Source organism: Sprattus sprattus (genome assembly GCF_963457725.1).
Source record: "Sprattus sprattus genome assembly, chromosome: 6".
Classification (NCBI taxonomy): Eukaryota; Metazoa; Chordata; class Actinopteri; order Clupeiformes; family Clupeidae; genus Sprattus; species Sprattus sprattus.
The window spans coordinates 37,162,226-37,234,314 of NC_137925.1; the positions used below are offsets into that span (position 1 = coordinate 37,162,226).

The following is a 72,089-nucleotide window of genomic DNA, read 5'->3' on the forward strand; positions in this document are numbered from 1 at the left end:
GTTCAAGCATCTCATAGCCAAGGTGATGCGAGGTATGGGTGTAACAGGAACAAGCAGTGCACTTGCAATTCACTGACATTTCTTGCTGTACTTCATGACCAACCTGTGCTGACCACCACTGATCTTGACTACATCTTGCAAAGAGGAAACTTGATGTATAGTAGTGTAAAGGAAAGGTTGAGCAGTGGGGACCGCATTGCACCAGCTCACTTAGCTTTTGATGAGCTTCCAGACAATGTAGAAATCTCTGGACAGACCTATCATGTTGTTAAGAACCTGCCACGATATGGATATCTGAGACAAGTTGGACCTGATGGCACAGACTTCCTTAAGCTCTCCGAAAGACTGCTTTGTCTGTCTTCTGATGTAAGCCATGCATTGCTAACCATAGGTAGCCTTACAATTGCTGTATTTAGGGACAACAGTGGTAGATATGGCTTTTTTGATCCCCATTCTAGAACACCTGATGGATTCCATGCTGAGTATGGCACTGCTGTGATGTTGACCTTTGCCAACTTGAGTGATATGATTGGTCGACTGCTTGTATTCTGGGCCCTGGTGGAATCAGCTGCTGATGAATGGGTATATGAGCTCATGCCATTATTGTTCACATCTGAAAACCATAGACAACAGCCAAACTCCCTTGGTGCAAATGTACAGCATCTTGAGACTGGAGAGTATCAAGCGTCAGCTGTTTCACTGAATTTACTTAGTAAACGTAGCAAAATCTACAGACGTAGAATATTTGTGACAGAACAAAACAAATTGTCGAGAAGGGGGAGAAAAACACAGTTTCAAAGCAGCAAAAGTATTATGAAAGGAACAAGGCAAAGAGGTTGGAGCATGAAAGAAACAGGTATGCAAACTGTATACAATACAAACGCCATGAGAAAACATATATAACAGAACGTTACACGCAAGAACCTAACTTTAAATTGAGACAAAAATGATATGTTAACAGCCATTATTCCCATGATCTGAATTATCGTACAAAGCAGAAAGCATAAAACATCATCACTCCCATGATATGAATTTCAGATTGAGGCAACAGGCATCCATTTTTGAATGAAAAACAAACAACCACTAACAACCCCACTAATATCATCCACAGTACTCAACATTAGCACTTCAGCTCAATTAGCCTTTGCCATGCCTGCTGGTTTCATACCTGCCTGTGTGCCTGATGCGTTGTCACCCAACTCCTACTTCCCTTACTTCAGTGGCTCCTATTTGGCAGTGGCAGCTTTACTGAATGGAGGCAATGTGATGGCAACCTTTGTTGGAATGCTGACTGCCTGGATGAAGGAGCGTGGTAAATACATTCACTGAAACCTTTAGCACTTAGTTATATTATGAGACAACTCACTATTACAGGGTTGATGCTCTTCATAAACCTCAGTTATTCTAGGGGGGGGGGGGGGGGGGGGGGGTCCAGTTTCTCCTGCATCATCATCTCTGCTTTTGAAATGTCCTTCATCCAGGGGTTGAGATCAGTGAGGAGTCTACAATCTACCCTCAGCTCATCCAGGCTGCCCAGGCCCAGCTGAACACAGACCTGAGAGTCATCCCCACCGTGCTGGGTGAGCGGCACGCAGCTTCCTCCCAGGGCCAGGGGTCCAACATCTCCCCCTGGAACCTCTCGCTGGGTCACGCCCTGTGCCGGGGAATCTTGGACAATCTCGTAAGCATGATGCCTTCGCAGAAGTTGCTGGAGGCGGGAGTGGAGAGGGTTGTGGCTAGTGGGAGCGCCCTTGGCTGGAATTAAGTGTTAAAGCAGGAAGTTGAGAAGGCTTTCCCAATGTCAGTTGTCTACGGGAAAGATGTAGACTCAGCAGTTGGAGTTGCTATGGTCTGCAGTGACGGTTTGAGTAGGAAACAATAACTAGCAGAAGCTACATTCACATTTGACATTTTGACAATTGTAATTAAGCAGTCTAAGAAAGCTAATTCTGTAGGGTTGTACGTTTTTTTTTTTAACTGATCAGGTTTCCTTAACAGATTTTAAATTAGTATTTTATGTTCTAAGAAGTTAAGTTGAATTGAGTAAGCACCAATTAGTTTTATATGTGTTTATGATAATTGCATAAAATGTTTTTATATGATTATAGCTTAATTTCATATTTAAACAAACATTATTTTAACTTAAATATAGGCATGCCCATGATGTCTCAATAGTCTATGTGACTATCACAGCACCAATCACATAGTGATACGGCAATATATTATATCATGTGTAATGGGATTACAATGTACAGTGTAAAATGCTTTTCTGATGTATAAACTCAATGAACATATAACTCAATCATAGACTAAGTCTTGCACAATATTATATTTAGATGTGTGATCGGTACAAATGTTACAGCAAAAACAAAATCACTTCACCACATTTGATCAACAAAGCCTTTACAATGGCATGGGCGGTGCTACTTTCATTTCTGCATGTGCACACTGGCATACAGGCATGCACCTTCAAATGCATCGGAGACAGCTTCATGACCAGCAATGAGCCCTGTGAATCATCAGACAGGAAGCTCCAACAATATGAGGATATAAAAAGAGAACATCTGCAAAAGGAAACTCATTTAAGCAAGACTCTGTTACATCTAACTAAGATAACTAGGAACAGTTAAATCACAGGAACCAGGTTCTCCTCACCTCAGGTAAGACTTCAACATTGATATGCTTAATAAATTTGAATTGTAATATGTTCATGTTGACAATGCAAGGGTTTTTTTGTTGGTAAGGTCTAATGATGTTTTTATTAGACTTCACAAAGCGCGCAAGAACCTGATAAAAGAGAACCATATGATTTGGCAATACATACATTCACAGACAAGCCCAATTGCAGTTTGTCTTGCAGTAACTGGAATAAACAAACATAATACAGCTGGTCTGTGAATATTTAAGTACTTGAGAGTGCATGAATAGCATGGTTTGTGTCTTCAAAGTGCTGAAGCGTCATCGGCGGTAGAGATCAATACAGCACATACTTACAGGCTTTTAGTCATCTCTGGAGATAACTCTCCATATCACCATTAGCCTAATTTCTCCTCAGTGTCTAAAGCCTGTTGTCCTTAAGCGTCTTGTCCATGTGTTAGGAGGCACCATGAGCCTTGTATGGATATTGAGAATGGTTTGAAGTAACCCCTTTTTATATATTTTTTGTGTGCGTAAGTACCTCCATATTTCTTTCTGACTCAATATGTAAATACATTACAATTGCAATAATTTGAAGTAGTTTTGTGGTGTTATTTTCATTTAGCATCTGATACATTTTGAAAGCAAATTTTCCACAATAGTTGTAAATACCCTGTCAAACCTGCTTAAATGAATTCGTGTTGTGGGCAGCAGACACATTTCAGAAAGGTTGTGTGTAAAGTAAAACTGATAACGTCACTGTCATCTGGAATAGCAAGTGAGGAAGACCAGAATTTGATATGATTATTCTGCCTAAAAGACCAGAATCTGATTATTTGGGCTATTTGCTTTTTGAAACCAAGATAATACAATTCAGTCCATTAGAAGGGCAAGATAGAAATGTGTCAAAGGAATATGGTGCACCACAGGGAAATGAACACTACTTTGTTACAAGTTGTACATGAACTGATTTACTGATATATGCATTGTGGTACACTGAAATTCTATTCAACGTAAGAGATGGCAGTCCTTGAGATGTCCATGTGAATGTTCCATGGAATTACGGTCTTATAAAAATCAATAAGAATGTAGGAACAAGAGAATCAAGTGAGAAAAAATACTCCATCAATAAGTCTGTTTCTCAAGTTTCTCAGCAACACTAAACCTCCAAGTGGTCATTGTCTATTATTATACGGCTCTTCAGAATGTTCCAAAAAGTACCGTTGATTTGAATGGGCCATCCCTACGTCATACCCATACATTAATTTCTGCTAACAGACCTCTGCGAAAGATAATCACCGCTGTCATTGGCAACGGGTTTTGTACTTCTAATTCACATCTTTCATATCATTCCGCCAGAAGTCCAGTCATTTTAACGCAACAGTAGAGAGTAATTTGAAGTCAGCAAGTAATGGGTTGCTATGCAACACCTGAAACTTCAAAGTTCTATTTGCTTGAAGAACTATTTATTTCTAAACGGGACACATGAAACGGCACCTAAATCATTAAAAAGAGGTATGTTGGAGGAATGTCTTCTATCGTTTTTGGCAAGTTCCCGTATAATAAGCGGGATAATGTATTGTCCGTCGGTCATTCTCCAAAAATAATTCCCTTCAGGACGAAACAACACCCTCCGCTGCGCGTCGGGGTGTTGTTCGCCCCGTCGGGAATTATTTTTGAAGAATGACCTCCGGACAATACATTATCCCTTACTTAATACACTGGCTCTCATTTCCTCATGTAGGCATTGTAAGGGCTCAGATACACATACGCGTTTTTGTAAAAACGGGACGCGAGCAAATGCATTGATTCCTATGGTACGGCGCGTTTAAAGCGTGCACCCCTTCTCCACCACGCGTTGCGTCTTTGAAGCGTTTTTTAGGTGCGCTTAAAAGTTGAACTATTCTGAACTTTCCAGCGCAAGGCAGGGAAGCGCACCGCGTGTTATGCTTGGTTGTTAATGAAACGTGGTAAACACGCATTGTTTTGGTTTGTTCAACAGCACCTAAATGGTATAACAGACCTCCCATAGCCATAATTTAGAAAAAACATTATTAGAAATAATAGCTTGTCAGCCACCTTCCCCAATTGTCTGATCATGTGCTACGATCATGGCAGGCATGACTTGTCACGTGATCCCCTAGGAGAGTGGCAAGTTTGAATCACTGGCCACTTCTTCCCTTTGCCCAAGCCATCTGTAATGACACATCATTCCCATGTGATTTTTGTTGAACCTTCGGTGAAACGTTATGGTTTTGACAGGCTGACACTAGAGACTGTTTTTTTGCAGGAGACAGACACTTTGAATAAATGCTTTGTCTGTGCTCTGTGGTTAACATCACAAGACTAAGCACATGGGGTAACCAAGACTGATTCTCAGACTGTGAAGCCGCACCAACAATTGTAATCATTCAACATCACCCCAAATATCCTGGGAGCAGTGTTCATTTGTTTTGCAAATATAACAGCAGTCAAGAGTAGGGCAATCACTAAATATATTATGATGTAAGCTGGAATCAAAACCATTATCCATAAAACCAAAAGCATATTACATCTCAGTTATCTGCTCCTCGTAAAATCAACCTTAATGTCTCTGACTGAAACACGAAAGAGGCAAATTTACTGTTTGGATAAAAAAAGTATGCGAGTAGAGTTAAAACAGCAAAAGAGTTGAGTGACTGACTTGGTCACACTTCAGAGAATTGGAAGTAGCTGATCCCAAACTAGCCTCAATGGTGATTACAGAGTGCGCTTAAGGTGCAATAAAGCAGGTGTTGATTCATGTGGAATACCTGCAGTGAGTCATACAACTCAGATCAGCATTAACCTGTTTGTGTTGTGAGAGTGCAGGCTCAAAAAATCGGCAGAAAACCACTTTACACTTTACAGTTAGCTATTAGCCTAGCTTCACTATGTACAGGAACCTGGTTCTATTTTGAGTTCCGCATTTCTGATAGATAGGACAGGGAATGTTCTTGTTGAATCCTAAGCATAGGACCAACACATATATGTGTCCTCAGCAGTGAAGACAACTTCTTTGTAGCCAGACTCTGCTGCATGGACAGCATGTAACAGCATGCGAGTGTCAGCTTCTTCCTGGGAAGATTTAAGCTCTGTTACCTCCTCCATTATTTCTTTGTTGAGTTTGAAGCAGACTTCATCACATGACATTCAACGCCTTGTTCTGGCGTTTTTCTCTGTGTTTGGGTTCCTTCCATTCATCGACCAATAATTGGATTAGACTTGCTTTGATGGAGGAACTGCAGAGCATAGTTAGATGTAAGATGGGCCTTGGCTGGGGCTTGGCTGGGGCTGATTCTGCCAGCTGTGTGAAATTCTTGTCATCCCCTTTCCTCTGCTACACCAAGCTCATCCCGTGGATGATGGTTGTTGATGGTTCTGGGATAACGTCTACAGGGGCAACGCTTTTCTCCAGCTCTCTCCCTACAGCAGCTCTACCAAAATTATATAACTGTCAAGATGATATTGGCACATGTGCGATTTGGGGACATTTGTGAAAACTGTAATATAGCCCTATTGTGGCATCCAACGCGATTTCGCACGGATCCACTTTGACGAGGGTAGAAAGCTGTTCAGAACGCGTGACTTTTAGAGTTTCAGATTTTATTATATAGAACTTATGGTTTACACAATAAACACGATCACGACCACGGTCAAAAACTGTGTCCTACTACACCCGCCAACTCATTCAAACAACCCACCACCTGTTACCTGTAAGTAAAGGTGAATCACCAAAAAGGGCGGGGCTTAGACACTCAATCAGTGCCCAACACTAAGCACCCTGTGACACAGGCTACACCATCATATCTGGGTCTAGATCGCGATACTTACAATATTCCGAAAGAACAGAAATTACCAAACAATATAAATATCACAAATAAATCATAAGCAGCCGAAATGGCTCCAACATCCCGGCCCCTAATTGTCCATATCATCAAATTGACAATTATACAATAATAAACATGGAGCATTTCGTAATTCTTAAATGTTAGAGTCCATACATTTTACATGATAAAGTCCAATGAAAAATGGTTCATTCTTCTTCGAAAAAAGGTTTTCAAAATCCAAAAATAATGTTCTTTTCCTGTAAAGTGCAAAGAAAAGATTAAGTGTCAATGTCAACGTAAGGGTCAGTCAGAGTCAAGTCAAGTCACACCTCTGGAGAAGGCATAGATAGTGACAGGCCTCTCCAGGATGTTGCTCCTTGTTCTGACTCGTCTGACATGTCCGCAAGTGAATAAGACGCCGTACTTTTCCATCACACTCCGGCCCCTCTTTGCTTCTATTGGGCCAGAGTAATCAACGCCCACGTAGGTGAAGGGAGGGTGGTCCAGCAGTGTGCAGCTGAGAAGCAAGTCGGACATCTTCTGCACACTAGGGGGAGTGTGCCAACTTCGGCAGAATATGTAATTTTTCATGATTGTTCTGGTGGCAGAATTGGCTTTTATGACCAAGTATTTTTGGCAAAGTTTTGAAAGCAACTTGTTTCTGCCGCCATGGCCTACTGAACTGTGGATGTGGGGGAGGAGCAGTCTGGTCAGATTGATGTCTTTGGGTAGAATGGCCAGATGCTTGAATTCTTGTGGTAGTGCCATCCTACTCAGTCTTCCACCTACTCTCAGTACTCCTTCCTGGAGGTAAGGGTTGAGGGTTAAAAGTTTGTTCTTAGTTTTAACAATCTTTCCTGCTTTCAGTGCTGAGATCTCCTCCCGTAAACAGGGCAAGAGGGTCTCTTCAGCAGGTGCGAGATTTTCAACAGACAGATGTTCCTGTGTCTGTACCTTTGGGTCTTTTCCAGATACCTCAGACTGTTGGTGAGCGAGTGCTGCAGCCTTCTGATGCAGACATCTTCTGATGTTTAGGCTGGTCAACTGGTCCAGACCACTGATCCATGTCTCCCATCTCTTGGCAACGGCGGGCGGAGTCTCTGAGTCCCATCCATAGCTTCCTCGGCAGAGTTCTTGCATTATCCTCTTTACTGGAAGGACCATAGGTGCAAGAAATCCAAGAGGATCGAAAACAAAGTTAGCGACTGAGAGTATGCCCCGCTGTGGGTAAGGCTGCTGTTTTAGAGAGAGATTAAAACAAAAGGTGTCTGACGAAACGTTCGACTGCACACCAAGAGCGCGCTCTATTGGCAGCTCCCTCTTCTCCAGGTTGACATCTGCAATTTCTTTTAAGGCGCTGTCTTCAAAGGACAGTTCGGGTTGCTTATCACGAGCCTTTTTCAGGAAGTCCAGGTTGTACTGCTTGACCGGCAGTTCTTCTAATCTTGCCACAGAGATTCTGTTGGAAGAGACACACGGTCGACCACGTTCATCCGTAAGTGCACCACCACTCAATGGGCCGTTGATGATCCATCCTAAGTGGGTTTTGACAGCATAAGGCCCGTCTCCTTGGCTGTGAATGACTCTCCAAGGCTCCAGTGCCCATGGGGCATTGGCGCCGATAAGTAGACCTATATCTGCTTTAATGGCTGCAAGTTGAACTTCTTTTAAGTATGGCCACTTCTGCAAGTCCTTCTGTGCAACAATGTTCTCATGGCTCACTGGGATTCTGGATTGCGTGAATACTTCAGGTAAGTGCATAAAGTCTGTTCCATCAATGCTGCTCACCTCTACTTACCATGTGAATGGATTATTCACAACTCTTTCTTGTCCCATTGTTCGTAGTAGGATTTCAGTTCTTCTGCCCTCAACATGCAGATCTTCCATCAGCTTCTCTGTGCAGAAGCATGCATTGCTTCCAGGATCGAGGAATGCGTAGGTTTGTATGAATTGGTTGCTTTTCACACTCTTTACCTTCACAGGCACAATGGCAAGCTTGCAGTCAGACACACCGGCCCCAGTATGCTTCGTAGTCATTGCAACAGCAACAGAATTACTGCTAATAGCTTCAGGGATGGTGGACTGCTCCACATGGTCAGCCTGGCCCTGACATGCAAAAGGCCTTTGGATTGAGGGTTGTTGCTGATGGATATGCAGGATTGTCGGGTGTTTTTTCTGACATGTTTGGCAGGTCAGACGTTTCTTGCATGCGCTACTTGTGTGACCTTTGACAAGACAAGCAAAGCACATTCCATTTTCTTTTAAGAACTGAATCTTTTCGTTATGTTGCTTTCCTGCAATCTGGTGGCAGGATTCAATGAAGTGGTCTCCTTTACAGAAGATGCATGGCTTTGTAAACGCCACTCTTGAGAGGTTCTCTGGTTCTCTTGTTCTTTCCTCACTCAGCGGCGCATGTGTTACTACTGGAGCAATTGTGGTAGCAAAGCTTTTCCTGCTCACCATGCCTCTCTGTTCAGGTGTTTTTATGCTTCTAGCAGGTGACTGTTGGAGAGAGCCGAACACTGGGTCTAACAACATTCTTGACTGCCTTTCCACAAATTCCACAACATGATAAAATCTTGCTCTTCTCTGTGTGTCTTCCTGTATGTTCCATGCTTTGACTCTCCAGCTTTCCTGTAGCTTGAATGGTAATTTTGACAGGATCAGCTTTAAGTTGGATGGGGTGTCAAGCTCAGACATCTCTGACAAGTCTCTGGCTACGTTACAACAACTTCTTAAATACAGGGCATAGCTGTGCAGCTCTTTTCCGTCCTCAGCTATAATGACATTCCATGCCAGGGCCTTCTCAATGTAGGCATTTGTGAGGCGATACGGATCTCCAAAGTGAGCATTCAGCAGACGCTTAGCTTCTACGTACCCATAATTTGCATCCATATGTAGACAGCTACGAACAAGCTCTCTTGGCTGACCAGATGTGTATTGCTCCAGGAAATAAAGACGGTCAAGGTCACTGTCTGTCTTTCTTTCCACACAATGTTCAAAAGCCTGAATAAATGGACGGTAGTTTAAAAGATCACCATTAAAAACAGGTATTTCTCTTATTGGTAGAGAGGCTTGTCTTTGTTGTTGAATTATTAAATTAGCAAGATAATTCTGTGTGTTTAGTGGACTGTGTGGCAGTCCAGGCTGCAGATCAAGAGGGGGGGTCACATGTTCATGTTCTATCCGAGTACGAATCCTTGCTGGCTGGTCCACATTAACGGTTGTTGAAGTCTGTGCTTGTGCTTGTGTTTGAACTTTTAATCCAGTATTGAGATAAATTGTTTTTGGTGCCTCTTCAATAATTCTCTGGAGAGGTGTTTTAGGGACAGCACCCAGTCCTGTGAATTCAGCTGGAGACTTCTCAACATAGCTTTCCAAATAGGCATTCATTCCGTCACCTGGAATGTGTGAAGTAAAGTCACTAGTGGATTGAAGGTGAACACTTGAATCGTAACTTTCTAAAACTTTCAATTTCGCATCAGCTGCAGCCATCTTAGTTTGAATATCGATCATCTCCATTCTGGTTTGGAGTTGCGCTTGCTCAAGTTCGAGAGCGTGCTTTTGCTGTAGCCCTGCTGCACTGGCCGCAAGGGCTGCTTTCTCCGCAGCTGCTTGTGCGCGCATGGATGAGAGAGAGGTGGAGGAGGCCTTTGATCCACTCTTAGACGCACTGTCTCCCGGAGTAATTTCACTCTGTAGAGCGGTTTCTGTTTGTAAATCCAATCGTTGTGGTTCTACTTTAGAATGTGTCCACTCATCCATATGATTTACGTACCTTTCAAAGTCATATATTTTAGGTTCATACCATTCACTATGATCCTTCTCCTTCTCTTCCTCGGACATCAAAGCTTGAACGGATGCGTGCGCCTCCTTAAATCCACTCATTGCACATTTTAACGCAGCAATGCTCTCGCTTATTATTTCAACACTTGAGTGTCCATCAAAAAGAACCTTTGTTTCATTCATTTTTCTCGTGCATATTCCCAGCTTTGCACGTCGGGACGCAATTAATTCCTTAAGTTGCTTCATTTTTCCAATCCACGTCCTTTTTCCAGGTTAGAGTTCCACAGTTAGATTTAACTCCGTTTTAGTTATTATTTGTCGCTACTTTCAGCGATATATTTTCAGCATTTGCAGTCAGTTTGTATAGACAATATTTACAATCTCCTTCGCAATAGTTGGCTGTGGTTTGAATTTCTCCGTAACAAACTTTTTACTCACGGACTGCTGTAGGATGCGTCAAACAATCCTTCTAATGCGTTGTCTTTGTATCGGCAATCCAAAACAGGCAAAGTCCTTTGTTTGCGAAAGTTTCCTTGGCTCAAATCCACAGACTGACACGGAGGCTTGTTGATTGATTCGGATAGTTTTTGACTTATATTGTGGCATCCAACGCGATTTCGCACGGATCCACTTTGACGAGGGTAGAAAGCTGTTCAGAACGCGTGACTTTTAGAGTTTCAGATTGTATTATATAGAACTTATGGTTTACACAATAAACACGATCACGACCACGGTCAAAAACTGTGTCCTACTACACCCGCCAACTCATTCAAACAACCCACCACCTGTTACCTGTAAGTAAAGGTGAATCACCAAAAAGGGCGGGGCTTAGACACTCAATCAGTGCCCAACACTAAGCACCCTGTGACACAGGCTACACCATCATATCTGGGTCTAGATCGCGATACTTACAATATTCCGAAAGAACAGAAATTACCAAACAATATAAATATCACAAATAAATCATAAGCAGCCGAAATGGCTCCAACAAGCCCAAAAATATGAAAAGCTGCTTTTTTGCAAGGGTTATCATATATTAATATACTTATATCAGTCCTACAAACAACTTAGTATAGGTAAAGTGTTGCCCCTTCAGATGGTACTAATATGTTGTCTGGCCCATGGACTAAGTGTCCAAACAAAACCTGCTGTTTATTTGTAGTTTATTTGCAGCTATTCCTGGGCAAAAAGAAAAGAAATACATCAATCCAACATAAGCAAGTCAAACAAATTCAGGCTCTAACATATAGGACCAGGGGTCCACCACAGAATGATCCTTCCAGATCCACATACGTCCTTCTCCCCTTTAAATACTCTTGTCTTTTTACCTCGATTGCTTTTTCAGCTGGGATTGTGGGTGTGGCAGGGAGCAGATTAAGAGCCAATGGGTGTGGCGAGTTAGCTCCCTTGTCTCTCAATCAGGAAATTCCCCCATCTTCAAGATGAATGCCACCAATGACCTGAATTCTCCATCAATTGTCTCTAGTTGGACCCTAAGGGGAGCTTGGGGTACCACAGTGTAGATGTCATCCAATAACAACAGAGGTTCATGGATCTACTGACGCACGCATGTCTAAAACAAGTATATCACTGGACTATAACATAGGAAGTTTAGAATTTACAAAGCGTCCTATGATATGATTAAGCTTCCGATGATGATATGATCTTGGAGTATGGCTGAGTGTTGTGTATTGCTGTCATGGCTCATATGCAAGGCTATAGATCATATACAGTCCTGTGTAGAGATGATTTGGGGGATGACCCCAAACACCTCTTTATCTGCAGACATGCCCAGTCCGATTGCTAAACGACTCTACCTCCTGAACCACAAGCTTGGGCTTTGAATTCAGCACATCTGAACATCTAAGGCAATTACATTTGATGTTCAGATGTGCTGAATTCAAAGCCCAAGCTTGTGGTTCAGGTGGTAGAGTTGTTTAGCAATCGAAAGGTACTAGTTTGATTTCAATTTCTTCTCCCCAAATGTCAAAGTGTCCTTGAGCAGGACGCTGAACCCCCAACCACTCCCGACGAGCAGGTTGGCAACTTAGTCTGTATTCTCCGCCTTTGGTGTTTGAATGGCGAGATGTTTGAGGCATCCCTGTTTAAAGCAATTTGAGTTAAAAAGCACAATATGAATGCAGTCCATTTACCAATTACATCTACGTATATTCAGAAATATTGCACATGAAATATGGCTTTTCCCTCATCCAGGTATTATTGCATTCAGACATCACCATGGGTACACCAAAAGGCAAAGAGAGGGAGCCATTCATCCTGGAAGTTGATGACAGGACTGACGAAGAGCGTGCACAGAGCAAAGAACTGGAAACAAAGGATCACTGGGCATCTGCTCTTCGACTGGGTCCAACTGAAAAAGACAGAAGCCCTATGGACTCTGAATATCAAGAGGACGTAGGAAAGACCACTCCGCAGATCAAAATCAACAGGAATTTCATCAAGTGAGTTTGTCATAATTCATAATAATCACTACACTTTGTATGGGCCATTCTACCGAATTCGTGTAATATGCAGGCCCTCAACAATAAAAACTATTTACAAAACAATTAGGTATTTAGGCATAGATATTTACTAAGAAAATGTTATGGTCTATATAATCCCAATGCATTAAATGAGATAGTGATAAGCTAAATATATACAAAATCATCATTTACAGTATAGGGTACTTTCTATTGGGAAGTAGCTGTCCCCAACCCTGACATCTAAATTTCAATGCCTTTAAATAACACTTTTCAATGATTTCATTTCAAAGATCTTTATGATTGGTTTGAAACAGAACTTGGAATATTTAGATTTATTGTGGGTTTAATTTTTAAATCAATTAACTATACTCAAAAAATCATGTCCCTACCGAAACACAAGAGTTTTAGTCCATTGGTTGAGCCTGTGTTTTAGCCACGACCCTGCATTTTTGACCATGCAGTGACACTGCATCCCTGTCCCTCATGGTTGAATGGTAAGTAGCTAAATCCCATAGTTTTTATATAAATGTGTTCCAAAGTCTGAAAATCGACGTGTAACCTTAAGAATTGTCACTACCAAAACCCATGTTTTCTTCAATTAAGTAAACCTTTTGGGGTTTCATACAAAATCTTATGTTTGTATGTGTGTACCTATGGAATAAGATCAATGCCATAAATATTTTGTAATCTGTAATATAGATTTTGTATCTGTAATATAGATTTTGTATCTGTACACTTTCAAAACCTATCTTCACTTTCAAAATCTATTTACAGATACGAATTTCAAATACGAAATGTATCAACACTTTCAAAAACTATCTAAACTTTCAAAAACTATCTTCACTTTCAAAATACAGCCGCGGAAAAAATTAAGAGACCACTTCAAAATTATCAGTTTCTCTGGTTTTACTATTTATTGGTATGTGTTAAAGTAAAATGTACATTTTAGTTTTATTCTATAACCTACTGGCAACATTCCTACCAAATTTCAAATAAAAATATTGTCATTTAGATCATTTATTTGCAGAAAAATGACAATTGGTCAAAATAGCAAAAAAGATGCAGTGTCTTCATATCTCGAATAATGCAAAGAAAACAAGCTCATATTCATTTTTAAACTACACAATACTAATGCTTTAACTTAGGAAGAGTTCAGAAATCAATATTTGGTGAAATAACCTTGATTTAAAATCACAACTTTCATGTGTCTTGGCATGTTCTCCACCAGTCTTTCACATTGCCGTTGGGTGACTTTATGCTACTCCTGGTGCAAGAATTCAAGCAGCTCGGCTTCTTTTCATGGCTTGTGACCATCCATCTTCCTCTTGATCACATTTCAGAGGTTTTTTATGGGATTCAGGTCTCGAAATTGGGCTGGCCATGACAGGGTCCTGATCTGGTGATACTCCATCCACACCTTTACTGGCCTGGCTGTGTGGCATGGAGCCTCCAGTCGGCTTTGGTTCAATCCTTATGGTCTTTTACAAACCTCAGCCAGGCAAAGTACAACGTTGTCCCGGAAGAAAAACTTGCTTCCTTTTGCTCTGACAATGTTCCCCAACTCTGAGAAGTGTTTTTTCCAGCAGGGCAATGCTCCATGCCACACAGCCAGGCCAGTAAAGGTGTGGATGGAGTATCACCAGATCAGGACCCTGTCATGGCCAGCCCAATTTCGAGACCTGAATCCCATAAAAAAAACTCTGAAATGTGATCAAGAGGAAGATGGATGGTCGCAAGCCATGAAAAGAAGCCGAGCTGCTTGAATTCTTGCGCCAGGAGTAGCATAAAGTCACCCAACGGCAATGTGAAAGACTGGTGGAGAGCATGCCAAGACACATGAAAGTTGTGATTTTAAATCAAGGTTATTCCACCAAATATTGATTTCTGAACTCTTCCTAAGTTAAAGCATTAGTATTGTGTAGTTTAAAAATGAATATGAGCTTGTTTTCTTTGCATTATTCGAGATCTGAAGACACTGCATCTTTTTTGCTATTTTGACCAATTGTCATTTTTCTGCAAATAAATTATCTAAATGCCAATATTTTTATTTGAAATTTGGTAGGAATGTTGCCAGTAGGATATAGAATAAAACAAAAATGTACATTTTACTTTAGCACATACCAATAAATAGTAAAACCAGAGAAACTGATAATTTTGAAGTGGTCTCTTAATTTTTTCCGCGGCTGTATATCTGCAGATATGGATTTCAGTTACGGATTTCAGTTACACATTACGGATTCGGAAACAGATACGGATTTCAAGTACGAGTTACGGATTTCTGTTACGAATTACAAAATCTTTTTGTCACTGTTTTTACTTCCTTTCTAAAGAGCCAATCAGCACTTTTGGCAGATTTTCTAAAGCGCCAATCAACACATTGTATCCTTTACTGACTAGCCAATCAGCGCTATAGCTTGCTGGGAAAGTTGGGTGTATACAGCAGTCGGTGTACATGCTGGATCAGAGACCGAGAAATGGCACAAGTAAGAAGTCCTATATTTGGAGTTGTTAATAAAGTCATTGTAAAACGCACAATCATAGTCAGTGGTTTTCACTCCACACTTCGTTCCGCCTGTTTCAAAGATCCTTGTCGTTGTATGGAAGATATTAGGATCTGCTTTGGTAGCTAACGAAAGCTAACGTTAGCATTTTCGTGACCGATCTCCTATTCACATTTAATTAAGTTAACCATGAACAGTATTCATATGACCCATTATCACAATGAGAACATTTAGCAGACAGACTGCTATTGTCTTGTTCTCCAGACACATGCAAAGTGATGGTGGGCGTTTACCGTTAAGTGCATGCATCCTCAACAGCTGGATAATGACCAGCCTGATTTCAAAACCACCTTGCAATGTCATTTTCGTTTCTTTTCATTGCACTTTGGGGTAGGCTATTTGTAACCATTTTCTGAAGTCCTTGAAAACGTTTTATTGTGTATTTTTTGTGGAAGCGAGTTTTCTAGCGTCTCAGTGGAAGAGATATATGAGGCAGCAAGCTGGAGTTCTCGCCACACTTTCATTAGTTTCTATTTGCTATGTGGCTGAGACCAATTTCTTAGTTATAATGCGTTCTGCAGCCAAGCGATCTCTGAATCGCCAGAGACTAAGATTAACTAAATAGTACAGGTGTTCATCAGCCCTTTGGGCCAGACATAAGGCATGCTTGTTTAACTTCCCCCACGGCGTTCAAATTGAATTGTATTCAAACGGTGCAGGGGAGACCCCAGATCTCTCCCTAGGCAGAGCGGTGGCAGATTTAGGTTATAACTATTGAATAATGAGCGGGCCAGCAGTTGCCAGCAAGCTAGCGCTGATTGGCTAGTCAGTACAGGATACAATGTGTTGATTGGCGCTTTAGAAAATCTGCCAAAAGCGCTGATTGGCTCTTTAGAAAGGCTGTAAAAACAGTGCCAAAAAGATTTTGTAATTCGTAACAGAAATCCGTATCCCTATCCGTAATGCGTAACTGAAATCCGTATCTGCAAATAGATTTTGAAAGTGAAGATAGTGTTTGAAAGTGTAGATAGTTTTTGAAAGTGTAGATAGTTTTTGAAAGTGTAGATACATTTCGTATTTGAAATCTGTATCTGTAAATACATTTTGAAAGTGAAGATAGTTTTTGAAAGTGTAGATACATTTCGTATTTGAAATCCGTATCTGTAGATAGGTTTTGAAAGTGTAGATGGTTTCACAGATACTAAATCTATGTTACAGATACAAAATCTATATTACAGATTACAAAATATTTATGGCATTGATCTGATTCCATACGTACACCTCTTCAAAGATTTGTTTGCAAGCCGTGTGCTTGCTAGAATTCTTTATTTATGCTTAAAGTTAGCTAGAATTGTCACTACTGAAACAGTCACTACCGAAACATATGGTGGGGACACGGGGGGACACGCCCCCCCCTCGCATAAAGTTGTCCCCCCCTCAACAAAATTGAAAAAAAAAAAAATAGTAATACGAAACAAACGCACGACGACACAAGCGCTGATTATTATAAACGTAAAATAATGTGCTTTTTAAGTGTTGAAAAATCATGATCCCCTATTCCTCAAAGTGGTTCGGGTATGCTGTTTCCAAAGGGTGGGACGAGCACCGTGTTTTAGTCAATCTGCCCGTTACAGGGTCAGGTTGTGAGATTGTTTCTTCCTCTCGCCCCCTCCCGCTATGATACACGATATGTAAAGATATTTACCTCATTCTCGAACGTAGTAACAACAGGTAAGAAGACGTTTTTCTAAACTCCATTTACGAATGTCCAATCGATAAAGTACGACGCCCCTGTTCCTGCCTAACAGGGAGTTTTTCCTTGCCCCTGTTGCCATTGTGCATGCACTAAGGGGGTTTAGGCTTTGGGCTCTGTTAAGCGCCTAGAGGCAATTGTATTGTTATGGCGCTATACAAATAAAATTGAATTGAATTGAATTGAGTTTGAAATGATACATTTTATTGTCTATTGGACTCAAACATAAATTGTCACCCTCATAAAGTGTCCACAACCTTTTCTGTTCCAAACAATTAAAAAAATATATTTTATAAAAAAGTGTAAACTATTATTTTGTATTATGGCTCACCTATATGTAGTGACACCTTATATGTTTGGAATATGAAGTTACATATTTATAACAAGTCCTATGGAACCTTGAATTCTATGGTCCTAATGCTGTCAGAGCTATGTTTTTCACATATAATCTTCTCTAATGCAGGGGTATCAGAGGAATAACAGGTGAAGCTGCTCAAGACAAAGACAAATTTGACATCAAAAGGCTCTTCACAGCAGTGTCAAGTGGAGAGGTTGCCCAGCTAGAGGGACTGGAGCAGTATCTGCGTCGTGCTATGAAATACCTGACTGACTCTGCCTGTAAGGGGGAAGATGACAAAAATGTTAATGTAAAATATTGCCTCTCTCCTTGTGTGATAAAAAAATCAAGTATGTATAATAATTTCCTGAGGTGTCATATCAATTAAGCGACTGCAATTCTACAGAAGTCCCTGTTAGAAAATTCTGTCTTTTTTTGTAAATTCGATTAAATCGGTCATTATTAGTGTGCTTGTTCTTCGTTTTTTACTATTTTTTTTATTCTAGTAGTTTTTCTTGCAGCTAACTACTCCTCGCCCGATTGAGATAGAGACGCCGTTCAAACACCAAAACGTCCGGCCTGATCCGGTGCAAGCTGCTATGACTTTTCGTGGTGGTACTCCTTGCCACTCCTTTTTTATTCCTCTTTTTCCATCACCTTTTTTCTCCATAGACTTGCATGGCAGAACTTTGAGGCATTATGACATCATAATAGGCTCATTAAACTGGCTTGCACCTGTGATTCACTGACAACTCTCACTGACACCTGCGCACGGTTCCTCTTCTCTCTCTGTCCCTCTCCATTCAACTGTATAACTAGGAATATTAAGAGACACCTTCCATACCAGGGCTCTACTCACTCATGCATACTCACTCATGTTTACTCACTCGTGCATACTCACTCATGCATACTCACTCGTGCATACTCACTCATGCATACTTACTCATGCATACTCACTCATGTTTACTCACTCATGTTTACTCACTCATGCGTACTCACTCATGCGTACTCACTCATGTTTACTCACTCATGCATACTCACTCATGCATACTCACTCATGTTTACTCACTCGTGCATACTCACTCATGTTTACTCACTCATGCATACTCACTCATGCATACTCACTCGTGCATACTCACTCATGTTTACTCACTCATGCATACTCACTCATGCATACTCACTCATGCATACTCACTCGTGCATACTCACTCATGTTTACTCACTCATGCATACTCACTCATGCATACTCACTCATGCATACTCATTTGTGCATACTCATTTGTGCATGCTCATCCAGCAGGGAGAGCTGGAGAGCTGACACCTCCCCCAATTCCAAGGCACTTGTTCTCTCGGTCATGGCCGCAACAGAGCAAGCACACTCTCGCAGTTCATTCACGAAACGCATTCTAGTTAGTATTAAGATCAACCGATTAAAAATGGAAGCAGTTTAGTATTTGTGCTTTGCATCTTGGTATTTTTTAAACAACAGTAATTTGATTGACGAGTTAGAGTACTATCCAAGTGTATTAGGTTATATGGCAAACTCAATGCTTGGGCCTGCCTTGAGAAATCCATCCATAACTCCCAATCACATTTATTTTTATCAGAACAATAATATGCTTTATCAAAGAATTTGCAGCTTCTCACATTTGAATCACGAGGACGCCTCAAGGATCCATCTGATATTTAATCCCACGGGGAACAATAACAGCAAAAAAGCTTTAGAAAACATCATCAGGTTACAGAAACATCCACTCTCCTAACTTGTGGACGATCGTATCCTGTTTACAGTTTCAGTGTTGTGTGATATAGGCCTATGTCTTTATTTGTTTCAGGCCTTGGCAGACACTGTACCCACCTTATGATTCAAAGACTTGTTCAGATACTTATCAAAGTAATATTATACTATTATGTAAATACATAATCCTCAGATTTCAAGTGTTAAACATAACCTTTCTAACTTTGTGCAGATCAGTCCAAGGGCAAGACTGCTTTACTCAAAGCTCTCCTAAACCTAAGATATGGCAGAAATGACACTGTTAAAACCCTCCTTGCCATCACTGAGAAGATGGGTGATTTGAAGAAATTTGTCAATGCGGCATATACTGATGATTATTACAAAGGTGAGAGTTCGGTATATTGTTAAAACCTGGATGTTGTTTTATGCAGACAGATATTCTGATATTCAGATTGTTCTTCTTCTCTGTAGGCCAGACGGCCCTTCATGTAGCCATTGAGAGAAGGAGTAAATACTTTGTTGAGCTTCTGGTTGAGAAAGGTGCTGATGTCCATGCCAAGGCCTGTGGGAAGTTCTTTCAGCAGCATGATGGACCCTGCTTCTATTTCGGTGAGATACCAAATGAGTCAGACCTTGATGCTGATGTTAATTAGGTTTCCTGCTTCTATTTCGGTGAGATACCAAATGAGTCAGACCTTGATGCTGATGTTAATTAGGTTTCCTGCTTCTATTTCGGTGAGATACCAAATGAGTCAGACCTTGATGCTGATGTTAATTAGGTTTCCTGCTTCTATTTCGGTGAGATACCAAATGAGTCAGACCTTGATGCTGATGTTAATTAGGTTTCCTGCTTCTATTTCGGTGAGATACCAAATGAGTCAGACCTTGATGCTGATGTTAATTAGGTTTCCTGCTTCTATTTCGGTGAGATACCAAATGAGTCAGACCTTGATGCTGATGTTAATTAGGTTTCCTGCTTCTATTTCGGTGAGATACCAAGTGAGTCAGACCTTGATGCTGATGTTAATTAGGTTTCCTGCTTCTATTTCGGTGAGATACCAAGTGAGTCAGACCTTGATGCTGATGTTAATTAGGTTTCCTGCTTCTATTTCGGTGAGATACCAAATGAGTCAGACCTTGATGCTGATGTTAATTAGGTTTCCTGCTTCTATTTCGGTGAGATACCAAATGAGTCAGACCTTGATGCTGATGTTAATTAGGTTTCCTGCTTCTATTTCGGTGAGATACCAAATGAGTCAGACCTTGATGCTGATGTTAATTAGGTTTCCTGCTTCTATTTCGGTGAGATACCAAATGAGTCAGACCTTGATGCTGATGTTAATTAGGTTTCCTGCTTCTATTTCGGTGAGATACCAAATGAGTCAGACCTTGATGCTGATGTTAATTAGGTTTCCTCCGGTAGGAGGTAACCTATTGTTATTGTAGGCTTTCTTATTAGTGTGCTTGCCCGAAGGGAAGCACAGTATTGTTATCATCAAGTTTTCTTTATTAGTGTGCTTGCCCGAAGGGAAGCACAGTATTGCTATCGTCAAGTTTTCTTTATTAGTGTGCTTGCCCGAAGGGAAGCACACTATTGTTCTTCGTTTTTTACTATTTTTTTATTCTAGTAGTTTTTCTTGCAGCTAACTACTCCTCGCCCGATTGAGATAGAGACGCCGTTCAAACACCAAAACGTCCGGCCCGATCCGGTGCAAGCTGCTATGACTTTTCGTGGCGGTACTCTTGCCACTCCTTTTTTATTCCTCTTTTTCCATCACCTTTTTTCTCCATAGACTTGCATGGCAGAACTTTGAGGCATTATGACATCATAATAGGCTCATTAAACTGGCTTGAACCTGTGATTCACTGACAACTCTCACTGACACCTGCGCACAGTTCCTCTTCTCTCTCTGTCCCTCTCCATTCAACTGTATAACTAGGAATATTAAGAGACACCTTCCATACCAGGGCTCTACTCACTCATGTTTACTCACTCATGTTTACTCACTCATGCGTACTCACTCATGCGTACTCACTCATGTTTACTCACTCATGCATACTCACTCATGCATACTCACTCATGTTTACTCACTCGTGCATACTCACTCATGTTTACTCACTCATGCATACTCACTCATGCATGCTCACTCATGCATACTCAATCATGCATACTCACTCATGCATACTCACTCGTGCATACTCACTCATGTTTACTCACTCATGCATACTCACTCATGCATACTCACTCATGCATACTCATTTGTGCATACTCATTTGTGCATGCTCATCCAGCAGGGAGAGCTGGAGAGCTGACACCTGCCCCAATTCCAAGGCACTTGTTCTCTCGGTCATGGCCGCAACAGAGCAAGCACACTCTCGCAGTTCGTTCACGAAACGCATTCTAGTTTATTTATTTATTCCGTACGTTTTTCTTGCATCTAACTACTCCTCGCCCGATTGAGCTAGAGACGCCATTCAAACACCAAAACGTCCGGCCCGATCCGGTGCAAGCTGTTATGACTTTTCGTGGCGGTACCCCTTGCCACTCCTTTTTTATTCCTCTTTTTCATCCCCTTTTTTCTCCATAGACTTGCATGGCAGAGCTCCCTGCCATTATGACATCATAATAGGGTCATTAAACTGGCTTGCAGCTGTGCTTCTCACTGACACCTCCGCCAAATCCAAGGAACCGCATTTTCTCTGTCCCTCTCAATTCAACTTTGAAAAAGAATAAGAGGAACCGTATTTCTCTGTCCCTCTCAATTCAACTTTGAGAAAGAATAAGAGTAACTACAGTTTCTAACCTAGCTACCGTATTTCCACTTCGTTAAGGTGAGTTGAATGGCAGCATTTTCAGTGTACTGACTGAAATTTTAATGGAAACTGATAGTTAGCCGTAGCAGCTAACATATAAATTAACGTTACGTTAACGTTGGAGACGCCATTTTCCTTAATTCAAGTTGTGAAGTAAACCTTTGAAGTAATTCATGAATTTAGTTGTGTGGATATAGTGAGCTAAGGCTTGTATTCCCACTACGGTAACGTTAGCTGTGTTAAGCAGAGCTATCCTAGCTGTGTTAAGCAGCTGTAACATCTGAGTACGGGGCTAAAGGCTAACTAACACTACGTAACGGGAGTATCCACTGGCAGTTTCAGCTAGCCGTAACGGGGGATCATTTTCCTTAATTCAAGTTGTTAAGTAAACCTGTGAAGTAATTCATGAATTTAGTTGTGGGGATATAGTGAGCTAAGGCTTGTATTCCTACTACGGTAACGTGAGCTATCCTAGCTGTGCGGGGCTATGCAAAAGTTGCTTATACTGAAAGAATGGTTAACTTGTTGTGGCCGATAGCGTGAGTTAACATTAACCCGTGTCCTGGGAGTAATGATTCATGAGAGACCTTGAATCATTAGGTTAACTGAAAAACGTTTGAGGATGTAGCTGTTGTAGTGTGCTCAGTTTTCGAAAACTAGACTGAAACTAAGAAGGATAACTATGACTAAATGTGACTAAAACTAATATGCACTGAATCTAAAATAGCTGCTGAATCTAAAATAGCTGCCAAAATGAACACTGAGATGTATTAATTTTGGCAGCTATTTTAGATTCAGTCTTAAGACAAAAATGCATATTAGTTTTAGTCACATTTAGTCATAGTTATCCTTCTTAGTTTCAGAAGAGGTTTTTCATGGTTGCTAGCTCTAATCAGATGTACTATAGGCTTATAAGAGAAGACTAACTTTTTATGCCAACGAACACCAATAACTAGAACTAATTTGACAGACTATAAACCAATGTGATACACGTGCTTTCTAGCTATACAGTAAAAGTGTTGCTTACGTTTGATACTAGACCTACAGTCTAACTCTAACTGCATTAAGTCTAACATATAGGCCTATCTTACAATAAACTTTAAGTAAAGCTGGCTATGTAACCGCATTCATTCCAATATTGTTGCAGAGATGTTTCCTTTTACCAAGATAGCAATTTCAACAATTCACTTAGCTCAGTAAGTCAGTATAACGAAACTCTGAGATACCCTCATATGTCTAAACGTCAGTGGAGCCAAAATATAATGGTTGAGCTTGGTTGCTTGCTAAAATATTTTGGAAGAAGGCCCCACTACACTGATTGAGTAGATGTAAATACATGTTAATTCATAGGCACTTGTTCTCTCTGTCACAGAGCAAGCACACTCTCGCAGTTCGTTCACGAAACGCATTCTAGTTAGTGTGCTTGCCCGAAGGGAAGCACACTATTGTTCTTCGTTTTTTACAATTTTTTTTATTCTAGTAGTTTTTCTTGCAGCTAACTACTCCTCGCCCGATTGAGATAGAGACGCCGTTCAAACACCAAAACGTCCGGCCCGATCCGGTGCAAGCTGCTATGACTTTTCGTGGCGGTACTCCTTGCCACTCCTTTTTTATTCCTCTTTTTCCATCACCTTTTTTCTCCATAGACTTGCATGGCAGAACTTGGAGGCATTATGACATCATAATAGGCTCATTAAACTGGCTTGCACCTGTGATTCACTGACAACTCTCACTGACACCTGCGCACGGTTCCTCTTCTCTCTCTGTCCCTCTCCATTCAACTGTATAACTAGGAATATTAAGAGACACCTTCCATACCAGGGCTCTACTCACTCATGCATACTCACTCATGTTTACTCACTCGTGCATACTCACTCATGCATACTCACTCGTGCATACTCACTCATGCATACTTACTCATGCATACTCACTCATGTTTACTCACTCATGTTTACTCACTCATGCGTACTCACTCATGCGTACTCACTCATGTTTACTCACTCATGCATACTCACTCATGCATACTCACTCATGTTTACTCACTCGTGCATACTCACTCATGTTTACTCACTCATGCATACTCACTCATGCATACTCACTCATGCATACTCACTCATGCATACTCACTCGTGCATACTCACTCATGTTTACTCACTCATGCATACTCACTCATGCATACTCACTCATGCATACTCATTTGTGCATACTCATTTGTGCATGCTCATCCAGCAGGCAGAGCTGGAGAGCTGACACCTGCCCCAATTCCAAGGCACTTGTTCTCTCGGTCATGGCCGCAACAGAGCAAGCACACTCTCGCAGTTCGTTCACGAAACGCATTCTAGTTAGTGTGCTTGCCCGAAGGGAAGCACACTATTGTTCTTCGTTTTTTACTATTTTTTTTATTCTAGTAGTTTTTCTTGCAGCTAACTACTCCTCGCCCGATTGAGATAGAGACGCCGTTCAAACACCAAAACGTCCGGCCCGATCCGGTGCAAGCTGCTATGACTTTTCGTGGCGGTACTCCTTGCCACTCCTTTTTTATTCCTCTTTTTCCATCACCTTTTTTCTCCATAGACTTGCATGGCAGAACTTTGAGGCATTATGACATCATAATAGGCTCATTAAACTGGCTTGCACCTGTGATTCACTGACAACTCTCACTGACACCTGCGCACGGTTCCTCTTCTCTCTCTGTCCCTCTCCATTCAACTGTATAACTAGGAATATTAAGAGACACCTTCCATACCAGGGCTCTACTCACTCATGCATACTCACTCATGTTTACTCACTCGTGCATACTCACTCATGCATACTCACTCGTGCATACTCACTCATGCATACTTACTCATGCATACTCACTCATGTTTACTCACTCATGTTTACTCACTCATGCGTACTCACTCATGCGTACTCACTCATGTTTACTCACTCATGCATACTCAGTCATGCATACTCACTCATGTTTACTCACTCGTGCATACTCACTCATGTTTACTCACTCATGCATACTCACTCATGCATACTCACTCATGCATACGCACTCATGCATACTCACTCAAGCATACTCACTCATGCATACTCACTCATGCATACTCACTCGTGCATACTCACTCATGTTTACTCACTCATGCATACTCACTCCTGCATACTCACTCATGCATACTCATTTGTGCATACTCATTTGTGCATGCTCATCCAGCAGGGAGAGCTGGAGAGCTGACACCTGCCCCAATTCCAAGGCACTTGTTCTCTCGGTCATGGCCGCAACAGAGCAAGCACACTCTCGCAGTTCGTTCACGAAACGCATTCTAGTTTATTTATTTATTCCGTACGTTTTTCTTGCAGCTAACTACTCCTCGCCCGATTGAGCTAGAGACGCCATTCAAACACCAAAACGTCCGGCCCGATCCGGTGCAAGCTGCTATGACTTTTCGTGGCGGTACCCCTTGCCACTCCTTTTTTATTCCTCTTTTTCATCCCCTTTTTTCTCCATAGACTTGCATGGCAGAGCTCTCTGCTATTATGACATCATAATAGGGTCATTAAACTGGCTTGCAGCTGTGCTTCTCACTGACACCTCCGCCAAATCCAAGGAACCGCATTTTCTCTGTCCCTCTCAATTCAACTTTGAAAAAGAATAAGAGGAACCGTATTTCTCTGTCCCTCTCAATTCAACTTTGAGAAAGAATAAGAGTAACTAGAATGCGTTTCGTGAACGAACTGCGAGAGTGTGCTTGCTCTGTGACAGAGAGAACAAGTGCCTATGAATTAACATGTATTTACATCTACTCAATCAGTGTAGTGGGGCCTTCTTCCAATATATTTTAGCAAGCAACCAAGCTCAACCATTATATTTTGGCTCCACTGACGTTTAGACATATGAGGGTATCTCAGAGTTTCGTTATACTGACTTACTGAGCTAAGTGAATTGTTGAAATTGCTATCTTGGTAAAAGGAAACATCTCTGCAACAATATTAGAATGAATGCGGTTACATAGCCAGCTTTACTTAAAGTTTATTGTAAGATAGGCCTATATGTTAGACTTAATGCAGTTAGAGTTAGTCTGTAGGTGTAGTATCAAACGTAAGCAACACTTTTACTGTATAGATAGAGAGCACGTGTATCACATTGGTTTATAGTCTGTCAAATTAGTTCTAGTTATTGGTGTTCGTTGCCATACAAAGTTAGTCTTCTCTTATAAGCCTAGGTAGTACATCTGATTAGAGCTAGCAACCATGAATTGCAGATTAAGGGGTCCCCTATCTCAGTGTTCATTTTGGCAGCTATTTTTAGATTCAGTCTTAAGACAAAAATGCATATTAGTTTTAGTCACATTTAGTCATAGTTATCCTTCTTAGTTTCAGTCTAGTTTTCGAAAACTCATTACAATTTAGTCTAGTTTTAGGCACATTTAAAATTCCATATTATAGCCACATTAAACTCATTCCCTTCCCTTCTCAGGCCCAGGGACCTCCTGTGTTGTGTCAACTGCATAGTAGTCTAGCTTGCAGTACTTACATTGTGGATGCAATTAGTCTCCAAGATACAGATCTCATGCCTACAGCTGAATTCGAATTTGTTTGTAATAAATAATCGAATGTGATGATGAAGTACGGTACGCAGCGTCTTAACTGAAGCTCAACTCAACTATTACAGCAACTAGCTTGCCGCTAACGCTAACTGAAAACACATCGGAACACAGTGGCTAGCTAGGTAGCTAGCTGCTAATAAGTAACATATATAAGTAACACATCAGCAGTAATGAATCAAGTGTACTGATATTAAATGTACTACTAACATGCCATTCTTAAATTAAAGCCAGTGACATGATGGTTAACGATTAACGAGTTAAGATGGATACCGACAATTAGCATACCTAGCTAGGTAGCATTACCATTGGATTTCAATGGCAGTTATGCTAGCTCTGGCTATCCAGTCAAAGGAGCCTTGTTTCTGGACACGTATCACTTGACGAGCGAGGGCAATACAGTCATCTGGAAAGATTAAAATGATACTAAACGAAGGGAAATCTACTGTATGGAGAATTTTCTGCTCAGTAGACAATGCAGATTCTAATTAGGCTGGTGGATATGTCCAATGTAAGAAGTGTGAAGTTTTAATGAAATATGATTGATGCAACTGTCGTTCTCCATAACAACTTGGATTAACCTGGATGGCTGGATGAAGTTTCAGACCGAACGTCAAAGATCTTCAATGGTAAGACTTGTCGGTTGTGCCACTGTTGGTGTCTCGTAAAACGTGAATTTTATTAAAGCATAGCGTGTGCATTGTGTAGCTATTTCATTCCGAGATTGCAGGGGAGTGAAATGCTCCGCTCTGCTGCTGGTATACAGACAGCCGGAAAGGTTAACAAACGGAATGAAATAGCTACACATTACACACGCTATGCCTTAATAAAACCCACGTTACTCACATACTGGTTAACACTGTTAGAGCGGGTGTATAAACTGTACCTGAAACTGTTGCCACTACATTCGTTTTAATATTTTGCACTCTCTATCTAACCACTTCTGGCATTTAAGAGAGCTTCTCCTATGTCAACTGATCTAATGTCAGTTGGCTAGAGTGCGTGACGTCACAATGGCTCAACCTTCCCCATGTTAGTCAATGAGAGAAAAAGGGGATGAAAAAGAGGGATAAAAAAGGAGTGGCAAAGAGTATCGCCACGAAAAGTCATAGCAACCTGCACCGGATCGGGCCGGACATTTTGGTGTTTGAATGGCGTCTCTAGCTCAAACGGGCGAGGAGGAGTTAGCTGCAAGAAAAACGGGGAGAATAAATAAATAAATAAACTAGAATGCGTTTCGTGAACGAACTGCGAGAGTGTGCTTGCTCTGTGACAGAGAGAACAAGTGCCTATGAATTAACATGTATTTACATCTACTCAATCAGTGTAGTGGGGCCTTCTTCCAATATATTTTAGCAAGCAACCAAGCTCAACCATTATATTTTGGCTCCACTGACGTTTAGACATATGAGGGTATCTCAGAGTTTCGTTATACTGACTTACTGAGCTAAGTGAATTGTTGAAATTGCTATCTTGGTAAAAGGAAACATCTCTGCAACAATATTAGAATGAATGCGGTTACATAGCCAGCTTTACTTAAAGTTTATTGTAAGATAGGCCTATATGTTAGACTTAATGCAGTTAGAGTTAGTCTGTAGGTGTAGTATCAAACGTAAGCAACACTTTTACTGTATAGATAGAGAGCACGTGTATCACATTGGTTTATAGTCTGTCAAATTAGTTCTAGTTATTGGTGTTCGTTGCCATACAAAGTTAGTCTTCTCTTATAAGCCTAGGTAGTACATCTGATTAGAGCTAGCAACCATGAATTGCAGATTAAGGGGTCCCCTATCTCAGTGTTCATTTTGGCAGCTATTTTTAGATTCAGTCTTAAGACAAAAATGCATATAGTTTTAGTCACATTTAGTCATAGTTATCCTTCTTAGTTTCAGTCTAGTTTTCGAAAACTCATTACAATTTAGTCTAGTTTTAGGCACATTTAAAATTCCATATTATAGCCACATTAAACTCATTCCCTTACCTTCTCAGGCCCAGGGACCTCCTGTGTTGTGTCAACTGCATAGTAGTCTAGCTTGCAGTACTTACATTGTGGATGTCAATGTCAATTCGAATTTGTTTGTAATAAATAATCGAATGTGATGATGAAGTACGGTACGCAGCGTCTTAACTGAAGCTCAACTGAACTATTACAGCAGCTAGCTTGCCGCTAACGCTAACTGAAAACACATCGGAACACAGTGGCTAGCTAGGTAGCTAGCTGCTAATAAGTAACATATATAAGTAACACATCAGCAGTAATGAATCAAGTGTACTGATATTAAATGTACTACTAAATGTACTACTAACATGCCATTCTTAAATTAAAGCCAGTGACATGATGGTTAACGATTAACGAGTTAACGATGGATACCGACAATTAGCATACCTAGCTAGGTAGCATTACCATTGGATTTCAATGGCAGTTATGCTAGCTCTGGCTATCCAGTCAAAGGAGCCTTGTTTCTGGACACGTATCACTTGACGAGCGAGGGCAATACAGTCATCTGGAAAGTTTAAAATGATACTAAACGAAGGGAAATCTACTGTATGGAGAATTTTCTGCTCAGTAGACAATGCAGATTCTAATTAGGCTGGTGGATATGTCCAATGTAAGAAGTGTGAAGTTTTAATGAAATATGATTGATGCAACTGTCGTTCTCCATAACAACTTGGATTAACCTGGATGGCTGGATGAAGTTTCAGACCGAACGTCAAAGATCTTCAATGGTAAGACTTGTCGGTTGTGCCTCTGTTGGTGTCTCGTAAAACGTGAATTTTATTAAAGCATAGCGTGTGTATTGTGTAGCTATTTCAATCCGAGATTGCAGGGGAGTGAAATGCTCCGCTCTGCTGCTGGTATACAGACAGCCGGAAAGGTTAACAAACGGAAGGAAATAGCTACACATTACACACGCTATGCCTTAATAAAACCCACGTTACTCACATACTGGTTAACACTATTAGAGCGGGTGTATAAACTGTACCTGAAACTGTTGCCACTACATTCGTTTTAATATTTTGCACTCTCTATCTAACCACTTCTGGCATTTAAGAGAGCTTCTCCTATGTCAACTGATCTAATGTCAGTTGGCTAGAGTGCGTGACGTCACAATGGCTCAACCTTCCCCATGTTAGTCAATGAGAGAAAAAGGGGATGAAAAAGAGGGATAAAAAAGGAGTGGCAAAGAGTATCGCCACGAAAAGTCATAGCAACCTGCACCGGATCGGGCCGGATGTTTTGGTGTTTGAATGGCGTCTCTAGCTCAAACGGGCGAGGAGGAGTTAGCTGCAAGAAAAACGGGGAGAATAAATAAATAAAGAAAACTTGACGATAACAATACTGTGCTTCCCTTCGGGCAAGCACACTAATAAAGAAAACTTGACGATAACAATACTGTGCTTCCCTTCGGGCAAGCACACTAACTACAGTTTCTAACCTAGCTACCGTATTTCCACTTCGTTAAGGTGAGTTGAATGGCAGCATTTTCAGTGTACTGACTGAAATTTTAATGGAAACTGATAGTTAGCCGTAGCAGCTAACATATAAATTAATGTTACGTTAACGTTGGAGACGCCATTTTCCTTAATTCAAGTTGTGAAGTAAACCTTTGAAGTAATTCATGAATTTAGTTGTGTGGATATAGTGAGCTAAGGCTTGTATTCCCACTACGGTAACGTTAGCTGTGTTAAGCAGAGCTATCCTAGCTGTGTTAAGCAGCTGTAACATCTGAGTACGGGGCTAAAGGCTAACTAACACTACGTAACGGGAGTATCCACTGGCAGTTTCAGCTAGCCGTAACGGGGGATCATTTTCCTTAATTCAAGTTGTTAAGTAAACCTGTGAAGTAATTCATGAATTTAGTTGTGTGGATATAGTGAGCTAAGGCTTGTATTCCTACTACGGTAACGTGAGCTATCCTAGCTGTGCGGGGCTATGCAAAAGTTGCTTATACTGAAAGAATGGTTAACTTGTTGTGGCCGATAGCGTGAGTTAACATTAACCCGTGTCCTGGGAGTAACGATTCATGAGAGACCTTGAATCATTAGGTTAACTGAAAAACGTTTGAGGATGTAGCTGTTGTAGTGTGCTCAGTTTTCGAAAACTAGACTGAAACTAAGAAGGATAACTATGACTAAATGTGACTAAAACTAATATGCACTGAATCTAAAATAGCTGCTGAATCTAAAATAGCTGCCAAAATGAACACTGAGATGTATTAATTTTGGCAGCTATTTTAGATTCAGTCTGAAGACAAAAATGCATATTACTTTTAGTCACATTTAGTCATAGTTATCCTTCTTAGTTTCAGAAGAGGTTTTTCATGGTTGCTAGCTCTAATCAGATGTACTATAGGCTTATAAGAGAAGACTAACTTTTTATGCCAACGAACACCAATAACTAGAACTAATTTGACAGACTATAAACCAATGTGATACACGTGCTCTCTAGCTATACAGTAAAAGTGTTGCTTACGTTAGATACTAGACCTACAGTCTAACTCTAACTGCATTAAGTCAAACAAGCTATATCTTACAATAAACTTTAAGTAAAGCTGGCTATGTAAGATACTACTAATAACAATTAATAAGAGGTCAACCAAAGCGTTGTATGAACAAATGCAGTAATTTGATCAATTTACCAGCTAAATTGCTTTGGAATAACTGAACATGATTGGGGTTAAACGTTGGAAAATACAATGTTTGTAACTATAGGTCGCAAATGAGTATGACATGCTTTGCTTCCGCGTAAAAAAAACCTGCTGTGCTCCTAAATTTCTTTTGTGTGCTCCTAAATGTTTTCATTTAGGAGCACATGTGCTCCTTGGGAAAAACCTTAGCGTAGAGCCCTGCAAATACTCTCCTTTTTTTCTCTCTCCTTCTTTCTCTCTATCCCTCTCACTCTACTTTCTCTCACACTCCATCTCTCTGCTTCACTTTTTTTTCTCCTTCTTTCAATATTTTCCCTCTTCACTCTCTCTTTACTGTCTTTATCCAGAGCCACTCTTGTTCACTCTTTCCACTCTTCTTTCTTTCTTGCACTCTTCTTTCTTTTCTTCTTTTCTTCTTCCACTCTTCTTTACTTTCTTCACTCTTCTAGGAGACTAGGAGGGGAAGAGACTAATTCCAAGGCACTTGTTCTCTCTGTCATGGCCGCAACAGAGCAAGCACACTCTCGCAGTTCGTTCACGAAACGCATTCTAGTTATTATTCTTGTACCATGGGAGTCAATGGCAGCCCCTAGAACCATATGGTAACTTTTTGTGAAATTTGGCACACACATTAAGGACAGTCCCTTCTTCATTCACACCAAGTTTCATGGCTCTCATTACACCACTCTAGCGCCACCAACAGGTCAAAGTTGGACTTTTCTAACACACGCAACTTTTGAACCGTACGACCGATTTTCAAAATGAGGTACCATTGGATTCCCTGATTTCCGGTTATAGCAAGTAGATTGAAAAGGAAACTGTTGCACTATCCAAAAGATGAGGGGGGCCTAAACCTTACCATTTAGCTGCACAGATGTTCTATGTCGATCGTGTTATCAATAACACAAACGAGGATCCAGGGATAGAGATAGAAAACAATCAATTACAAAAAAACAGCCTACTTGTAGCTCTCTTTTCCAGGGACAGGGTTAAATCGACAAACTTTATTATCAACAGTACATTAAATGCTTGGAACAAAATCAAGGGAATGCTAGGCCAAGAAATGGGGCTACCTAGACATATACATCTTTGGAACAACCCCTTAATAAATATCCAAAACTCCCAGCTACAGTGGGATAGTGGTCAAACCGAGGTATTCAGAAGATATCAGACATTAGTAGACAGAACTCAGTTCTACCCTTCCAGAAACTTAAAAGTCAATATAATTTAAAAGATGCAGAAGTTTTCAGGTATATGCAATTAAAAAACTGGATTATTTCCAACTTTGATCTCAGTCTGCAGGAAAGTTCTGTGTTGTCAATAATAATAATAATAATATCTTTATTTTGTATTGCGCTTTATCAGATACCCAAAGTCGCAGATTACAGAGTCATAGAGGGGAGGGGGAGGGGGGGGGGGGGTAGTACAAACAGGGGGGACAGTACAAGAAGGACACATTTACATTTACAGGCAAAGGGGGGGACAACACAAGCATACACAGCACAAAAAGAAAACAGAGTTTTGAGATGTAACAGGGGGTAGAAGTGTAGGCAGTTGGGTAATGGTGGCTAGGGATAGGGAAGATCATAGGCTTGGGTGAAGAGGTACGTTTTGAGGCGGGACTTGAATGTTGTGAGTGAGGGAGAGTGGCGAACAGATTGGGGGAGGGAATTCCAGAGTCGGGGTGCAGTGCGTGAGAATGCTCTGTCGCCAAAAGTTTTTAATCGGGATGTTGGTGTAGTCAGGGTGAGAGTGGAGGAGGAACGGGTGGCTCGGGAGGGGCGGTGGGGGAGGAGGAGGTCAGACAGGTAGGGGGGGGGCTAGGTGGTGAAGAGCTTTGAAGGTGAGGAGGAGTATTTTGAAGTTGATGCGCTGCTTGATGGGGAGCCAGTGGAGAGAGTGGAGAACGGGAGTGATGTGTTCACGGGACCGGGTGTGGGTGAGGAGGCGGGCAGCAGAGTTTTGGACCATTTGGAGTCTATGGAGGGAATGGGAGGAGATGCCAGTAAGGAGGCAGTTGCAGTAGTCAAGTCGAGAGGAGATGAAGGCATGGATGAGGGATTCAGCAGCAGGGGGGGGGGAGGCAGTGTCTGATTTTGGCGATGCGGCGGAGGTGGAAATATGAGGTCTTGATGATGTGGCTGATATGGGGAGTGAAGGTAAGGGTGGGGTCCATGATGACACCGAGATTGCGTACCTGGGTGGAGGGGGTGATGGTTGAGGAGTCGATGGTGAGTGAAATGGGACCAGTTTTATTGAGAGTGGATTTGGTGCCAATGAGGAGGAGCTCAGTTTTGTCACTGTTCAGTTTGAGGAAGTTGTGAGTAAGCCAAGTTTTTATTGTGGAGATGCAAGTTTCGATGTGGGTGAGGGGAGGATTTTGGAGGGATTTGGTGGTGACGTATATCTGGGTGTCATCGGCGTAGCAGTGGAAGTCCAGGTTGAGTTGGCGGAGGGTGTGACCAAGGGGGAAGAGGTAACCAGGAGGGGAGAAGGAAGAAGCTGATAGGCTCTGTATATAATATCTTAATAAAAAAGGAAGGCAATGACCAGTTACTAGAAAATATTTATAACAAGTGGACTGAAGATTTAGGATATAACATTAAAGATAAGTGGAAGGACTGCCTGACTCTCTCATATAAGATAACCACTAATGAAAATGTGCGCTTAATTCAGTTTAAAATAATGACAAGAATATATTATACCAGAGATCAAATTTAAACATTTTATAAAGGACAATCTGGTATCTGTCTAAAATGTAACCAACACACTGATTCTCTCATGCATGCCTTTTGGTATTGTGAAAAAATTAAGAAGAAATGGGAGGATATTGGGAGGTGGCTTTCAAAATACCCAGATAAAAAAGTAATATTAACTCCAAAAACATGTATTTTCCAAGATATAGAGCAGGGGTATCCAATTAAAATTCTAAGGGGTCCAGTTTCCAAAATGTTCCTCAAGCTTGGGTCCGGAGGTCTATCACACATTTTTTATGACCTTTGATTTCACTGATATAGGACTGCATGTGTTTTATGCACCAACAGTCAAGGTAGCCTATGCATTATGATTCAGTGGCATATTTAGCCAATATAAGTATAGGCGCTAGTAGTGTCTGTTTGGTCAACAACTGACTATCAGATCAAATGAATGTCTACATTTCAATAATATTTCAACAGTGTTTATTGTGTTTTTCCATATTATTAACATTAAACATAGTGTCCAGTAGATTCCCTAGCAAAGTTTCAGCTACAGCACCCATGCACTCGTTTGCTCGTTGTTGTTGCAGTGAATTAATTAGTCAGGATGATGGTAGATCGGGCATACTGGGCTTTAAGATCATGTATTTTCTGTGCTCGCAGTTCGGATTTGAGAGGGTTATTTTGATCAAATGATTTGTGCTTCATATCGTAGTGGCGTTTCATGTTGACGAGTGCCACCGTCTCAGAGCATATCAGGCACACAGGCTTACAGCTGCGCGCAGGCAGAATGAACATGTACACGTCTGTCCACTCCTGTTTTAAAGCTCGGTTCTCGCTGTCTACCTTTCTCTTCTTAGAGCATGCTATCTTTCTCTTCAACCGCAAAGAGGGGAGGGGGAGGGGGGGGGGGGGTAGTACAAACAGGGGGGGATGCGGCGGAGGTGGAAATATGAGGTCTTGATGATGTGGCTGACATGGGGAGTGAAGGTAAGGGTGGGGTCCATGATGACACCGAGATTGCGTACCTGGGTGGAGGGGGTGATGGTTGAGGAGTCGATGGTGAGTGAAATGGGACCAGTTTTATTGAGAGTGGATTTGGTGCCAATGAGGAGGAGCTCAGTTTTGTCACTGTTCAGTTTGAGGAAGTTGTGAGTAAGCCAAGTTTTTATTGTGGAGATGCAAGTTTCGATGTGGGTGAGGGGAGGATTTTGGAGGGATTTGGTGGTGACGTATATCTGGGTGTCATCGGCGTAGCAGTGGAAGTCCAGGTTGAGTTGGCGGAGGGTGTGACCAAGGGGGAAGAGGTAACCAGGAGGGGAGAAGGAAGAAGCTGATAGGCTCTGTATATAATATCTTAATAAAAAAGGAAGGCAATGACCAGTTACTAGAAAATATTTATAACAAGTGGACTGAAGATTTAGGATATAACATTAAAGATAAGTGGAAGGACTGCCTGACTCTCTCATATAAGATAACCACTAATGAAAATGTGCGCTTAATTCAGTTTAAAATAATGACAAGAATATATTATACCAGAGATAAAATTTAAACATTTTATAAAGGACAATCTGGTATCTGTCTAAAATGTAACCAACACACTGATTCTCTCATGCATGCCTTTTGGTATTGTGAAAAAATTAAGAAGAAATGGGAGGATATTGGGAGGTGGCTTTCAAAATACCCAGATAAAAAAGTAATATTAACTCCAAAAACATGTATTTTCCAAGATATAGAGCAGGGGTAACCAATTAAAATTCTAAGGGGTCCAGTTTCCAAAATGTTCCTCAAGCTTGGGTCCGGAGGTCTATCACACATTTTTTATGACCTTTGATTTCACTGATATAGGACTGCATGTGTTTTATGCACCAACAGTCAAGGTAGCCTATGCATTATGATTCAGTGGCATATTTAGCCAATATAAGTATAGGCGCTAGTAGTGTCTGTTTGGTCAACAACTGACTATCAGATCAAATGAATGTCTACATTTCAATAATATTTCAACAGTGTTTATTGTGTTTTTCCATATTATTAACATTAAACATAGTGTCCAGTAGATTCCCTAGCAAAGTTTCAGCTACAGCACCCATGCACTCGTTTGCTCGTTGTTGTTGCAGTGAATTAATTAGTCAGGATGATGGTAGATCGGGCATACTGGGCTTTAAGATCATGTATTTTCTGTGCTCGCAGTTCGGATTTGAGAGGGTTATTTTGATCAAATGATTTGTGCTTCATATCGTAGTGGCGTTTCATGTTGACGAGTGCCACCGTCTCAGAGCATATCAGGCACACAGGCTTACAGCTGCGCGCAGGCAGAATGAACATGTACACGTCTGTCCACTCCTGTTTTAAAGCTCGGTTCTCGCTGTCTACCTTTCTCTTCTTAGAGCATGCTATCTTTCTCTTCAACCGCAAACTGCAATTAATCTTTCCCTCTCAACTCTCACGCACAGTCAATTTGTCTGCAGCTCGTGCGTGCACCAGTCCCACAGCTCGCAGCTTTCTGATTGGCTACTGGCATTATAAAGTTTAAACAAAATTTCAATGGTTTGTAAAAGTCACCCAAACATCAGTTAAAACCGCTTGGTCAAATCATTTAAAAAAAAAAACATTTTTTTTTTTTTTGCAATTATGTCTCGGTCCGGGGACGACGTCAGTTGGGTCCGGACCCGGACCACGGTCCGCCTATTGCCGACCCCGGATATAGAGGGAATACGATACCCAACTGGTTGGCAGATACTTTTCTGTTCTTTAATCTTTAAAAAATTGATCTTGCAACACTGGAAGAATAAAGAGGCACCTGCATTAGAAAAATGGAAAGCCTTAATGAAATTCTACTTGAACATTGAAAAGGCAATGTCAGCGGACCAAAACAAAAAGAAACAATTTGATAGCCAATGGAGCTCCATCTATAACACACTTTAGTTAATGCTGCCCAAGCAATAGACATTAGAACCCATTTGTTTGTTATTTGTTTTGTTTTGGTTTTTCTTCCCCTTTATTTAGGTATGCAGGGTGCGATTTGCCGGGGGGGATGGGGGGGATTTAACCCCCCTCTGGTTTTTACATCCCCACCTCAGCTGGATGAATTTCATACATGGGGGGGATAACCCTCAATCATTAAAAAAACAATGAAAAAACAGACAGGTTGTGACAGCGTTTTCTTACACTTGCTTACATCGCTGGCACTAACGTTTACCTTACCCGAACTGTCGGCATTCTCAGAATTCGCTGGCTTTGCTATTTCCGTGTATAGGCTACTGTACAATGAATATGAAAATATTTGTTCACTGAATTAGGGAGTTCTGTCCAAAACAGTTGCGTTTCAGTTTCAAAGTTTCAGTTTCGGTTTCAGTATTTCAACGTGAATGAGAGGGAGCACAAGAACTGAGCGTCTAGCAGCGATTATCATATCATGATAGACATATGCATGAAGAGAATTAGGCCTATGTATTGCTTGTTTTTTTTTCATGATGATAAAAAAAAAAAAAAAAAAACATCCCCCCCTCTGGTTTTTGGACAAATCGCACCCTGTAGGTATGTATGTATGTACTTATTTAAAATGTTGGATGAATGTGCTATGTATTAAGGGTTGTGGGATGTGGGTGGGGGAAGGGGAGGGAAATGTCTGGGAGGGAATGAGTGTGTGTGGGAGGGATTGGGATATGGGGCTTGATGAGAGGGATATAAGGTAAAACCAAAACTAAGGTAGAACTGAAGGGGTGGGAATAGATGGGGCCACCTATTTTGAATGGTAGGGGAAGCATTCATTATTAGAAGATAGCTGAAAATGATGGATTTGTTTGTAAAACTGGATGCTTTCTTAAATGATGTGTGATTATTGTATGGTTTGGTACCCTATCATATTTTCTGCTGCCTTCCTACCAAATAAAAATAATTATTAAAAAAAAAAATGTCCGGTTATAGAGATTTTCCGGTATTTCCGGTTTTATCAAAAACCTTTGAAAATCAAAACAAAAATTGGCAAATCTTCTTCAAAATCACCAGAGATGATCTTCAGACCTAGCCTCACAAAAGTTATCGAACAGAATTTTGATCCTCACAACCGTTTGTCCGGTTGTCTGGGAATTCCCTAGCCTGGTGACACCAGCCTACGTATTTCCGCCTGAATTGATTTCAAGCTCATACTCAGTCTGGCCCAACCCCGTTGACAATCGTTTCCCGGCCTCAAAATCCAACCGCACCAATCAGCGAACAGTTCAGAGCTGTGACGCAAAACTCGCCTTGGAGGAAGAGACACGAAAAGCTATCGGGAAAGTTGTCTCAACTCTCGAGAACATCAGAAAATGAAAAGGAGAACAAGAGTATTGCCTTGTAAGTTTTATGATTGGAAAGGACATCGTAGCTCTTCTCCCAACTGGCTTTGGGAAGAGTTTAATCTACCGAATGCTTACCAAACATTGCTGATTGGTTAAGGGAACTCCAATGATTTTAAACCTCAAGCTAAGCACCCGCCCATCTCGGAAACAAAAATGCACGGGGTTAGGCCAGACTGACTGACGAAATGAAATGGAGTCACAGGCTGGTAATGGCCAGGCTAGGAATTCCCCGCCCCTTCACTGCATTTCATTTGCTCAGTTAGTCTGGCAAACTACTAAATGGAGGTCCATTTCAGTCACGTAATTGGACACGCCTTTAACCAATCAGACCAATGCTACTAGGGATGAGAACCGATAAGATTTTAACGATTCCGGTTCCTTATCGATTCCTGCTTATCGAACCGATTCCTTATCGATTCTCTTAACGATTCTTATAATTTGGTAAGGGGCGAAAAAAGAGCACAAACGGGTTTTTTACATTAATGTTCTTTTATATAAATTTCTAGAATGTTTACATACACATTTAAATAAAACTTACATAACTTAAATAAAATGTGTTCTGTTTAATATAAACGTTCATACAAATAACAATGCGCCTTCCTTACAGAAGACGTACTAACTGCAGCCTGTAACGATGACAGACTAGCAGCCTCTGAGCCCGTCTGATTTAGAACGTCATCATCAGCTTAATTGGATGGAAATGGAGATTATTTATAGAGCGAACGATGGTTTGCACAATGAAAACAAGTCCGAGCGGACAACAAGATGCGTCAACTCAACTCTGCCACCTTGTGGACACAGGAGGGAATTACAATTGAAAGAATGCGTTTCAGACAGACCAACCGACCGACAGACTGACGGACATACCCTCTTATAGAGATGCCGGACGCATCTAAAAATGGCACTAACAAAATCGCTGAATTTTCTGATCTGACATACAGCCCTTGTTATTGAGGTAAAGGACTGTATATTTTCTTGTAGGTTGCTTGGTTGTATTGCTAATAGCGAACTATTATGCTAAACGCTTCTAATAGCAATGTAGAGTCCACTACAAACACAATAACGTACTGAAACATAATTACTTGTATCATGTACAAACTAGGCACTCAGTATATTTAACACTTAGCTATTGCTGCCACTGAATTGGCTACGAGAAACTTATCCATATCGAACTGTCAAACTGAGGGAGCTGCACGCGTTGCTTGCTTATTAACGGAGTCTTTTGTACAGCCTAACCCTACCCTAGGACCAACAGAGGGGAGGCAAGCACTGCCCCTGCCTCTAGCCAACGGTTGAAAATAGAAGATTATACAGTTATGCTAGCCTAGTTATGTAAGTTATATATAATATATGACAATGTCCAACATCGCCCATTCTGTTAAGCAATTCAATGCTAAGTTTAGTTATGGTTAACACGAAAACGCAAACGTTTGCTGATAACACACAAGTAACAACGTTATGATGATAAAAAATGTTGAGGAGTTTACCTTGGCAAGTAATTACGGGATGAAGCGCCGACGTTAGTTGAGCTGCTGCTGGCATCGAAAACATGACATTCTTGTAATAATATACCATGTGTGCTCAAGTGCTTATTCATGGTAGATGTACTTCCTCCCTTTGAGGAAATACATTTTTTACAGAGGTTACAAGTGACCGTGTTCGCATCCGTTCGGGTGAAATAAAGCCACACTTTAGATCGCTTCTGTCGAGTAGCCATTTCTGCTTCGTTCTGACTTTATTGTAAGAGTTCACGCATGCGCAAACAGCACAGAGACCCGTTAACAGACCCGGTTATGAATTTGGCTAACGATTCCAAAGATTCGGCTCATTGGGAACCGGTTCAAAACAAGACCCGGTTCTCGGTTCCCATACCTAAACGATACTATACAACGATACAACGATCGGTAATAAAGCAAACACATCTTTTTTCAGTAGGCTATGAATTGTTCCAGAGCAGGGTTCTGTTCTATTTTCAAAGAAAACTTGCTTTTGAAATCATCCAAGACAGCCGCGAGAGCAGTATAGTTTTGCTGTGCTTTTCTCTTTGCTTTCGCTTTTGTTACGTAGACGTGGTTATTTTAAATCCGCCAATGGCACGCCAGGTAGCCAAAAGCCAGTTTGTGATTGGCTCCAAGGATCCTGGAGATGCTGAAATGAACTGCTATCCAAAGTTTGCCATACCGACTTCAGAGGCAAAATCAAATTGGTCGGAAGAAGAGGGGCGGGACTTCCCAGACTATTTGTCCGGTACAGCCACTCAAAATCAGCAGAAAAGTTGCCAAACAGGAAGTGAAGTCATATCTTGGCAAATCTTTGAGAAATCAACACCAAACTTGATATGTCACTGGAATACACTACAACATGTTCCCATGTGCAAAGGCAACTTCATATCTTGAAAAATTATTGATATAAAGCCAATTGGATGCATTGTTAACGCTAAAATAATGCTTTACACATCCACAGGTCAAAAAGTGATACTCTGATTCAATCACAAGTTCATGTGAAGACACTTGAGAATGTTTAGTACACAAATCTGAAAAAAAGTTGACTGTAAGATGAAAAGTCGATTTTTGGTGAATATTTGAAACATGCATGCTTGGCTCATTTCTAGGGTGATTTTCAATAGAAGGTCTGCCTCTCTGCTACTTTGTTCCTCCGCGCGTGTCTCACACACTCAGTCTCCCCTTAACACACGCGCAGGCTTGGTTTTACGCACACACACTCTCACAGACACACAGCTTGGTGTCACACACATACATTCTCACAGACACACAGGGTAAGCACACACACACAGCCTCCACTCAGTCTAAACTTCAAGGCAAAAGCATTGTTAATGTTGGATTTGAAATTTAATATCCCATTGGCAAGTGTGCAGCATGGATTTTTCTATACAGTGACAAATTGTCACAAAATTGCATTTTTCCGTACACAATGTTTGGAGGAGGAAACCGCCATCGCTGCTTGCAGCTATATTTTAACCTTGTATAAGTAACTAAACAAAAGCATCAGTGGTGTAGTGGTCCCTGGAGAAGTGGGTATACTCTTATTTTTTTTTATAATCAGCCCATACAGCACAGGATAAACGCCCTGTTTTGAAAATTTGAAATCTGAAAAATAAGTGGGTATACTCTGTATACCTGCGTATACCCTGGACTACACCACTGAAAAGCATGTTGTGTCTGTTTACAGGCGAGCTACCACTTTCGCTGGCAGCATGCACCAACCAGAGAGACATAGTTGACTTCCTGTTGGAAAACCAGTACCAGAATGCAGATGTGCGGGAGGCAGACTCACAGGGTAACATGGTTCTCCATGCTCTTGTGCTAGTAGCAGATAACAGTCTGGAGAACACAGAGTTCATTATAAAGATGTATGACCACATCTTGGCCAAAGCGGCTCAGCTTCACCCGAAAGTCAAGCTGGAGGAGATTGAGAACAACCAACGCCTCACACCAATTAAACTCGCAGCCAAAAGAGGCAAGATTGAGGTGAGATTATATTTGATTATATTAGATTACATTATTTCTGGCATGTGTAACGGTGCAAATCCATACCAGCGACGCAACCAAATTCCATCGCTTCTATCGCTTTGAGTAGGCGTGGTGTAGCGTGTTGAAATAACATACAGTCCTACAATTTTCAAACCGTCAAAGACGACACCAAACAATCTCATTGGTCGCCGCCAGGAAAAATCGCTCCTCATGCTCAACATGTTTGAATTTTCATCGGTCGCGTCGCCCAGATCGCTGGTCTACGTCACAATGGACTGGCTCCCGTTGAAATGCATGGGGTTTAGAAATCGCGTCGCTCATATCGCTGGTATTGATTCACACGGTAAGGCTGTATTATTTTTGATACTATGTGATTTGTTTCTCCTAAGCTCATTGCATAATTACATTTTTACTCCTTCTTGTTTATGTGTTTTTCTGAAGCTGTTGAAACACATGTTACATCGAGAGTTCCAGGATAAAGAGACCAGACATCTTTCCAGGAAGTTCACGGAGTGGGCCTATGGGCCTGTCTATTCCTCACTGTACGACCTGTCATCACTTGACACCTGTGAGAAAAAATCTGTCCTGGAGATAGTCGTTTACGGAACTGAAATCCCAGTAAGCCATAAGCGTTTGTGCAGGTTTTGTATCATTACGATTGGATATATAAATATCATATTGGTTTACAAATGTTCAAATTAATGATTTATTTGGCAGTGTAGGCAGTTTAAGCCTGGTACCTTACAATATACGTACAATATATATTTATATTTATAATACAGTATATAAAACACTGTACCATTAACTCACTAATCTTATTTGACTGAAATAAGGTTAGTGAGTTAATCAAGGTATCAAGCGTCTGTACAGTAACACACTAAAACCTTATTTAGTGTATCAAAGTCATCAGTTTAGTGTGGAACTGTGGCCAAATAATGAGTGGTACTAAAAATGTAAAATCCACACTAATGATGTGATAATGTAAGATCACTCCATATAGATATGATAGACTCCAGATTGTGGCAGTACTGAGGTAGGAATTGATATGATAGACTCCAGCTTGTGGCAGTACTGAGGTAGGAATTGATAGCCTCCAGATTGTGGCAGTACTGAGGTAGGAATTGATATGATAGCCTCCAGCTTGTGGCAGTACTGAGGTAGGAATTGATAGCCTCCAGATTGTGGCAGTACTGAGGTAGGAATTGATATGATAGCCTCCAGATTGTGGCAGTACTGAGGTAGGAATTGATAGCCTCCAGATTGTGGCAGTACTGAGGTAGGAATTGATATGATAGCCTCCAGCTTGTGGCAGTACTGAGGTAGGAATTGATAGCCTCCAGATTGTGGCAGTACTGAGGTAGGAATTGATATGATAGCCTCCAGCTTGTGGCAGTACTGAGGTAGGAATTGATATGATAGACTCCAGCTTGTGGCAGTTCTGAGGTAGGAATTGATATGATAGACTCCAGCTTGTGGCAGTACTGAGGTAGGAATTGATATGATAGACTCCAGCTTGTGGCAGTACTGAGGTAGGAATTGATATGATAGCCTCCAGATTGTGGCAGTACTGAGGTAGGAATTGATATGATAGACTCCAGATTGTGGCAGTACTGAGGTAGGAATTGATAGCCTCCAGATTGTGGCAGTACTGAGGTAGGAATTGATATGATAGACTCCAGCTTGTGGCAGTACTGAGGTAGGAATTGATAGCCTCCAGATTGTGGCAGTACTGAGGTAGGAATTGATATGATAGCCTCCAGATTGTGGCAGTACTGAGGTAGGAATTGATATGATAGACTCCAGCTTGTGGCAGTACTGAGGTAGGCTAAACTGTGATTTCAGAATCGTCTGGAGATGCTTCAGGTGGAACCACTCAATCAGCTGCTGGAGGAGAAGTGGAAGAGATTTGGTTATCCAATATTTCTCTTCAATTTTGTAGTTTATGTGATGTACCTCTCCGTATTCTCCACTGTGGCCTATTTCAGGAAAGACGGATCAGCTGGTCTGGTCAGTCATTCACTTTAGTTGTTTTTACCAAATGTTTTCCAATGATTGATTGCTCTGTGATAGCATTGGGTTTGAACTGCCCCACTGCATTCATTCCTCCCAGCCACCATATCCTTTGGAGTATACGATAGAGGATTACTTTCTCCTGGCAGGGCAACTCATACTTCTCTTGGCTTCTCTTTACTTCTTCTTGAAAGGGGTATGTATCACTGTTAGAATGGAAAACCATTGCTATGAAATATTTTTTTGGGGGGGGGCTTATATGACTAATACTGTTCTTTCTCAAGGTTTTGGATTTCATAAGGAAACGTCCAAAACTGGGAACTTTGTTAATAGATGGCTTCTGTGAACTCCTTTTGTAAGTCACATGGAGACAAAAAATCCTCTCTTTGTGTGCTTTTGGTAGTTTAAAAAATAGATTTACAATCAAAAATGTCTTTTTGATCTTATTTTCTGTCCCGGGCCCTAGTTTCTTCCAGGGAGTTCTCTTCCTGGCGTCTGTGTTGCTGTACTTTTGTGGCAGGATGGAGTACCTTGGGCTCATGGTATTCTGTCTGGCTCTCAGCTGGATGAACCTCCTCTACTTCTCCAGAGGATCCAGAAACATGGGCATTTACAGCGTCATGATACAGAAGGTGTCTGCCATATGCTGCATAGCGCCCACTGCTGGATGCCATTTGTTGTCATCTCCTGACAGCCTGAAGTTCTTCGTAGATAATCACACATATTTTTATGTCATTCTAGATGATTCTTGGAGACATTTTACGTTTTCTTTTTGTTTACATGGTTTTCCTCTTTGGATTTTCATCAGGTACATGGATTCCCTCCTAAATACTGATAAATAGTTGTTTGGAAATATAATATTAGTAAATAAGTATTTGAAATGTAAACATACAAAACATAACTGTTAGAGAGTTAATCCAAAGCTAATATCATCTCTGAATACTGTTTCAAAAGCCATAGGCACCTATTGTATACCTACCTTTGTATAAACCATCTTCATTTTTTTCATTGTCTTTTAGCGGTAGTCACTCTTCTGGATGAACCAAAGACCAAATCACGTTCTATGTTTATTGAAGATTCGAACAAATGCACAAAGCCAACTTACAAGAACTTCTACTTCACTACTCTGGAGCTGTTCAAGTTCACCATAGGCATGGGGGACCTGGAGTTCACTGAGCAGTACCGCTACAAGGAGGTGTTCTATGTGCTTCTCATCTCCTACATCGTCCTCACCTACATTCTGCTCCTCAACATGCTCATCGCCCTCATGAACAAAACTGTGGAGAAGATCTCAGAGGAGAGCACCAGCATCTGGAGACTACAGGTAAAGTGACTGAATGTACACAGCTGTTTTTCTGGTAGACCATCCGAGGGGAGATCATTGAGCATGGTCTTTCATGTTTGTACCTATGTTTTCATACGTTTCCAGCGAGCCATTACCATCCTAGATACAGAAAGACGTCTACCACAGTGTTTGAGGCGCAGACTTCGTTCTGGAGTAGAGAAAAACCTGGGCAAGGGGGATGGAGAGGACCTTCGCTGGTGCTTCAGGTGACACATACTGCACTTCAGTGCTTTCTAAAGTGTGGGGCATGGCCGGGCTGGGTGCCCCCCCCAGGTGGGGGCCTGGTAACACCAAATGGCAGTACTCTTACTGCTTAGTAGCCTGTAACTAACCTATAGTGTATTGCCGACTTTGTACTTATATTACACAGCTAATCATAAAACCACATTTGACCCAGCCAGATTTGATCTGTTATAAACAAGAGCTCTTATCAAATGAAATAAAAAATGTTGATAAAATATCCAGGTTTAACTAATGGATGTAATGTTATTGAAAATGTACAACGGTTCAAATGTAGAAACAATGTCAATAATAACTACTTACTAACCGAGAGTGAGGTCATGCAGGGACATATCAGACTGAGGCTGTAACGTATCTACCAAGCGTTAGCGAGGTTGATACGGCAAAGCCGAAGTCTGATATGTCCCTGCATGACCGAATCACTGCTGGTGCTGGGAACACTAGGGCCCTGTTCTCAGTGGTCAACAGCACACTGCGCCCCCCAGATTCCCTTCCCCCACACTTCTACTCCACTGACCACTGTAACACCCTGATGTCATTTTTCAACACAAGAATAGCCACCATCCACCAGCAACTAACCCCTCACATGTCTAGTTGTCCACCCCCTCTAGTTCTCCACTCCCCCATCTCTGTACCACTTTCATGCTTCCAACTCCCCTCTGCCGCCGAGTTATCAGATGCCATCCGGAAATTCCCCAGGGCTCTGTCCTTGGCCCTATCCTATTCATCATATACCTCCTCCCACTTGGACTGATTTTCCGTAAATACAATATTCATTTCCACTGTTATGCGGATGACACCCAGCTCTACGTTTCCACCAAACCCACTTCCACCTTCCCACCCTCCTCCCTCTGTGCCTGTTTACAGGAAATCAAATCCTGGTTTTCTTCCAATTTCCTAAAGCTTAGCAGTGAAAAAACTGAAGCAGTCCTCATTGGCTCCAAACACACCCTCACCAAACACCCCAGTTTCACCCTCACCATAGATAACTCCTTGGTTACCCCCTCTCCTCAGGTTAAAAGCCTGGGTATCGTCCTCGACAGCACCCTATCATTCCATACCCACATCAACAACACCATCTGCCTATTTTCACATCCGCAATATCAACCGCCTCTGCCCCTCACTCACTCCCAACACCGCCGCAATCCTGGTTCACTCCCTTGTCACTTCCCGCCTGGACTACTGCAATTCCCTTCTCTTTGGTCTCCCACACAAACTCCTCCATAAACTTCAACTGGTACAAAATGCTGCTGCCCGTATCGTCACTAGGACGCCATCCATCAGTCAAATCACCCCCGTTCTACATCAACTCCACTGGCTTCCCATTAAACACCGCATTAACTACAAAATCCTCCTCCACACATTTAAGGCAATCCATAACCTCGCCCCTCCATACCTCTCTGACCTCCTCCACATCAATGTCCCTACCCGGTCTCTCAGGTCTGCCTCCTCCATTACCCTGACCGTCCCCCAAGCCCATCTGTCCACCATGGGATCCAGAGCCTTCAGCCGCTCTGCCCCTCACCTCTGGAACTTCCTCCCCCCTGACATCAGAAACATGGACCCTAACTCAATCGCTCTTTTTAAAACACAAATCAAATCACACCTGTTTAAGCAAGCCTATAAGCTGTAAAGTTGTTGCTGTATTATGTATTGTTCAATGTTTTATTCACTGTTGTAAGGCGACCTTGGGTTTCTTGAAAGGCGCCCTATAAATAAAATGTATTATTATTATTATTATTATTGACATTGTAAACTTGGAACTTATTGACTGGAGTCGCTAACAATGGCTAATTGGAGCGTGTGTTGTTGTTTTTTCAGAGTGGAGGAGGTCAACTGGAACAAATGGAACACCTGCCTGGGCATTATCCATGAGGATCCTGGGAGCCAAGACTTCAAGATACCAACAACTCCGCCTAGCAGACCAGGGAGGGGTAATGTAGCGATCATGCTCATATCAAACACCCAGTAGAAATTAATTGACAGTGTGCAAAGTTTTCAATAATCTAGTAGCCGTGACTGATGATATCAGGGTTGTCTTTGGCTATTTTACATTTACCTTTGTGGAAGATTTCCTATAGCTCCAAGTTTAAATGTGACAATGCTACATTACCATATTTTGAGTGGCAGATCAACATAACTTTATTTTCCTAATCTTTTAACACTAAAACAGAACATGACATCTTATCCTGCCCACTTGCTATTTAAGCTTTTACTACAGTTTCTAAAATGACACTGTAGTGATGCAGAGCAATTGGCAGTTGTTTTCTCTGTTTAGTTGTTTAAATACATAGAGTTGAGGTTTTCCTTTACAAGGCAGAGGATGTGGTAGATAAAACAACTTGTTATGATAATAATAAATGCATAACTATGCAACAATTTACCCCTTTTGAGGTATGTTTTTATAAGCAACTGCTTTTGATACCTTCGAAATCATCTCAATAGTATGTCATGTGAGGAAAAGATGAATACACCTGCTGTTCCCACTTGCTGTCGAGGCTGTGCATGTGTAGTTCTATGGTCCGGGACGGAACACCCTGCCAACTTTTTTGCCAACAATATTGCCAAAAGGCTCCATTTGGCATATTGGCTGGCCATAATCAATGCCAACTGGGCTGTTTTACATACCTTTTATTTAGCTCACTAGTTTTAGACCAAAAGATTTGAACAAGTACGACACAAGACTTAGTATAAACAGGATGTGTATTAATATAGATGTTTTATTTTAACAGGAAGACGCTTGCGAGGGTTCGTGAGGGATTTTACTCGCCGTCAGCCCCAAGGCCAACAGCCCCAAGGCCAACAGCAAGGACAAGGAGAAGAGATGAGCCTTCGGTCAGTCAGCAACACCTGATCAGATAACACCTCCCAGCAGTTCTAAATGTCACTATTTATCAAAGACAACTATGAAATGTGAAATAGAATAGTCAGAACCAGGAAAGCACATAAGGTCCATAGACAGGTCAGTTATGGCGAGGTCCATCTATAGAGGCTATAATTAGGAGAGCTTCGGTCAACATGATTGAAATAATCTTTCTCCATAGACTTTTTCCTGAGGGCTCTGGTTCTCAACCTAAGGGTTCGGCAAATATCCCAGGAGGTGCGCAAGGCTTTGTTTGCTCTCAGGTTGTCAAAATTAAATTAGCAAATGTTGAATAAAATCATAAAACACACTTACTGTATAATCAACACATACTGTATACTATATATGTGAACCAGACTTCACAGGATGTGTATGTGCATATGCAAACTGTTTCAGTTACTGTATAATTGGTCTGAGGGAGAACTGGGACAGAGGTATGTGTGTATGTATATGTATGTACAGTATGTGGGTACTGATTAATCACTTACTATGTTGATAATGAATCATTATTATTCTTTTGGTAAGGATGCATGTGATTATAAGCCTACTCCGTCGGGTTGTTAAAAGAAAAATGTGTCAAGCTTATTGTAGTATCCTCCAAGATTGTATCCTAACACATATAGACAGCCAGCCTAACTCCTTTCATGAAAGACGCAAAGTCAGGATGTAGCCTCGAAGCTCCAGGTTTATTGATGAAAACGAGTAAAACTAAAACTAATACAAAAAAAAAAAAAGTTTTTATAATTACGTTATTCACAAATGCTAGTGGTGCAAGACCGAAGCAACCAACCTTAACTGACGTCTTGCAAAAGAACACACACACACACATACACACAAACACAGACAGTGAAAGGTAGAGAGAAAGACTAATCGGTATTAGGTATAGGCAAGAGCACAAATAAAAATAGTCGTACTCGTATCGGTTCATGAAAAAGTGGTATCGGTGCATCCCTTATTTATGGTGTGTCATTATCGGGGCTTGGAAAGACAACTCCACCTCCAGTGTGAGCCTATTTGTGGATCTGTGGGCTTGCTTTCCAGATAACAGGCTTAGCTTTGGCTAACGTAAGCATTTATTTAGCCTACACTAACAGCGTATACCAAACTCCATGAGTGAGATTATTTCCAAACACTGTTAATGACTTAAGAATATAATAATCAAATAAATAAATATACTTATATGAAGCTCCGGAGTACTGAGATAACTGGGGTGAATTTTCACCTATCACTCCATATATGAGCTGGTATATAATTTGCAAACAATAGAAACACTGAGTTGAGCCTTTCGGAGCTGTCGTGCAACGAACCACTGATGAAGAAAGGTGCCTGTTTGAAAACCCAGTGGAATGCTCACAAAGGCAGCTTTGTTGTTGTTGTTATATCCTGCTGCTCAGATGTTATGGTTGGGTAGCCATGTCGTTGTGCTTAGCACTTGTGGGCTACAGACAGCACCTGTTGCACTGTGAAGGAGTGCCTTAACGGATCCCAGGTGCTACACGTGGTGTTGCGGCTGCCTCCAGCCAGTGGTGACCGGACCTGACCAGACTCATGCACTTGAAAATGGTACTCCACCAAACTCTAGGTATTTCACCTGGCATGGAGGGATGGCCTTGTTAGCTATAAAAATCAGTTTCTGATGCGAAAGCAGCCTATTATTCTTCATTGATTGAAAACAATAAAAACAATCCAAGGTTTTTCTTTAACACCATTTCTAGTCTAGCAAAACAACACAATGTAATCCAACACTCTGTTCTTATAACCTACAGCAGTAACTATTGTATGACCCCCACAACCGGGTTTAGTCTTAGAATCCCATTCCTACACCCACTGACCTCCCTGAACTCACTTCCTGATATCCTCATCTAGATCATGATGGATTGTAACAATTAAGTAAGTAAGTAATAAGAAATATAACAAATCATTTAATTAGTTCAAGGGGTTTTTAGTCACACACACACTGCAACGGTTTAAGATGAGTGAGAAGGGGAGGGTCATTAGACAGCCTTCTGATTGGTTGGAGTTAGATTACAGGGGGTCATTTTATTGGGTGAGGAGTTCAACCACTCCTGAGGAAGATGGGAGTGTCTGTTTATGTTTTTAAATATGAGCCCGCGAACGCAGCTCTGCAGAATTGCTGCCGGTGGTATTTCTCTAATTGTGGCTTAAAGATCTGCAATTAAATCGCACTGGAACCAGCATTTGTAATCCATCTTCTTATTGTGAATTAGTTTATAATACTAAGAATTGGCCACAAAATATTGGTGACGGCCCGATGTGATAGCAAAAAGATTGAAAACTGTGAGTTTCAGCCTTGATTCAACTTTGTCCGAGAGGCCTCGTATAAAAAAGTAAGTGAATTCTGCTTATTAATGGATGTAAGTTGAGTCGGAACTGAACTCTCTTCTGTTAGTCTTTGCTAAAACGAACACAGATTGGATTGTAGATGGGAAGTTTCAGTGGGGTTGTAGTTTTTTTATTCTTGGGTTTCTTTTGTTTGACGGTAAAAAAGGGAAAGTAATAGGCCTACAGCCACGGAGGCTGGTAGTAAGTCCTAAGCCAGGAAGGCTAAATCTCACGGGAGATAGGATTTTTTTATTATCTAAGCGTTGTGTGAGTGTGTGACTGCGAGGGTTGAAAAAGGAACGTTTGTTTGGGATTTGTGTGATAGGGATATTTCACTGTTATGAGGTAACTAAAGATCTCTGTAAAAAGCAGTGCTTAAAACTCAGCATATAGGAATTGCTGCAATAGTGTGCACGTGGGTGAATGAATGTATGTAGGCTATGTATTCCTAAACAGCAGTTAAATCGAACAAAGATGGGTTGAATGATAAATCTTTGGGAAAGTTTATCTGGTAATTATATTAATATCACATCGCCATATTTTGCATTCAGCTTGATAAACTTACTGATGTGATTCAGGAGCCAAGTCATTTTGAATTGTTATTAGAATATCTGACCACATACGAACGCAGTGCGATTCTCTGTCCACTTTGACTATAGTGGTTGTGATACTTACTGGTTAAAGGGATTTTAAATTGTGCTGTTATCCTTATTGAAAGTATAGTATACAATTCGGATGAATTTGTTTCATTGTAATAAGAGGAATTGTGGGTTCCGTTGTTTCATGAGATAGAGGAGTTTGAATTTGTGGTATTAAAACACGAGAGACGTACTGTTTAACGTGTTTATTATTCTAATACATTGATATTAGTACCGGCGCCGCATATTGACACTTTGTAGACACGAAGGAGATTTGTGTGTTGTTGGAAATAACAATACTAGGCTGGCTGTTATTTGTCTGTGAGGAGGTAAGCATTTTGTACACACGTGGGGTTAAAAACGGAGACTCGACTTGTATTGTAGGCTGAAGGCTTGATTTAGATTGGAATACTGTGAATAGTGTGGTTGGATTATTATTAGGAGACGTGGTATCTATATATACTTTAAAAACGAAAGTTCATAGTTATATAAACTTTGTAGTTGGAGAATATATACTATTGCGAAGTGGGGTGTATTTGCATTTCTTTGTTGTCCACGTGGAGGTGTGTTGTATACTCCTTTGTTTAGGAAAGGTGGGATTTTTAGATCCAAGGAAGTATTTCTTTGTGAGCCTGTGTTTCTGTAAGGGGGAAAGGTGGTTCCTCAGATCTCACGTGCAGTTGTTAAAAGTTCAATTGATAGTTTTATTTTGAGATGGCTTCAGTGGAAGTAAAACATACGCCTTTAGAGGTAGTAATTGAATTATATCCATTAGATGGAAAGTTGGTAAGGCATCACTGTAAAAAATGGTCAAAGAGAACTGAAAACCACAACATTTCATGGCCTGATCAGGGTTCATTTGATATAAAGCTTTTAACTCAGATGGAGGGTAAAATCTTGGATTACAAAATTAAGGATAAAAGTAGAAAGAGGAAAATGAAAAGACAGAAGGAGTTATATACTTTAACATTGTTTATGACAGTTGCTAAAGAAAAGGAAATTAAGCACAGGCAAGATTTATCACAATCTACAGAAGGGACTGAAAGAGCTGAAGGTGATATGGGGGCTGGAGAAGAGTGGATGACCCGGGAATTGTTTGATCTGGAGGAATGCGTGAGCAAGACAGAGGACAGTTTGCCAGGCCACATGTCTGAGAGGAGTGAAAATGTTAATTTAGCAGTGGGGGTAGTTCCTCTGTTATCAGAAGATGTGGAGGGAGATGAGGATGATGGTCAGTTAACAGCAGGGGCACAGGAGATGCTTAGAATGGAATTGCATTTGGAGAAACAAAGAGCCGAAATGAGGAAGATCAAACACAAGGTTAAACAGTTAGAACATTTGGTGATGGAGAAGGAGAAGGAAGAGAGGGAGAGAGATTGTATGAAGTCACCAGTCAGGAAAGTGGATTTGATTATGCCTTTAATTACAAAGGGAACGGGTTCTCAATACCAGCCATTCGGGCACACAGATTTGGACGGTTTACTATTACGGCTTCCTACTTTACAAGAGGGAGCGGGGATGTGGATAAGAAAGTTTGAAGCGGAGATGATTGGGAAGCGTTTAGCTATAGGAGACATTAAGATGTTACTAAATCAGATTCTCAATAAAAAGACGGCTACCGAGGTGTTGGATAGAGTGGGACTAGGAAGCATTATGGGGGACTCACTGGTGAATGAGGCATCATTCGATAATTACAGAAACAATGTGTGGAGAGCTCTGAGAGTGGCGTACCCGAATAAGTTGTCTCTGTCAAGTTTGTCTATTAACAGGTTAAGATCAGATGAAAGTCCCTCTGCATTTTTGGAAGGGGCTGAGGCGTACTGGCGTGTGCAAATGGAGACAGATGTACATATTGATAAGGGGATGCAGCAATTAATGAGGAAGGCCATTATTGAAGCACTTCCAGTGTTGGTGAGAGAAAAACTGGAGAAAAACGATCGGATTGCAATTATGTCAAAGGCTGAATTTAGAGATACTGTTACTCATTTTGTTAATGCACAGAGGAAGATTGATGCTGAGTTGAAAAAACAAGCTGGTGAAAGACAGAGGAAGTGGGTTCAGAACCAGTTGAAAGAGGAGGAAGGGATAAAAAAGGGTCAAGTACAGGCACTGCGAATAGGCATATTTGCCCAGGCACAGCGGACAACACCATTTTCACAAATAGTACATGATCCATCACCGCAAATACATAGGCAGCCATATTGGGAACGGCCACCTCAGCCTCATCTTAAGTGGGGAGATAGTCAGGTAAGACACAGAGGGGGTGGAGCAGGCAGCAGCAGCAGGCCAGGCATTGGAATGGGACAGAGAAAAAGAGATGAGCCCCGGAAGTGTTGGGTTTGTGGCCAAATGGGACATATTTCTAGACATTGTGTTAACAGACAGGAGGTGGGGGAGCAGAGAGACATTAAGCCACAGGTGGGTAAACCCGGTGGTTTTGGCTCCATGTATTAAGGGTCATTGTTAAATTCAGGTTTAATTCAGTTTGATGGGAGAGAGAAACAACACCGGGTTATTGATTTAAAAGAACCCATTTCATCTCAAGTTAAACAGATGTATTGGATAGGTTTATTTGGCTTAGAATGGGAAGAAAGGATTTGGAATGAGTGGGGACCTGTTATTTATAAGTGGCATGGGAGTCTCAGAAATCATTGTGTTCAAATACATTGTGCTGTTATGGTAAAAGATGTTATTGGTACAGGAGGGAATGATGAGTGCGATGAGAAATGGAGAGAGGCATTATATGGAAGGACGGTGGTTTGGCTAAAGGTTAAGTGTATAGTTGTGGGACCTGAAGGCGTGGCAGCATTGGTAAGATTGGACCCATCGTTGTACACTTTAGCCCGTGATGTTGGAAACATAACACCACACGTTACACTTAAAGTGGGTCTTGGGTTTAAGGAGAGCGATGTTGGTAAAATGATGAAGAGAGCCATTGCCAGCATGTGGCTGCCTTTGAATGGATTAGGAAAAGGTGACGTGAAAGTGTCACAGGATAACACCTTAATGCAAATCAGACATTCAGGTCGCTTAACGGGGGAGCCTCAAGAAGTCAGAGTGATTGAGTGAGAGAGTCTGGGGAGTAATATACAATGAGTGAACTTTGCAGGAATCTATACTGTTTATATGATGGTTATGAAGGAATAGTTTTAGTTATTAAAATGTTTATTACATGGGTGTTGATTGAGGATTGTAGATTGGTAGAATGAAATTAGGGGTTTATCTTATTGGTATAGTGATTGGAATTGGAGTATGAATAGGACTTAGTGGGAATAAAAAATAAATAATTGAATAGTTGGATAAAGTATGGCTATATGAATATTGGATAATGAATTATAAGGGTTGGTGATTGCTCCTTGCTAGTGGTATGTATTGAGTTTCACACATGGGATTATTAACAGTTTAAGAATATGAAATTAGGTTTACTGGGGAAATACATGTTAATGATGAAATGCATACTGGGTTGAAAAATGGATTTTATATTGGATAAATGCTGGAAGTTGGATAGTTGCAGCTAGAATACAAGAATGTGATTCTAATTACAATATAAAGATTGTGTTATATAGTTAGTTAGGTTAGGGGTTCTGGTTTAAAACTGTTTGATAATGATCTGTGTTGAAATCTCTTTGTTGCAGGCCAAACAGCAGGAGAGAGAGTGAAGGAGATTAGAATATGCAAGGGCATCGGGGGTTGTAGTAGAACGCTGTGGAAATGGTTGATGAGACAGAGGGTTTATTTATAAGCAAGATTAGGAATTATATGAAGTATGCTATGGTGTAAAGAGTTGATGTTAGAATATGAACTAGGAATAAAAGATGTAATAAATAAGGGGGTAACACATAAGATAAATCCTGAAATAACATTAAGAACAGGGAAATTAGATGTGCATTTAAAGATAGAAGAAAGTGGACAATGGGTAGACAAAGAAAGTAAGAATGAGAGGGTAATGTAAAGTAAGAATGGGAAGGTAAATGGAAAGTTAAAAGAGATATAGAGAAAGAGGAATAGGAGATGTAATGTTTCGCTTAGTTTTCACATATAGATGAGAGGAGTTACAGAGAGAGAAGCTGTGCGCGAGCACAGTGGAACCTGGAGCCAGGTTGCGGGATGGATTGAAAATATTTAAGGTTGTTTTGTGAAACTATGTATGTGAAAATAACATTGTTTTAAGTGTCTTACAGGATTGGTGAAAATATCTCAAGAAAGTGGAGAGATGGTTTGTGTTTTCGTTGGTTGATGGGAAGTAGGGAAGAAATGGTTTGATTATTGATCCAGGTGTGAGTGGGGTACTTTAGTAGTCGAGCCTACCAACGTCAGCCTTTGTAATTATAATGTAACTAAGGGGGGTGTGCCTTCATGCTTTGAAAGGCCATGTGTGTATGTTGTCTTGCTAAAACAGTGTCCTCAACAATTCAGTTAAAGCCAAGCTTAGTAGTAAATTATGTTCTGTACATATGTGATGACATTAGGTCAGGGGAATAGACCAAACATATTTCAAAAGGGTTAAAATGCAGGCGTGTTAAAATATGGACTTGCTATTGTGGCCACATGGCAACTTCATACATGTTATCTGCCTTGTCTATTTACACACTTTTAGTTATAAGTGTGTAAGGGGGGAGGATACAGAAAATTAGATTTATGGGTTTTTGGTCATTCATATATGGGAAGTAAAATTTTGCATAATGCTACGGTTGTAGCATCTATATTGATGAATAAAGGAGTAAAGATCGACCTTGGGGCATGTTATGGGGTGTGAGTACAGGCATTACTCACTGATATGCTTCTTTATTCTTTTTATGGTTCAGGAAAACTTGATTACCTGAGCTCAGCGGTAAAATAAAGGTGAAAGCCCTGGATTGGGCCGCTGAATTTCATTGTTTCCTGGATGTATTATACTGAAAGGTATAAGTGTACAGGTATTGTACTATATATGATAAGGTATAACTAACATAGACATTGCAGTAGAGTGATGGATATATTTATATGATGGGTAAATGTATGTCTGATGACAGAACTGAAGCCAAGAGATGGTAAGTGTCATGAGCTGTGGGAGAGATACTGTAGCTAAACTGATGGTAGTTTATTTAAGGAACTGAAGTTATGGTGAGTAGAGAATAATTATGGATAAGATGAAATGGTTTATATTTATATGTAAGGTAACTAGGTAAACTACTGGGAAGTTTTTAAGTCTACACGGAGCAGTCATGGTGGGACACGAGAGTTAATTGAAGGAGCATGTGAGGGGATGAACTGAATGTTTGTCAGCTGCATTAGCAGAGGAGTGATTGGAGAGAAAATGCAGCTGGAAGTGTGAATGTCAAGGAAGGAATGGGTGTGTGAGTGTGCCGAAAGGGGTTACTGAGGAATGGTTCAGCACACTTGCAGGTAAGTATATGTTTTATGTGAAATCTTTGTTTGTGGAATCTTTGTTTTAATCAAGCAGTTTGGGAATATTATAGTATAGCAATAATACATTTATGGGAAATATGCAGTAAAATTAATGCTTGCTCTGGATATTGTACAACACACTTTTGAAGTATGTCTAGGAAATATGTGAAAATAATGTGTTTAGATTGTTTTTTAATCTTTGAAATTATGTATACACAGGTGGACGCATATGGACTGGTCCAGTCGGGAGACTGGTTAAGGTTCTTGAAACCGTGGAGCCTCCAGCCAATAGGGCTGGGAGGTAGAAGGATTAATTGTGTTGTACTGTGTCGACTGTTTTGCAGGGCGTAGGATCACTAGGTGGTGGGACGACCATGATTCGAAGGAGCTGATGCTCTATTGGGGACCATTTGGATGCAACTCGACCTGGCTGAGAGGTTGCCAAGGTCATGGATATGCTGCAGAAGATGGATGGGTCTCATCCTTGAGGGAAGGAGCCTGATGGGACATCTTCAGAGAATGCTCTCTGGCGGAATCAGATGGAAGGCCTCATCAGTGGAACTTGAAGGAGATGCTTGTTGTGGGACATCTACAACAATTCTACAACGGCGCAGAACATTCATACATATTAGGACGGATCATCTGCATAATATTGCATTCACAACTGGAGCTGAATTGTTTATTCCTATATGTTTTTAAGTTTTGTTTGTATTGGTTTAATGAAGGATATTCTATAGACTTCGTGATACTGGTGTAGTTTTTTTCTGTTTGGTTTTCAGAAAAGTAGCAGAGAGAGGACAAGGAACGCAAGGGAGCCAGTGACCTGATGCAAGGACCAGGCCATCATCATCATCGCCGTTGAGATTCATCTTACCGGTTGGACGGCAGTGACAGCAAGACATGAATGGGACTTTCATGTTATACACAACTGTATCAGAAATGAGAATAAGAGATGCATGATGTCACTCACAGCTCGCGAAAAGGGGTGTCGTCGTACGAAGACGAGGCAGCAAGAGAATTTCCCCAAGATATAAATTTGAAGATTGAAGAAAAAGGGGTTTTCGCTCTTGCCTGTGAGGTCAAGGAAATGCCATCTAGGATGTCAAGAATACCAGAAAGGACATTCATACACATAAGGACTGTTTCAAAGGCACAACACTGCATACATGACTGGATGTTTATTGTTTTGTATTGTATGTTTTTATGTGAACGTATATTGCCCACCTGAGAATGTAAACATTACTGTGTGCTCATTTAGGACTGCCCTAATGAGACTGTGGTATAGTATAGGGGGTTTTAGTTACATTTTGTTTAGAGGGAGTGAATGGACTGTTTAAAATAATGCTAAAAATGGGTTTTGATTTATAGGAGTTCAAAGGTAATTGTTTCATCATATAGGGGATTGATAGTGTGTATTTGATAGAGTAATGAAGATTATGTTTAGTGTGTCTGGTCAGACACAAAGGGGGGAATTATGATGGATTGTAACAATTAAGTAAGAAGAAATATAGCAAATCATTTAATTAGTTCAAGGGGTTTTTAGTCACACACACACAGCAAACGTGTAAAGATGAGTTAGAAGGGGAGGGTCGTTAGTAAGCCTTCTGATTGGTTGGAGTTAGAGTACAGGAGGTCATTTGATTGGGGTAAGGGACAGCCAATTATGGCTTGAGTGGGAGTGTCTGTTTATGTTTTTAAATATGAGCCCGCGAACGCAGCTCTGCAGAATGACTGCCGGTGGTTTTTCTCTAATTGTGGCTTAAACATCTGCAATTAAATCGCACTGAAACCAGCATTTGTAATCCATCTTCTTATTGTGAATTAGTTTATAATACTCAGAATCGGTTACAACAGACTGATTTTATTTTCCAAAAGACTGAGTCCATCATCAGGGCAGGTTTCCTGATCACAATTGTAAAAGTCTGCTTACATTTTTTACACTCACTGTCAGATGTGTAACTGTCCAATAAGATATTGTTAATAAGTTATTGAATCAGAAAATGTTAATGTTAGTGTGCTAGGTCAACCCAGTTCTACGCTGAAACTATACAGAAAATATTTTTATTTGGTGCTCTGAAATGTAAACTAAAATGTCATAATAATAAAAAAAGCTTCCCAGAACCACCCATTGTGGTCCTAGTGTCTTTCATTTCAGCCATTCATGCTTTTTTTTATGCAATGTGCAGAACCATGTTTTGAACAAAACAGTGAGAAACAGCCGTCTGGAGAAACCAGCTTTAGAATGCTGAAAAATCTCTACGGCAGGTGTCACTGCCTTAAAGGCACCCAGTGCAACTTTATATAAACATTCAATGAAAAATAAACATTCAATTTCTAGTCTTTTTTACACGTAGTAAGTTTCAATAACTCCATACCATTAACTATCGACATTCAAGGAGCGAAGATGAGACGTCAATCGTCGGTGGGGAGAGGCCATTTTTCCATTGACTGGAATCCTGTTTTGTTTATTGGTGGCACCAATAAATAAAGAAAATGGCAGCGATTGTTGTTATCGATTTTTTATCAGTTCTCACCACACAACGACGTCTCATCTTTGTTCAAAATAGTGTAGTGCAGTGTAGTGCAAAATACTACTTTTTATTTCTAAAAAACACCGTTTTTCTCATGATTCTCTGCCACATAGGCCTACACATAATATCCAGGCGTGTAGCTTAATCCCCAGAGTTGAATGAAACCTTTCGCAATCATGTGCGATGCTTCTTTGATTTTAAATTATTTTTTTTAGTTTTAAGCCCTGAAACGACCTTGGTACATCATATCCGCTGAAAATACATTAATTGCTTGAAAAACAAGGGAAAAGGCTGCAAAACACTCCGAATCATTTAAATGTGCAATGATGATGATTTTAGATCAACATTGGTTCCTCCCTGGGACTACTGGACCCCCCAGCGACTCTCTTTAAATATGGGTCATGATTCATAATTGGCATGATTCTCTGCCACATAAACATTATATTATTTTTTTGTTTTAAGCCTTGTAACGACCTTTGTAACCTCATATGCGCTGAAAAAACATTAATTGCTTGAAAAACAAGGGAAAAGGCTGCCACCTTGTGGTGATTTGAGGAATCGCGTTGAGGGTTGACATTTGAAAAAAAACTCTGTGTTAAAAGGGTTGACGGTTGAATTTGTGAGAACCCGTTGGTGATTGCGTTCACGTCAACTCTACAGACATCCTCGGATTAAAATAATTATTATAATAACAATAAATACGAGAATATTTGTATCATTAACAATTACGTTTCACATTTATAGTCATGATTCTACGAGGCAGTATTATGTCTATATTGCTCGTAGCTTGTTCTCTCCCTTGTACGTCACTTTGGACGAAGGCGTCTGCTAAATGACTGAATGTGAATGTACACGAACACTGCAAATGCAAGTGAATAAATAAATAAACACTTTACCCAATCTTTAAGAACTCTGAAATACACTTACTGTATTTCATACTTCTACTTGTGACCAGTCTACACACTTACGGTACCTATTTCGACAAATAGCACTGACTGCTTTTTATACTCCTACTCGTGACCTGTCTTTACACTTATGGTAGCTATACCTTCTTAAATGTGTTTTACGGACTTCGGAAGTTCAACGTAAGAAAATATCTCCACCTTATTAATGAACACCTTTTTTGCTTTCGTGTGGATTTGGGAAATTCCGACAGCACACTTGGCTATGGCTGCGTGCCTGTGAAGCTGAACATTTCCCTTCTCACGGTTTCGAACATTGCACACTGTTTTACCGCGAATGAACGGTGATTCCATTCATTCACACACGCACGCACGCAGCCACCATTACACAGCATCACAGAATAGCCTATGTGAACCCTGAACATTGTTGAGAGTGTTGTGGGGTGTTTTGAGGGTTTGTTGTGCTTGTTTGTTCCACTGTGTGAGGTTGTAATGGTGTCGGGTGTATGCGCGCACCGAAAATTCAGAACGAGATCTGGCTTCCATTTTGTATATTTTTTTTTACATAGAGTCCGGTAATAAATCTATGAAATGTAATGAACATTATTTATTTTGCTGTGAATAATGAAGGAAGCAATAAATCCAAATATTTCCCAAACCCTCAAGAGATTAACGTTACTTTCTGTCTGAAGATAAGGTAGATAGATAGATAGATAGATAGATAGATAGATAGATAGATAGATAGATAGGTAGATAGATAGATAGATAGATGGCCAAAGGTCAACAACATTGCATTCATAAAGTTAAGCGAATGAAAATAGTGAAAGTCAAACTGTTTTGGTTGGCTGTTAAGACCTTTCATGTGATTTTGAAATTTGAATACTGCAGTCAATGCCATCCAGCTTCAAGAGCACTGAAAAATAACTGATACACACACACACACTTGAAGTATTGATAATTACTATAAGGTCACGGAAAGGGCCTTCGTTTATTTTGTTTCTTAATGCACAGTTTTTGTAAATGTACACAATATTAGATACAGAGGGCACACGCCCACACAAACAATATACATGCATATCGGAGGTAAACTGAAAGTTAAATTAATTAAAATCATTACATTTTGGTGCACCATTTCTGCTTTCGTTGCACCATCTACAGGTCAAAGTCTGCCACTGCATTTAGGGCATTTTCTGCTTAAAAGTATAGAATGGGAAATGTAATGACAGACAGTAAGAGCACCCCTAAAACATAAGTATTCTAACCCTAACCCTAAAACACTGCTTTATACATGACACCTTTTTAACAGGCCATGCAACAACACTGGTACTTCTGAAAGCATGCGTGACACGACATTCATTGATGGGTGTTGATCAGCATGTTCTCCTTTATAAGGGAATGCCTATGAAGTTTCTTTTACCAATAGCTCACCTCATTAACATTTATGAGAAATGTTTTACAAGAAATAACAAATAAGTAAACACTCATTCATTATGGGGAATATTTATTATGTGCCGTGGTTCTGCTTCAAGTTTCTTCCTGCCTAACAGGGAGTTTTTTCTTGCCCCACTAACTGGGGTTCAGGCTCTGGGCTCTGTAAAGCACCTAGGGGCAATTGTATTGTTATGGCGCTATATAAATAAAATTGAATTGAATTGAATTGAATTCCCCGCTTCTCAATACAAATAAAATAATAATAAAAAGAAAATCCATTTCCTTTATGAATTTCCATAAACTAATTATTGTCACATAGTCTTTTGGGGAAGTTTGGAGCTGAAGGATAAATCCTGATTCTGCTGCGTCAACCGGGAGGCCACTGAGATACTTTATATACTCTGTCTGTCACACCTGAAAGTAACACATCTTAATTTCCTGCAGGGTAGGGGTTCCTTCTGATAGGCTCAAGTCATGTCCATATATGATTATTCTGCCCATCTCATACAAACACACACTCAGAGACACACTTCTCTTATATTTCTCTTCAGAGTGAACTGTTCAAACTGGTACTCACAGAAACTATATTGACATAGTCATCATCAGTTTCCAGCATCTCGTTGACTGATGTGCGGATCAGTTTCAGTGTCATTCCAGACACACTCACACTCCTGTTACAGAGGAAGTGACAAAAAGTAAGAAATGTATATGGTGCAAATACTATGATCATAATAAATAATAAAGCCATATTGTGATGTATTCATAAACAATATTATGAATACACTGCAAATTTGCAAAAAGGTTGCAATTGCCTTGGAAATCAAGCACTACTAAACACACTAAAACTAAGCAAAAATATCTCCCATACACCTTGCCAGGCAGCCTCTCTCTCTCCCTCTATATCATATTGCCAATGCAAATACTGATACTGATAAAGGGGTTGTATTTCCTACCGTTAATTGCTTACCTAAATGTATCTCCTTATTTGTTTATCAAATTGATGTCTACTAACAAAATTCACTCTCTAGTGCAACCTTTGCCTTCAAATGCTGATGGATGTGGAAACACTATTCCTCATCACCTCAACCATTAAGTACACTCACACATATTGGCAAGCAAATGCTAACCACTCACTCTGTTTCTTATCTTCACTGTGGGATGCTGCTATAGTCTCTCCACCAATCTACTTGTAGAAACCTTGGGCCTACACGTACCCAACCCCCACCCAGTGGTGGAAGAAGTACTGAAGTTTATTACTTAAGTAAAAGTACAAGTAAACAGGCAAATGAAAGTAAAAGTAAAAGTAAAAGTTAAAGTACTACATCAACAATCCTACTTAAGTAAAAAGTAAAAAGTACTCACTTTTAAATTTACTTTAAAAGTAAAAGTAAAAGTACTCACACAATGGGTTGTCTCTCAATGACTAGGCTGTGCCATTTTGATAAAGAAATAGCGATTGGTTAGTCTGGGAAGTCCCGCCCCACTTCTTCCGGCCAAATTGATTTTGCCTCTGCACTGGGTCTGGCCAACTTTGGATAGCCGTTCATTTCAAGATTTCCACAATCCTTGGAGCCAATCACAAACTGGCTTTTGGCTACCTGGCGCGCCATTGGCGGATTTAAACTTACCACGGCTACGTTACAGAATCTACTGCACGGAGAGTTTTTAAACATTGGACATGGTGGCCGCCGAAGCACCGCAAAACTTCGATAAGGCAAGTTTTCTTTGAAAACAGAACAGAAACTTGCCCTGGAACAATTCATACAGAAAAAATATGTGTTTGCTTTATTACCGATCGTTGTATCGTTGTATAGTATCGTTGGTCTGATTGGTTAAAGGCGTGTCCAATTACGTGAGTGAAGTGGATCGCTGATGTTAGTTGGCCAGACTAACTGAGCAAATGCAATGCAGTGAAGGGGCAGGGAATTCCCAGACAAGCGATTGGTAATAAATGCCTCTACATATGTCACTACTAGTAATAATTATAAGCAACAACATTTGTTAATTGGAAAGGTTGGTGTACTTATTGGGCCTATTGTCTGTAATACTGTTCACACTCTATCTTACAATTCTGCGGATGACAATTCATCTACCAGGGATTATTTGCAAAGTTAATACCATTAAGCCAAACCAATAAAGACACAATTTAATATCTTTTAATCTTTTATTTAATTGTAAACGTGTAAAAAATGGAAATATGAAACATGAAAAACAAATGGAGTTGTTAAACTGGTCAATGCAGAGTTTAATGCTCTATTGATTGCAGAAAAGGGGGGGAAAAACATATTGAGTAACCCAAGACTAGGCATTAAGTTTGCATACCAGGCAATAACCAGTCAATAAAAAAGGCAAATCTTCACGTTAGCTTGACATTGCTAAACTACCAGCTTTATCTTACCACTACGTTAAATAAATAATCAAGATAAAATCGTGTTATTTTGATGCTATTGCTGTATGTCAACATGTATTTTGCTAGATAACAGTATAAAAACATGTCAGTAACCGCATACGATATGCAAAAGTCATAGACATTAACTTAGCATAGCAAGAACTCTGCATAACTTAACCTGTTTCTCCAAGTTTGAAGGCGAATTTTGAAGTCTAGCAACTCCTTTTTTGAGGTAGACAGGAAACGCACTGAAACCTCCACGAGTTATTCTTGTGGCCTCTGAACTAGAACATGTCCTCAGATGAGACTTACTCTGAATCCATGCTGAAAATTTGTTTGTTAGTCAGGCTGTTTGTCGAATGTTTAAGCGAAACAGGCAAGGCTACCGTAGTGCTGCTGCCGTATTTGGCTGCTGTCATTGGAGCTGATAGAGCCACCTGATTGGTTGAAACATCCTAAAGCATCGCAATCCATATTTTTGTGTAGGCAACAGTTTGGTGAAACTGTGTTCATAAAATGTAACGAATAACGACACATATTGTAGAAATGTAGCGGAGTAAAAGTATAGATAATAGCTGCAAAATGTAACGAAGTAAAAGTCAAAAGTATCATACTTTAAGTATGCACAATTATTTTTACTTAAGTAAAGTAGGCTACAGATACGTAAAAATGTAACGAAGTACAGTAACGAAGTAAAAAATACTTCGTTACATTCCACCACTGCCATACTGTCATAGACTTATTCTACACCATACTCTGTGTTAGCATAAATAAGTGCCACCATCGACATTCTCTTCCATAACTCAACTTACCCTTGGAATAGCAACCCTATATTAAAAGCAGCAAGCTTGCATTGGAGAATCTCCATAATTGTTGAACTCTTAACGTGCTTGCCTAGTGGCTCGCTACTAAGAGATGGCCACATGAATGGAGTTTAAATGTAGGGAACGGGCTCTTTTCATCTGCGGAAACTTTGATCTTTCTTTTCGACCTAAGAATAAAGGTGACATCTAAATAAAAACTTTTTTTGTTTAGGTTTTTGTTTTACTAATGTTCAAATCGTAACCGATGTGCTTTGATGGACGTTGCTGAATCCATATTTTGGGGTCCCTCACTTTGTGTTAGAAAACATGAGAAGAATTTTGGGAACATTGCATCAATGTCTTTTCAGCATCAGTTGTCTTATTATGAATGATGATAGATCTACACGTTAAGACAAAACTGAATGGTTGTCCACAGGTGGTCTACTCCCATTATTCCTGCAGAACTGTATACATTATTATTATTATTTAAACTTAATTAGAACATGTTGGAAAGGTTAACATACTCACACATATTCTCTCTGTTGTAGTTGTTCACTGTATTGTCTCATCACGGTCAATAATTAGTACTTTAGATTATTTTACAGCCAGGTACAGAAAAACACAAGTTTTGATTACACATTTAAATTAATGATATTTTCTAGTATTATTTGGTATGATATGAAGTGCATTGAAAGTTTTGCGGCGTAAGAATGACCATGTGTTTTGTGCTGTTTCAGATACGCATTAAGGCACACCCTTACTCCTGCCCTCGTGCTTGCAAAGTTTACAGTTAACACGTTTACTTCAAATGTATTCAGTGCTTGATCCTGTGAACATTGGGGTACAACTGTCTAGAACTAAGCTGGTCTAATAATTGAGGGAACCAGCATAATCCCTAAATAATTAAAAGGATAAACGTTGATTGAAAATTGACAATGAATAATCTAAACAATTTTCCTGTTAATCTGAGCATGAATTAGTCGCCTTTTGTAACAGTAATCTCCAAAGCATGGCACAATGCCTACAGGCCATGTCGAAATGGCTTTGGATTGAATGATTGTGAAAAGTATATGTTTTAATGCGTGAAAAACAACAAAGTGTTGGTGAATCATATTAAACCACGTTGTGAGGTTCCCTGCTTGGCTTTGATGTGTTCATTGTTCATTGTTTTTTCCAGCGTGGTCGGAGTCCATATCAAACACCTTTCTTAACCCCCTCAGAACATACCCTTAAGTTCATAGAGCGCTACTATGTGAAGGGAACCACTCATATGAGTCTTTCATGGTCATCTGACAGCTCTCCAGAAATTAAGGTCATTCTGGGGCATATTCTTACCTCTGATGTGTTGTCATTATTTAATTTAATAAACCAGAATAGTCCCTTGGTGCCCATCAGACTACTTTCCCTTCCTAGGGTTCAGACTAGGTTGGGTTCAAGTAAGGTGGTCTGCTCTCTGTTTAAACCATCAATCTGTCAAGTTTATGATTTTGTCTATTCTTTGACCACAGCATCTAAACACACTGTTTTTAGCAGAGGGCTAGATAATCAGCTTGGGCTTGGACCTATAATAAACAGTTTGTTCTTTAGAATTTTATAAACAATCCTATTTGATAGTGTGCAATTTCATCTGAAACATTAACATCATCTTGTCTGTCTTTTCATCTCACTAGTATTCTACATTACTGGTCAAAGTGTTTTTGAAGACCCAGTGCTTCCATCTCTCTTTATTGCTTATTTATTAACTTGCATAGATATGCTTACTCAAAAGCTCACTAGGTGCTGTGTGCTGCTTTGAAATGGATAAATAAAGGTGTTTTTAAGAAACTATTAATACCTGTCAGTCACACATTGCGCACAGGACAACTATGGCCACCAGAGGGTGCCAGTGTGAAACATTGGTCAGTCCCTCCAGAATTTGTAAGAGATTTTTTTATCCAAATTGCAGCATTAGCTGGTGCTGATTTCCCAGGAAAAAATTAGAAATTTTGCAATTTTTGTTTCTTTTAACTCCCCACTTAAACTTCACATTCTCAGAAAATGAACTAATGAGAGTTGAAATAAAACGATCACAGCAAATAGACAAAAATTGGTAATTTTCCTCGCTTCAAAAATTTTATTGTAATTAAGTTTAAATAAAATGTCATCTCTTGCTTTGAACTGTTCAACTCGATTCCAAAATGTATGAACAATAATCACGAGTAATCTTCTAATATTATTGTATAAAGAAAACTAAACAGAAGATGGGGAAAATAAGTATTTGAACCCCTGCCGACTTCGCAAGTTTGGCCACTTGCAAAGACATGTGTGATCTAGAATTTTAATGGTAGGTGTATTTTAACAGTGAGAAACAGAATATCAACAAAAAAGTCCAGAAAACTGCATTTTATAAGATTTATGACTTTATTTGCATTTGATGCAAAAAATAAGTATTTGAACCCCCAAGCAAACAGCAAGAATTCTGGCTCCCAATGACCAGTTATGTGCCCAAGAAGCACACAGATTAGTCCTCATTAGGTCTAACAAGGTACACCTGATCTCAACTGGTGACCTGTATAAAAGAAACCTGCCCAAAGAATCATACTTCACACCTTCAACCTCACCAACATGGGCAAGACCAAAGAGCTGTCCAAGGACGTCAGAGATAAGATTGTAGACCTGCACAAGGCTGGAATGGGCTAAAAAAAACACCGGCAAGCAGCTTGGTGAGAAGCAGATAACTATTGGTGCGATTATTCATAAATGGAAGCAACACCAAACAACTGTCACCCGCTCTAGGTCTGGGGCTCCATGCAAGATATCCCCTCGTGCGGAATCAGTGATCATTCGAAAGGTGCAGAATAACCCCAGAACTACACAGGGGGAGCTTGTGAATGATCTCAAGGCAGCTGGGACCAGAGTCACCAAGAAAACCATAGGCAACACACCACGCCGTCATTTTTTGAAGTACTGCAGCACTTGCAAGGTCCCCCTGCTCAAGGAAGCGCATGTACAGGGCCATCTGAAGTTTACCATTGCACACTTGAATGATTCTAGGGAGGATTGGGAGACAGAATGTGGTCAGATGATACCAAAATCAAGCTCTTTGGCATCAACTCGACTTGCCGTGTTTGACAGGGGGGGAATGCTGAATATGACCCCAAGAGTACATCATACCCACCATCAAGCATGGAGGTGGAAACATTATGCTTTGGGGCTGTTTCTCTGCCAAGGGTACAGGACGACTCCACCGCATCAAGGGGACTATGGATGGGGCCATGTAACGTGGAATATTGGGCTTGAACCTCATTCCCTCATTCCCTCCCATTGAAAACACAACCTTAAATATTTGGAGACGATCTGGAAAGAGGAGTGGACCAAAATCCCTCCTGAGATGTTTGTAAACCTGGTGACCAACTACAAGAAACGTCTTACGTCTGTGCTTGCCAATAAGGGTTATTCCACCAAGTACTAAGTCATTTTTGTCAGTCAGTTTTGGGGGTTCAAATACTTATTTTTTGCATCAAATGCAAATAAAGTCATAAATGTTATAAAATGCATTTTTCTGGATTTTTTTGTTGATATTCTGTTTCTCACTGTTAATATACACCTACCATTACAATTATAGATCACAAATGTCTTTGCAAGTGGCCAAACTTGTGAAATCGCAAGGGGTTCAAATACTTATTTTCCCCACTGTATATATTATATATTTGCAGAATTAAAAATAGGTAGGCCTAAACAGGAATTATTTCATTTTAGAACTCCTAGCAAGATGGAGAAATCTTCTCGGATCGTATTATTGAAGTTAAAGGCACCCAGTGCAACTTTCGAGGCTTAAAAATAAACATTCAATTTCTAGTCTTTTTTACACGTAGTAAGTTTCAATAACTCCATACGATTACATATCGACATTCAAGGAGCAAAGATAAGACGTCGTTGTGTGATGAGAACTGATAGAAAATCGATAACAACAATCGCCGCCATTTTCTTTATTTTTTGTAACCTACAATAAATAAAGCAGGATTCCAGTCAATGGAAAAATGGCCTCTCCTCACCAGCGATTGTTGTTGTTTACGATTTTCTATCAGTTCTCACCACACAACGACGTCTCATCTTTGCTCCTTGAATGCCGATATGAAATGGTATGGAGTCATTGAAACTTACTACGTGTAAAAAAGACTAGAAATTGAATGTTTATTTTTCATTGAATGTTTATATAAAGTTGCACTGGGTGCCTTTAAATAATTTTCATCATTAATTTTCATTTTTAAATCATTCTTACCATTGACTTTTATCTAAACATTTTCAGGAAAAGTTACTTTTTCGTCTCCCTACTCCAGTCTGAAGAAGTATTTGTGAGGTGCAGTTCCCCCGGGTGAAGTCGACAAGTATCTTACAGTGAAGTTGGTTTTGACTTTTAGACAAACTGAACACATCAACACGTCTTGGAACCACTGGGAGCCGTTTCTCCCCACTGCTGAGGCAGGACTGCTCACACTGGAGTCCTTGGCCGTGAAGGAGCACGGGATGAACCTGCAGGAGCCATGGGTTGTTTCCAAAGTTGAAGGCATATTGACAGAATAGTCTGAACATGACACAGCTGTAGCCAAAAGATGTAAAAGAGACAGAACCTGTATTCACTTGATACATTTAATGTTTCATATGTTCAATAAATAATATAGTGCAGACAATGGAGATGAAGCAAACTGTGAATCATAGTGAACATTAGACATCCAAACATGAAATAAAACATCCACACAAAATAAGGTCCCTCACACCCTAAACACCTGTATCTTTTCCACTAGCCATCCAGGATATACCCTATGTTGTTCTGTGTATCAGGCTGAAAAATGGAAGAAAAACTTTCATGACATTGCCAGCTTTACTGCCAAAAGACACCAGTTAGTGTGTTGGCAAACTTCTATAAGCGTCAAAAGGGTTGTTGGTGGTGTTTGCAGGGTTTTTGCATGCCTTTTAGGTATGTAATGATTTCAGTGGCCAAAGGTATGTGCAAAAGGCAGTCGATGATGGAGCAGGGTATCCAGAAAGGGAAAGGCAGAGGCGTAATCCGTTAAACAGGCAAAGGTCGGCAACAAGAGATCAATCAACACAGAGAATCGCTGGAACGCTAGAGACGTAGAAAGAAACTAAGACAAACTGGCAACGAGTAGACAGGAACACACAGACTAGATACACAAGGCGATGAGACAGGTGAAAACAATCAAGGCGAGGCACACACACACACACACACAGGTAGGGTATGACGTGTGTGAAACGAGAGGAGAGATGAGGGGAGATGAGTAGACTACACAACACAGAACATAAATAATGACAACACAGGGGAAACATAAACTATCGAACAGGACGGGACTTGACAGGGTAGTTATCTTGCTAGTTTTGAAACAGAGCTCCTTATTGCTGCTTTATCAAATGAGGTCTGGATACTCAAAACGCCACAAGTTCTATGACGTACAATTGCAGATATGGTGCTCTACCATTTAAGTGTGACAAATATGCAAAAATAGAAGAAATCGGGAAGGAGCAAATACTTAGCACTGTTTATATATATATATATATATATATATATATATATATATATATATATATATATATATAAATAAATACACTTATAAACATGACTCATTTTCATAATCTATATAATTACACTCATCATATCAACATCCCATAATCCTCAGAGAAGGACATCTGGCCCTAGGGCCTCCAGCTCAATCAAGTCACAGAAGCCCTTACAGCTCCACCAAGAGTTGAGTCTGATTTGTAGGTTTGTGATAGAAAAACATTAATCCCCGGTCAATACGGATCCGTATCACAATGAGCGAAAGCATCAGTCTGAGTTTTACTATCCAGACAAAAATGAAAACATCAATAGCCATGAGGAAATTCAGAAGAAACGAAGATTTGTTATTGAAAGTGATGATAACTAGAAACTATAGTTTGAATCACTTGTTACTTCATAGATATTGTGTCGTGAGACTTGACAGCACAACCAAACCTCATTCTCAAATAACCATTTATTTTCATTTACAAAATGAAAGGAGCGATTAAAGCCATATAATAAACAACTTACTAACCTCGATCCTTCTGTCATGCTGGAAAATTTCAAACTTCAGCTTTGGCGTATCAACCTCACTATAGCTCAGTCGATACGTTAAAGACTCAGTTTGATATTTCCCGAGATAACCTCACTCTTGGTTAATAAGTAAGGGATAATGTATTGTCCGGAGGTCATTCTACAAAAATAATTCCCGACGGGGCGAACAACACCCCGACGCGCAGCGGAGGGTGTTGTTTTGTACCGAAGGGAATTATTTTTGTAGAATGACCGACGGACAATACATTATCCCGCTTATTATACGGGTACTTGCCAAAAACGATAGAAGACATTCCTCCAACATATCTCTTTTTAATGATTTAGGTGCCGTTTCATGTGTCCCGTTTAGAAATAAATAGTTCTTCAAGCAAATAGAACTTTGAAGTTTCAGGTGTTGCATAGCAACCCATTACTTGCTGACTTCAAATTACTCTCTACTGTTGCGTTAAAATGACTGGACTTCTGGCGGAATGATATGAAAGATGTGAATTAGAAGTACAAAACCCGTTGCCAATGACAGCGGTGATTATCTTTCGCAGAGGTCTGTTAGCAGGAATTAATGTATGGGTATGACGTAGGGATGGCCCATTCAAATCAACGGTACTTTTTGGAACATTCTGAAGAGCCGTATAATAAGTAATTAATATTCTACCTACACTGGTTATTATACTGATTGTTAATAGTCAAGCCACATGTAGCGCTCCCTTCACTCCATATTATTCGATCAGGGAGAAGTCAAGTCAAGTCAAGTCTTTTATTGTCAGATACACAGAACAACAGAGTTGGACTGGGCACTGAAATGCTTAGGACAGGACACCATACCACACTACCATAACCTAACAAGACATAACATAACATGTAAACATAAAAACATATAAGTACTCCAACATGATATAACAAAACTTAACAATAAGTACTGAACATAAGATAAAAATAAGATAAACATATGAAGAGACAGGGTAGTAGACCTACTAGGTAAACAATAAATATACAATATAGATACTAAACATAAATACACATACTAAACAAATAAACATACCTACATGAGCTACACTGAACATGAGCTGAACTGAAAATGTAGTGCAAACAGCAGTAAAAGTGAGCCTGTGTAGAGTAAAGTGGCGAGTGTAAAGTGAGGAGTGCATTATTGTTCATTTAGGAGTCTGATGGCCTTAGGGTAGAAACTGTTCTCCAGTCTGAGGGTGCGAGACCGGATACTTCCGAACCGCCTACCAGAAGGCAGCAGGGTGAACAGTCTGAAGGATGGGTGATGACAGTCTTTTAGGATCCTGCCAGCTCTTCGGAGGCATCTTGTGAGGTAGATGTCCTGAAGGGATGGGAGTTTCCTGACGATGATGAACTCAGCGGATCTGACCACACTGCGTAGGGCCTTACGGTCCATGGCTGTGCAGCTTCCAAACCACACTGAGATGCTACCAGAACAACTTTAACG

At 40.5% G+C, this 72,089-nt stretch overlaps 1 protein-coding gene across 1 annotated transcript; it reads left to right on the forward strand.

The window, feature by feature from the left end:
• Window positions 1-12,509: 12,509 nt before the first annotated feature.
• On the forward strand, window positions 12,510-47,229 carry LOC308366914 (transient receptor potential cation channel subfamily V member 1-like; the record flags this gene model as incomplete). The annotated part of the gene is made up of 14 exons (XM_080840710.1): window positions 12,510-12,733; window positions 17,472-17,626; window positions 19,316-19,468; window positions 19,555-19,692; window positions 41,361-41,659; window positions 42,104-42,280; window positions 43,505-43,669; window positions 43,773-43,868; window positions 43,957-44,027; window positions 44,139-44,304; window positions 44,414-44,480; window positions 44,692-44,996; window positions 45,102-45,223; window positions 47,079-47,229. 14 exons carry the CDS (start codon window positions 12,510-12,512, stop codon window positions 47,227-47,229), a joined length of 2,289 nt encoding a protein of 762 aa, XP_080696836.1.
• Between the last annotated feature and the right edge of the window lie 24,860 nt (window positions 47,230-72,089).